The sequence below is a fragment of the Anomaloglossus baeobatrachus genome, chromosome 2 (assembly GCF_048569485.1).
Source record: "Anomaloglossus baeobatrachus isolate aAnoBae1 chromosome 2, aAnoBae1.hap1, whole genome shotgun sequence".
In the NCBI taxonomy this organism is placed as follows: Eukaryota; Metazoa; Chordata; class Amphibia; order Anura; family Aromobatidae; genus Anomaloglossus; species Anomaloglossus baeobatrachus.
In genome coordinates this window covers 795,695,200-795,757,805 of record NC_134354.1, presented here as the reverse complement: position 1 = coordinate 795,757,805, position 62,606 = coordinate 795,695,200, and the positions used below count along the sequence as shown (strand labels likewise).

Sequence of the window (62,606 nt, the reverse complement as noted above, 5' to 3'; positions counted from 1 at the left end):
CTCAGCACCCAGCTTTCCCATGATATCAGACCATGGAAAAGCTGGGCGCTGAGGGCAAGAGCCTCAAAACTTTCCTGCCCCATGCTTGTAGCTTAGTCCTCCTTTGTATATCGCTCTCCAAGTACTATAATTGCCCCCACATACCATTCCATATAGTATAATGTGTCCCACATAACCCTTCATATATTAGAATGCACCCCCATATTCCTCCATATATTATACTGCACCCCTAGTCCTCCATATCTTATAATGCAGCCCCCATAGTCCTCCATATAGTATAATGCAGCCCCCATAGTCGTCCATATAGTATAATGCAGCCCCATAGTCCTCCATATAGTATAATGCAGCCCCCATAGTCCTCCATATAGTATAATGCAGCCCCCATAGTCTTCTATATATTATAATGCAGTCCCCATAATCCTGCATGTTTTATAATGCAGCTCCATAGACCTGAATTAATGCACCGCATAGTCCTTCATATTGCAGTATGCAGCCCCCATATCATTTAATGCACTATATAGGCCTCCATGTACTATAATGCACACCCATAGTCCTCTATATATTATAATGCAGCCCCATAGTCCTGCATATTGTATTATGCAGCCCCGATACCGTTTAATGCACTCTATAGGCCTCCATGTAGTATAATGCACACCCATAGTCCTCCATTTATTATAATGCACACCCCATTGTCCTCCATGTTTTCTAAGGCAGCCCCATTGTCCTCCCTATTGTATTATGCAGTCCACATACTGTTTAATGCACACCCATAGTCCTCTATATATTATAATGCAGCCCCATAGTTCTGAATGTTTTATAATGCACCCCATAGTCCTCCATATTGTATTATACAGCCCCAATACCATTTAATGTACCACATATACCTCCAAGTATTATAATGCATCTCTAAAGTATGTATAAGGTGTCTTTCATATTGTATTATACAGCCCCCATACCGTGTAATGCACCCCCATAGGCCTCTGTACTCACGGATTTAAAAAAAACAACAAACCCTCCAGGGGTGGACGCGGACACTGAGAGCAAAGTGCCCCTGTGTAAGAACTGACCAATGCCGCCTCCTGAACCCTTCCCCCACCTCCCCCTGCCTCTTGGGGTCTGCCATTTTACCATTTTAAGTTTTGTTGTGCTGATCATCTTGTACTTGGAAAAAATAAAATCGGAGTTCCTCCTTCTCCCCTGGTCCAGTGATGTCTCTGCTCCGTCTATGTTTACAGGCTGCAGTAATAATGTCACACGTGACTGCTTTAGCCAACCACAGGGCTCCGCAACTGACACATCTACCATGGCGTGAGGGCTGAGCTCAGTGATTGGCTCCAGCAGTCACATGTTTCAGTCATGACATCACTGCAAAGAGGAATTACTGGTCCTGAGGACAAACACCCACACACAATATATACGTATACACACACACAAGCACATATACACATACTATTTATGCACAGAGATACATATACTGTATGTACACATTCACATACACACATCATATATACATTATCACACACACATGCATATACTATGTAAACACACACACATGCATATACTACCGTATGTAAACACACACACGTGCATATACTATGTAAACACACACACATACACACACGTGCATATAATATGCAAACAGACACACATATATATTACACACACACGGTACTACTTATCCACAGAGATACATATACTGTATGCACACATTAACATACATTATCACACACATAGTATATGTATCTATGTAAACACACATGCATATACTATGTAAACACACACACATGCATATACTATGTAAACACACACACATGCATATACTATGTAAACACACACACATGCATATACTATGTAAACACACACATGCATATACTATGTAAACACACACACATGCATATACTGTGTAAACACACACACATGCATATACTATGTAAACACACACACATGCATATACTATGTAAACACACACAGATGCATATACTATGTAAACACACACACACACATGCATATACTATGTAAACACACACACATGCATATACTATGTAAACACACACACGTGCATATACTATGTAAACACACACACATGCATATACTATGTAAACACACACACATGCATATACTATGTAAACACACACACGTGCATATACTATGTAAACACACACACACGCATATACTATGTAAACACACACACGTACATATACTATGTAAACACACACATGCATATACTATGTAAACACACACACGTGCATATACTATGTAAACACACACGTGCATATACTATGTAAACACACACACACACGTGCATATACTATGTAAACACACACACACGTGCATATACTATGTAAACACACACACATGCATATACTATGTAAACACACACATGCATATACTATGTAAACACACACACATGCATATACTATGTAAACACACACACGCACATATACTATGTAAACACACACACATGCATATACTATGTAAACACACACGTGCATATACTATGTAAACACACACACGTGCATATACTATGTAAACACACACACATGCATATACTATGTAAACACACACACATGCATATACTATGTAAACACACATGCATATACTATGTAAACACACACACGTACATATACTATGTAAACACACGTGCATATACTATGTAAACACACACACATGCATATACTATGTAAACACACACACACACGTGCATATACTATGTAAACACACAAACGTGCATATACTATGTAAACACACACACATGCATATACTATGTAAACACACACACACACGTACATATACTATGTAAACACACACACACGCATATACTATGTAAACACACACACGTACATATACTACGTAAACACACACACATGCATATACTATGTAAACACACACACATGCATATACTATGTAAACACACACACATGCATATACTATGTAAACACACACACATGCATATACTATGTAAACACACACACATGCATATACTATGTAAACACACACACATGCATATACTATGTAAACACACACACATGCATATACTATGTAAACACACACACGTACATATACTATGTAAACACACACACACGCATATACTATGTAAACACACACACATGCATATACTATGTAAACACACACACATGCATATACTATGTAAACACACACACATGCATATACTATGTAAACACACACACGTACATATACTATGTAAACACACACACATGCATATACTATGTAAACACACACACGTGCATATACTATGTAAACACACACACGTACATATACTATGTAAACACACACACATGCATATACTATGTAAACACACACACATGCATATACTATGTAAACACACACACATGCATATACTATGTAAACACACACATGCATATACTATGTAAACACACACACGTACATATACTATGTAAACACACACACATGCATATACTATGTAAACACACACACATGCATATACTATGTAAACACACACACGTACATATACTATGTAAACACACACACATGCGTATACTATGTAAACACACACACGTGCATATACTATGTAAACACACACACATGCATATACTATGTAAACACACACACATGCATATACTATGTAAACACACACACACGTACATATACTATGTAAACACACACACATGCATATACTATGTAAACACACACACATGCATATACTTTGTAAACACACACACATGCGTATACTATGTAAACACACACACGTACATATACTATGTAAACACACACACGTACATATACTATGTAAACACACACACACATGCATATACTATGTAAACACACACACATGCATATACTATGTAAACACACACATGCATATACTATGTAAACACACACACATGCATATACTATGTAAACACACACACATGCATATACTATGTAAACACACACACATGCATATACTATGTAAACACACACACATGCATATACTATGTAAACACACACACGTACATATACTATGTAAACACACACACACGCATATACTATGTAAACACACACACATGCATATACTATGTAAACACACACACATGCATATACTATGTAAACACACACACATGCATATACTATGTAAACACACACACGTACATATACTATGTAAACACACACACATGCATATACTATGTAAACACACACACGTGCATATACTATGTAAACACACACACGTACATATACTATGTAAACACACACATGCGTATACTATGTAAACACACACACGTGCATATACTATGTAAACACACACACATGCATATACTATGTAAACACACACACATGCATATACTATGTAAACACACACACACGTACATATACTATGTAAACACACACACATGCATATACTATGTAAACACACACACATGCATATACTTTGTAAACACACACACATGCGTATACTATGTAAACACACACACACGTACATATACTATGTAAACACACACACGTACATATACTATGTAAACACACACACACATGCATATACTATGTAAACACACACACATGCATATACTATGTAAACACACACATGCATATACTATGTAAACACACACACATGCATATACTATGTAAACACACACACGTGCATATACTATGTAAACATACACACACACACGTACATATACTATGTAAACACACACACATGCATATACTATGTAAACATACACACGTGCATATACTATGTAAACACACACACACATGCATATACTATGTAAACACACACACGTACATATACTATGTAAACACACACATGCATATACTATGTAAACACACACGTACATATACTATGTAAACACACACATGCATATACTATGTAAACACACACATGCATATACTATGTAAACACACACACACACATGCATATACTATGTAAACACACACACACATGCATATACTATGTAAACACACACATATGCATATACTATGTAAACACACACACGTACATATACTATGTAAACACACACACATTCATATACTATGTAAACACACACACATGCATATACTATGTAAACACACACACACATATGCATATACTATGTAAACACACACACATGCATATACTATGTAAACACACACACATATGCATATACTATGTAAACACACACACGTACATATACTATGTAAACACACACACATGCATATACTATGTAAACACACACACATGCATATACTATGTAAACACACACGTACATATACTATGCAAACACACACACATGCATATACTATGTAAACACACACACATGCATATACTATGTAATCACACACACACACATGCATATACTATGTAAACACACACACACATGCATATACTATGTAAACACACACATATGCATATACTATGTAAACACACACACATGCATATACTATATAAACACACACACACGTACATATACTATGTAAACACACACACACACATGCATATACTATGTAAACACACACACACACGCATATACTATGTAAACATACACACACATATGCATATACTATGTAAACACACACACACATATACTATGTAAACACACACGCATATACTATGTAAACACACACACACATGCATATACTATGTAAACACACACATGCATATACTATGTAAACACACACACATGCATATACTATGTAAACACACACACATGCATATACTATGTAAACACACACACATGCATATACTATGTAAACACACATGCATATACTATGTAAACACACACATATGCATATACTATGTAAACACACACATATGCATATACTATGTAAACACACATACATATACTGTGTAAACACACACACACATGCATATACTATGTAAACACACACACATATGCATATACTATGTAAACACACACACACACACATGCATATGCTATGTAAACACACACACACATGTACATATACTATGTAAACACACACATGCATATACTATGTAAACACACACACACACATGCATATACTATGTAAACACACATGCATATACTATGTAAACACACACACATATGCATATACTATGTAAACACACACACATACATATACTATGTAAACACACACACACACATGCATATACTATGTAAACAGACACACACACGTATATACTATGTAAACACACACACGCATATACTATGTAAAAACACACACATATGCATATACTATGTAAACACACACACAGATATGCATATACTATGTAAACACACACACGTACATATACTATGTAAACACACACACACACATGCATATACTATGTAAACACACACACACACATGCATATACTATGTAAACACACACATATGCATATACTATGTAAACACACACACATGCATATACTATGTAAACACACACACACGTACATATACTATGTAAACACACACACACACATGCATATACTATGTAAACACACACACACATGCATATACTATGTAAACACACACACATGCATATACTATGTAAACACACAAACACACACACACACACACGTATATACTATGTAAACACACACACGCATATACTATGTAAACACACACACATGCATATACTATGTAAACACACACACACACACACATGCATATACTATGTAAACACACAGACATGCATATACTATGTAAACACACACACACGTACATATACTATGTAAACACACATGCATATACTATGTAAACACACACACACGTACATATACTATGTAAACACACACACATGTATATACTATGTAAACACACACACACGCATATACTATGTAAACACACACACATGTATATACTATGTAAACACACACACACATGCATATACTATGTAAACACAAACACAGACACAAATGCATATACTATGTAAACACACAAACACACACACATGTATATACTATGTAAACACACACACACACACACACGCATATACTATGTAAACATACACACACATATGCATATACTATGTAAACACACACACACACATATACTATGTAAACACACACGCATATACTATGTAAACACACACACACATGCATATACTATTTAAACACACACACAGGCATATACTATGTAAACACACACACATGCATATACTATGTAAACACACACATGCATATACTATGTAAACACACACACATGCATATACTATGTAAACACACACATGCATATACTATGTAAACACACACACATATGCATATACTATGTAAACACACACATATGCATATACTATGTAAACACACACACACGTACATATACTATGTAAACACACACACACATGCATATACTATGTAAACACACACACACACATGCATATACTATGTAAACACACACATATGCATATACTATGTAAACACACACACATGCATATACTATGTAAACACACACACACGTACATATACTATGTAAACACACACACACACATGCATATACTATGTAAACACACACACATGCATATACTATGTAAACACACACACACACATGCATATACTATGTAAACACACAAACACACACACACGTATATACTATGTAAACACACACACACACGCATATACTATGTAAACACACACACATGCATATACTATGTAAACACACACACACACACACATGCATATACTATGTAAACACACAGACATGCATATACTATGTAAACACACACACACGTACATATACTATGTAAACACACATGCATATACTATGTAAACACACACACACACGTACATATACTATGTAAACACACACACATGTATATACTATGTAAACACACACACACGCATATACTATGTAAACACACACACATGTATATACTATGTAAACACACACACACATGCATATACTATGTAAACACACACACAGACACAAATGCATATACTATGTAAACACACAAACACACACACATGTATATACTATGTAAACACACACACACACACACACACACGCATATACTATGTAAACATACACACACATATGCATATACTATGTAAACACACACACATATACTATGTAAACACACACGCATATACTATGTAAACACACACACACATGCATATACTATTTAAACACACACACAGGCATATACTATGTAAACACACACACATGCATATACTATGTAAACACACACACATGCATATACTATGTAAACACACACACATGCATATACTATGTAAACACACACACATATGCATATACTATGTAAACACACACATATGCATATACTATGTAAACACACACACACATATACTATGTAAACACACACACATGCATATACTATGTAAACACACACACATATGCATATACTATGTAAACACACACACATGCATATACTATGTAAACACACACACATGTACATATACTATGTAAACACACACACATGCATATACTATGTAAACACAAACACACATGCATATACTATGTAAACACACACACACATGCATATACTATGTAAACACACACACACATGCATATACTATGTAAACACACACACATATGCATATACTATGTAAACACACACACATACATATACTATGTAAACACACACACATGCATATACTATGTAAACACACACATATGCATATACTATGTAAACACACACACACGTACATATACTATGTAAACACACACACACATGCATATACTATGTAAACACACACACACACACACACGTATATACTATGTAAACACACACACGCATATACTATGTAAAAACACACACATATGCATATACTATGTAAACACACACATATGCATATACTATGTAAACACACACACAGATATGCATATACTATGTAAACACACACACACACACACATGCATATACTATGTAAACACACACACATGCATATACTATGTAAACACACACACACATATGCATATACTATGTAAACACACATGTACATATACTATGTAAACACACACACATATGCATATACTATGTAAACACACACACGTACATATACTATGTAAACACACACACATGCATATACTATGTAAACACACACACACACACGTATATACTATGTAAAAACACACACACACATGCATATACTATGTAAACACACACACACATGCATATACTATGTAAACACACACACACACGTATATACTATGTAAACACACACACACGCATATACTATGTAAAACACACACATATGCATATACTATGTAAACACACACACACATATACTATGTAAACACACACACATGCATATACTATGTAAACACACACACAGACACAAATGCATATACTATGTAAACACACAAACACACACACATGTATATACTATGTAAACACACACACACACGCATATACTATGTAAACATACACACACATATGCATATACTATGTAAACACACACACACACATATACTATGTAAACACACACGCATATACTATGTAAACACACACACACACATGCATATACTATTTAAACACACACACAGGCATATACTATGTAAACACACACACATGCATATACTATGTAAACACACACACATGCATATACTATGTAAACACACACACATGCATATACTATGTAAACACACACACATGCATATACTATGTAAACACACACACATATGCATATACTATGTAAACACACACATATGCATATACTATGTAAACACACACACACATATACTATGTAAACACACACACACATGCATATACTATGTAAACACACACACACATATGCATATACTATGTAAACACACACACACATGCATATACTATGTAAACACACACACACATGTACATATACTATGTAAACACACACACATGCATATACTATGTAAACACAAACACACATGCATATACTATGTAAACACACACACACACACATGCATATACTATGTAAACACACACACACACACATGCATATACTATGTAAACACACACACATATGCATATACTATGTAAACACACACACATACATATACTATGTAAACACACACACATGCATATACTATGTAAACACACACACATATGCATATACTATGTAAACACACACACACGTACATATACTATGTAAACACACACACACATGCATATACTATGTAAACACACACACACACACGTATATACTATGTAAACACACACACGCATATACTATGTAAAAACACACACATATGCATATACTATGTAAACACACACATATGCATATACTATGTAAACACACACACAGATATGCATATACTATGTAAACACACACACACACACATGCATATACTATGTAAACACACACACATGCATATACTATGTAAACACACACACACATATGCATATACTATGTAAACACACATGTACATATACTATGTAAACACACACACATATGCATATACTATGTAAACACACACACGTACATATACTATGTAAACACACACACATGCATATACTATGTAAACACACACACACACGTATATACTATGTAAAAACACACACACACATGCATATACTATGTAAACACACACACACATGCATATACTATGTAAACACACACACACATGCATATACTATGTAAACACACACACACACACACACACGTATATACTATGTAAACACACACACACGCATATACTATGTAAAAACACACACATATGCATATACTATGTAAACACACACACACATATACTATGTAAACACACACATATGCATATACTATGTAAACACACACACACATATACTATGTAAACACACACATATGCATATACTATGTAAACACACACACATATGCATATACTATGTAAACACACACACACACATATACTATGTAAACACACATGCATATACTATGTAAATACACACACACACATATACTATGTAAACACACACGCATATACTACTTAAACACACACGTACATATACTATGTAAACAGACACACACACACACATACACACACATGCATATACTATATAGACACGCACACAGGTACATATACTATGTAAACAGACACACATATATATTATACACACACATACTATTTATGCACAGATATACATATGTGGCGCCCCAGGACCTGGTCGCCACAACAGCATTGCCCCTCCAAAGGGTTAATGCTGAGCCTGGAGGTAATTGGGGAAATCATTGGCCAGTAGGTACCAACATCCAACGCAGTTTCTCCCTCAGGCCAGCAGAGGGAGCTCTGAACCTGGAGTTCCAGGGAGCATTCCTCAAGCCTGACCTGAGGGAGGAGTTAGTGTTCAGTCTGAGAGGGAAGTTGGAGAGTGAAGACGGAGAGTGTGCTGTCCTGTGGAACTGGGGCCTGGAGCTGGAATAGCTTGGCCCAGTGAAGCAGGATTGGCAGAGAGGCACAGGAGAGACTCAGACATCGGAGTCTGTGGTTGCTTGGGTGTAAAACCCTTCCCTGGTAGCCGAATCCGGAGGGCAGGAGAGCTGCAAGCACCTGGCCCATAAGCAACCTGAAGGTACAGCTGCATCACCAGGGCCCAGTGTGGACTCCAGTAGAGAAGCACCAGAGAGCGCCTGCGCAGCCTACCACACAGGGAGAGGGACGAACCACCGGTCCCAGCAGCAAGAGGGCCATTGCTAACCCAAAGTGCAGGGTCCTATAACAGCAAAGAAAGAGCAGGGAGTAGGCCTCATACTCGACTGGCCAAAGAGATGACCCCAGCTACTTCCAGACTGGCCGGAGCCCTCTACCACCTGTAACGGTCTCCCAGGACTAACCGTTTGCACAGTAAAAGAGGAGAAGGTAAAGAGACTGTTGTTTGTGTCCGGTCCTTTCACCGCCCTGTCGGCCCTACATTACACCGCAACTACATCGACACTCACAAGCACCAACTGTTGCCCCGGGGTCCAGCTCCACCTGTGGGAGCAGTACCACCATTTCTGCCATTCCATCACCCCGAGGCCCCATACAGCAGCGGCGGCTTAATAGCCGCAAACCACAGGTGGCGTCACGAATATAAACTTTAATAATCACCCCACTGAAGCCATATTAATTGACCTCACCAGGGTATGGAGTCGGGCCCCGCCACCACTGACGTCCCCCGGACTAGTCCGGCCCGGCACCGGGTGTCCCATAGCCCTGGGGTGGGCGAGTCACATATACTGTATGCACACATTCACATACACGTATTATATATACACATTATCACACACACACACACACACACACACACACACACAATTATATACAGTACAAGCAACATAGGTATGTGTGTACAAGCAAACAGATCCAATAAGTATATACTCACCCCTCTGATGACCTGTGGAGTCTTTCTTGCTCTTCCTCTCCTGCTGTGGATGTGGAGCGGCCTCCATCTTCCTGCTGTTCCCTCAGCTTTGACGTCCTCTCCTGCAGAAATCAGCTGCTCCTCTTTGGCTGGCCTCCATCTTCCTGCTGTTCCCTCAGCTCTGACGTCCTCTCCTGCAGAAATCAGCTGCTGCTCTTTGGCTGCGGCCTCCATCCTCCTGCTGTTCCCTCAGCTTTGACGTCCTCTCCTGCAGAAATCAGCTGCTGCTCTTTGGCTGCGGCCTCCATCTTCCTGCTGTTCCCTCAGCTTTGACGTCCTCTCCTGCAGAAATCAGCTGCTGCTCTTTGGCTGCGGCCTCGATCCTCCTGCTGTTCCCTCAGCTTTGACGTCCTCTCCTGCAGAAATCGGCTGCTGCTCTTTGGCTGCGGCCTCCATCTTCCTGCTGTTCCCTCAGCTTTGACGTCCTCTCCTGCAGAAATCAGCTGCTGCTCTTTGGCTGCGGCCTCAATCCTCCTGCTGTTCCCTCAGCTTTGACGTCCTCTCCTGCAGAAATCAGCTGCTGCTCTTTGGCTGCGGCCTCCATCTTCCTGCTGTTCCCTCAGCTCTGATGTCCTCTCCTGCAGAAATCAGCTGCTCCTCTTTGGCTGCGGCCTCCATCTTCCTGCTGTTCCCTCAGCTCTGACGTCCTCTCCTGCAGAAATCAGCTGCTCCTCTTTGGCTGCGGCCTCCATCTTCCTGCTGTTCCCTCAGCTCTGACGTCCTCTCCTGCAGAAATCAGCTGCTCCTCTTTGGCTGCGGCCTCCATCTTCTCCCCTGGCTCTTAGCAGGGGGAAGGTCAGAGTGTCCTGCAGATCTGCACGGGAAGATAGGAGGGTCTCCACTGGTTCCGGGGCTGATGGGCACTCAGCAGTTTACTGGTGAGTGGGTCGGAGCCCAGACATATATAATACTTATTACGTGTATGGCCCTCCTTTAGCTGCCAGGGCTCCCTCCTCTCTCTCTGCCCCGGTACAATAATTGAACAAGCTGTCAGCCATTGCACTGTCATCACCTCTCCTCATGCCCCCGTTGCTCCGGTCTGCTTCCTCCTATCCTGCGCTCTGCTGTCTCAGCTCAGCAGCGCGCAGTGATGACGTCACCACGCTCTGTGAGCGCAGGCACAGTGGGAGAATGAAGAAAAATGGAGCGGAGCGCTCCTCTCCATTTTTCCTCATTGCTGTGTGCAATGACGGGTGAGGGGGAACCGATTACAGAGAAGAGCTGATCTGCAGGGCGGGCCCCATAACCCCGCAGGCCCGGTCACAATGGCGACCGCTGCGACCGTGGCAGTTACGCCCCTGCTTCCAGCTACTGCTGGGACCGGCTAGATCTAGTCTTGTTTCTCTGGCTCAGTCTTGTCTGTTTGCCCTTGTAATCATCATTGTTCCTTGTTATGTTTTCTGACTATTCTTATGGATCCTAATTATGTCCTTAAGGCCTGGACCACACTGGGGACTACTGCGATCCTCGCATGACACTCGGCTCACGCTGGCAGTACAGCAAGAGCCGAGTGTCATGCGAGTGTCACTGCGACTGAGGTCCGATCATGCGATCAGATCACAGCTGCGGGGGGAGTGCCGGCACTGAGGAGGGGAGGGCCGACACTGAGGAGGGGCGGGTTAGTGCTGAGGAGGGGCGGGCCGGCTCTGAGGTGGGGTGGGCTGGCTCTGAGTAGGGGTGGACCACAGCTGCGGGGGGAGAGCCGGCACTGGGGAGGGGCGGGCCGGCTCTGAGGAGGGGATGGCGGCTCTGAGGAGGGTAGGGCCGGCACTGAGGAGGGGAGGGCCGGCACTGAGGAGGGGCGGGTTGGTGCTTAGAAGGGATGGGCTGGCTCTGAGGAGGGGTGGGCCGGCTCTGATGAGGGGAGGGCCGGCACTGAGGAGGGGAGGGCCGGCTCTGAGGAGGGGAGGGCCGGCTCTGAGGAGGGGAGAGCCGGCTCTGAGGAGGGGAGGGCCGGCTCTGGGGAGGGGAGGGCCGGCTCTGAGGAGGAGAGGACCGACACTGAGGAGGGGAAGGCCGGCTCTGAGGAGGGGCGGGCCACAGCTGCGGGGGGAGAGCAGGCACTGAGGAGGGGCGGGCCGGTGCTGAGGAGGGGCCGGGCGGTGCTGAGGAGGGGCGGGCTGGCTCTGAGGAGGGGAGGGCCGGCTCTGAGGAGGGGAGGGCCGGCTGTGAGGAGGGGTGGGCTGGCTCTGAGGAGGGGCGGGCCGGCTCTGAGGAGGGGTGGACCACAGCTGTGGGGGGAGGGCCAGCGCTGAGGAGGGGTGGGCCGGCACTGAGGAGGGGGTGGGCCGGCGCTGAGGAGGGGCGGGCCGGCTCTGAGGTGGGGTGGGCTGGTTCTGAGTAGGGGTGGACCACAGCTGCGGGGGGAGAGCCGGCACTGGGGAGGGGCGGGCCGGCTCTGAGGAGGGGAGGGCGGCTCTGAGGAGGGTAGGGCCGGCAATGAGGAGGGGAGGGCCGGCACTGAGGAGGGGCGGGTTGGTGCTGAGAAGGGATGGGCTGGCTCTGAGGAGGGGTGGACCACAGCTGCGGGGGGAGAGCCGGCACTAGGGAGGGGCGGGCCAGTGCTGAGGAGGGGCGGGCCGGTGCTGAGGAGGGGCGGGCCGGCTCTGATGAGGGGAGGGCCGGCACTGAGGAGGGGAGGGCCGGCACTGAGGAGGGGAGGGCCGGCACTGAGGAGGGGAGGGCCGGCACTGAGGAGGGGAGGGCCGGCTCTGAGGAGGGGAGGGCCGGCTCTGAGGAGGGGAGGGCCGGCTCTGAGGAGGGGAGGGCCGGCTCTGAGGAGGGGAGGGCCGGCTCTGAGGAGGGGAGGGCCGGCTCTGAGGATGGGAGAGCCGGCTCTGAGGAGGGGAGGGCCGGCTCTGAGGAGGGGAGGGCCGACACTGAGGAGGGGAAGGCCGGCTCTGAGGAGGGGCGGGCCACAGCTGTGGGGGGAGAGCAGGCACTGAGGAGGGGAGGGCCGGCGCTGAGGAGGGGCGGGCCGGCTCTGAGGAGGGGAGGGCCGGCTCTGAGGAGGGGAAGGCCGGCTCTGAGGAGGGGAGGGCCGGCTCTGAGGAGGGGAGGGCTAGCAGTGAGGAGGGGAAGGCCGGCTCTGAGGAGGGGTGGGCTGGCTCTGAGGAGGGACGGGCCGGCTCTGAGGAGGGGTGGACCACAGCTGCGGAGGGAGAGCAGGCACTGAGGAGGGGCGGGGCGGTGCTGAGGAGGGGAGGGCCGGCTCAGGAAGGGAGGGCCGGCTCTGAGGAGGGGCGGGCCGGCTCTGAGGAGGGGCGGGCCGGCTCTGAGGAGGGCGGGCCGGCTCTGAGGAGGGGCGGGCCGGCTCTGAGGAGGGGAGGGCCGACTCTGAGGAGGGGAGGGCCGGCTCTGAGGAGGGGCGGGCCGGCTCTGAGGAGGGGTGGACCACAGCTGTGGGGGGAGGGCCGGCTCTGAGGAGGGGTGGACCACAGCTGTGGGGGGAGGGCCGGCTCTGAGGAGGGGTGGACCACAACTGTGGGGGGAGGGCCGGCTCTGAGGAGGGGAGGGCCGGTGCTGAGGAGGGGCGGGACGGCTCTGAGGAGGGGTGGGCCGGCTCTGAGGAGGGGAGGGCTGGCTCTGAGGAGGGGCGGGCCGACTCTGAGGAGGGGCGGGCCGGTTCTGAGGAGGGGCGGGCCGCCTCTGAGGAGGGGCGGGCCGGCTCTGAGGAGGGGAGGGCCGACTCTGAGGAGGGGAGGGCTGGCTCTGAGGAGGGGCGAGCCGGCTCTGAGGAGGGGTGGACCACAGCTGTGGGGGGAGGGCCGGCTCTGAGGAGGGGTGGACCACAGCTGTGGGGGGAGGGCCGGCTCTGAGGAGGGGAGAGCCGGCTCTGAGGAGGGGAGGGCCGGCTCTGAGGAGGGGAGGGCCGACACTGAGGAGGGGAAGGCCGGCTCTGAGGAGGGGCGGGCCACAGCTGCGGGGGGAGAGCAGGCACTGAGGAGGGGAGGGCCGGTGCTGAGGAGGGGCGGGCCGGCTCTGAGGAGGGGAGGGCCGGCTCTGAGGAGGGGAGGGCCGGCTCTGAGGAGGGGAGGGCCGGCTCTGAGGAGGGGAGGGCCGGCTCTGAGGAGGGGAGGGCCGGCTCTGAGGAGGGGAGGGCTAGCAGTGAGGAGGGGAAGGCCGGCTCTGAGGAGGGGTGGGCTGGCTCTGAGGAGGGGCGGGCCAGCTCTGAGGAGGGGTGGACCACAGCTGCGGAGGGAGAGCAGGCACTGAGGAGGGGCGGGGCGGTGCTGAGGAGGGGAGGGCCGGCTCAGGAAGGGAGGGCCGGCTCTGAGGAGGGGAGGGCCGGCTGTGAGGAGGGGCGGGCCGGCTGTGAGGAGGGGCGGGCCGGCTGTGAGGAGGGGCGGGCCGGCTGTGAGGAGGGGCGGGCCGGCTGTGAGGAGGGGCGGGCCGGCTGTGAGGAGGGGCGGGCCGGCTCTGAGGAGGGGAGGGCCGGCTCTGAGGATGGGCGGGCCGGCTCTGAGGAAGGGAGGGCCGGCTCTGAGGAAGGGAGGGTCGGCTGTGAGGAGGGGAGGGCCGGCTGTGAAGAGGGGTGGGCTGGCTCTGAGGAGGGGCGGGCCGGCTCTGAGGAGGGGTGGACCACAGCTGTGGGGGGAGGGCCGGCTCTGAGGAGGGGAGGGCCGGCGCTGAGGAGGGGCGGGCCGGCTCTGAGGAGGGGCGGGCCGGCTCTGAGGAGGGGCGGGCCGGCTCTGAGGAGGGGCGGGCCGGCTCTGAGAAGTGGCGGGCCGGCTCTGAGGAGGGGCGGGCCGGCTCTGAGGAGGGGCGGGCCGGCTCTGAGGAGGGGAGGGCCGACTCTGAGGAGGGGAGGGCCGGCTCTGAGGAGGGGCGGGCCGGCTCTGAGGAGGGGTGGACCACAGCTGTGGGGGGAGGGCCGGCTCTGAGGAGGGGTGGACCACAGCTGTGGGGGGAGGGCCGGCATTGAGGAGGGGTGGACCACAACTGTGGGGGGAGGGCCGGCTCTGAGGAGGGGAGGGCCAGTGCTGAGGAGGGGCGGGACGGCTCTGAGGAGGGGTGGGCCGGCTCTGAGAAGGGGCGGTCCGGCTCTGAGAAGGGGCGGTCCGGCTCTGAGGAGGTAAGGGCTGGCTCTGAGGAGGGGAGGGCTGGCTCTGAGGAGGGGCGGGCCGACTCTGAGGAGGGGCGGGCCGGTTCTGAGGAGGGGCGGGCTGGTTCTGAGGAGGGGCGGGCCGCCTCTGAGGAGGGGCGGGCCGGCTCTGAGGAGGGGTGGACCACAGCTGTGGGGGGAGGGCCGGCTCTGAGGAGGGGTGGACCACAGCTGTGGGGGGAGGGCCGGCTCTGAGGAGGGGTGGACCACAACTGTGGGGGGAGGGCCGGCTCTGAGGAGGGGAGGGCCGGTGCTGAGGAGGTAAGGGCTGGCTCTGAGGAGGGGAGGGCTGGCTCTGAGGAGGGGCGGGCCGACTCTGAGGAGGGGCGGGCCGGTTCTGAGGAGGGGCGGGCCGCCTCTGAGGAGGGGCGGGCCGGCTCTGAGGAGGGGAGGGCCGACTCTGAGGAGGGGAGGGCTGGCTCTGAGGAGGGGCGAGCCGGCTCTGAGGAGGGGTGGACCACAGCTGTGGGGGGAGGGCCGGCTCTGAGGAGGGGTGGACCACAGCTGTGGGGGGAGGGCGGGCTCTGAGGAGGGGTGGACCACAGCTGTGGGGGGAGGGCCGGCTCTGAGGAGGGGTGGACCACAACTGTGGGGGGAGGGCCGGCTCTGAGGAGGGGCGGGCCACAGCTGTGGGGGGAGGGCCGGCTCTGAGGAGGGGTGGACCACAGCTGTGGGGGGAGGGCCAGCTCTGAGGAGGGGTGGACCACAGCTGTGGGGGGAGGGCCAGCTCTGAGGAGGGGTGGACCACAGCTGTGGGGGGAGGGCCGGCTCTGAGGAGGGGTGGACCACAGTTATGGGGGGAGGGCCGGCTCTGAGGAGGGGTGGACCACAGCTGTGGGGGGAGGGCCGGCTCTGAGGAGGGGTGGACCACAACTGTGGGGGGAGGGCCAGCTCTGAGGAGGGGCGGGCCGGCTCTGAGGAGGGGAGGGCCGGTGCTGAGGAGGGGCGGGACGGCTCTGAGGAGGGGTGGGCCGGCTCCCAGAAGGGGCGGGCCGGCTCTGAGAAGGGGCGGTCCGGATCTGAGGAGGGAAGGGCTGGCTCTGAGGAGGGGAGGGCTGGCTCTGAGGAGGGGCGGGCCGGTTCTGAGGAGGGGCGGGCCGGTTCTGAGGAGGGGCGGGCCGGCTCTGAGGAGGGGCGGGCCGGCTCTGAGGAGGGGAGGGCCGACTCTGAGGAGGGGAGGGCTGGCTCTGAGGAGGGGCGAGCCAGCTCTGAGGAGGGGTGGACCACAGCTGTGGGGGGAGGGCCGGCTCTGAGGAGGGGTGGACCACAGCTGTGGGGGGAGAGCCGGCTCTGAGGAGGGGTGGACCACAACTGTGGGGGGAGGGCCGGCTCTGAGGAGGGGCGGGCCGGCTCTGAGGAGGGGAGGGCCGGTGCTGAGGAGGGGCGGGACGGCTCTGAGGAGGGGTGGGCCGGCTCCCAGAAGGGGCGGGCCGGCTCTGAGAAGGGGCGGTCCGGATCTGAGGAGGGAAGGGCTGGCTCTGAGGAGGGGAGGGCTGGCTCTGAGGAGGGGCGGGCTGGCTCTGAGGAGGGGCGGGCCAGCTCTGAGGAGGGGAGGGCCGGCTCTGAGGAGGGGAGGGCCGGCTCTGAGGAGGGGAGGGCCGGCTCTGAGGAGGGGTGGGCCGGCTCTGAGGAGAGGAGGGCCGGCACTGAGGAGGGGAGGGCTGGCTCTGAGGAGGGGAGGGAGGGATTTATCTCCCTCTCTCCTCCGTAGCTGGCTATTGCCATTCTCACCCTGCACTCGTGGTACACTGGTGTACCGCGAGTGCAGTGCGATTTTTCTCTCGCCCCATACACTTGAATGGGTGTGAGAGAAACAAGGATCGCATTACACCCACAGCATTCTGCGATTGTTTTCTCGGTCTGATTAGGGCTGAGAAAATTATCGCTCATGTGTGCTGACACACAGGCTAAAATTGGTCTGAGTGGAATGCGATGGAATGCGATGTTTTATCGCATTTCACTCGCTCCGATTTTCATGCCATGTGGCTTAGGCCTTACGCAACATCTTGGCTTTGACCCTGCTTGGCGACCATTCGTGCCTCTGGTTCACACCTCCAGACGGCAGCCCATCCGTAGGTGGCAATCCAGGTTAAAGACCTGTGCCCAGTCTGTCCAAGGTTGTCTTAAATGTGGCCTCAAGCAGATGTTACAGAAAGTAGGTTTTAGTCAGAAAGTAAGGATTTTAGAGGCTTCAATCAGGAGATGAGGGTGGTTGAGGCTGTAGTCAGGACATGAGGATGGCGGAGGCCTCATTCAGGACATGAGGATGGTAAGGCCTCAGTCAGGACATGAGGATGGTAAGGCCTCAGTCAGGACATGAGGATGGTAAGGCCTCAGTCAGGACATGAGGACTCAGTCAGGACATGAGGATGGTAAGGCCTCAGTCAGGACATGAGGATGGTAAGGCCTCAGTCAGGACATGAGGATGGTAAGGCCTCAGTCAGGACATGAGGATGGTAAGGCCTCAGTCAGGACATGAGGATGGTAAGGCCTCAGTCAGGACATGAGGATGGTAAGGCCTCCAGTCAGGACATGAGGATGGTAGAGGCCTCAGTCAGGACATGAGGATGAACAACGGGAGAACGAGAGTAAAGTGCAAAAATATACATAATTTTTATTGAATACACAACAAGACAAATATTTCATTAAAATGGTACACTACCAATATCCTAGGGATGCCGACATATAGGATTAGACCAATTTAAATAGCCAATCCAATGAGTCAAAGAATTAACTAGTAAAAATCTATGTAGATGGCGGCTAATAGCCTAAAAAGGTCAAAATAGTTGGAAAAATTCACAGAAAAAAGGGGCTGCTGAATGAGAAGTAAGATATAGTCAGATCAAACCGTGGTTACCCACCATATAAGGGTGGGGAATCAAGGTGATCCCGCTGGCTGTACTGTTACTAAACACTAGTGCACAGCAGAATAAGGGTCCACATGAAGTAATCATATAGCACAGGTGTGCAACTTGAAAAAATTCTCTTACCTAAAGTGCTGAGGTGCAGAGTAAACCAATGCAGGAACGCCAGCCATATAAACAAGCAGTCCCTATGAAGTATAGAAGGCATCCCTAAGGGCATCCTGGGGTCTCCATCCGACGCGCGTTTCGCGAGGATAGCTTTATCAAGGTGGAAAACCAAAGTAATAACCCCATGACCTACATGCCTATTATATATACCCCTCCTAATGTGAAATCCAACAGCTGGGTGGCCGGAAATGACATGGAGACAGGAAGTGACATCGCTTGACAACAAGCTTGTATCAAAATCGTACCTCAAAGTGGTTTAAAATATGTATAATCTAAGGGTCCGTGGTGCGTCCAGGCTAGTCTCAATTGGGCCGCTAGATATTAAGGCCCAAAAGATAAAAACTAGATTAGCCATCAAAGCTCCGGCCCTGGTATATGCCGTTGCTACAGACGCACTTCCTGATAGACACAACAGGAAGTCGTCAAAAAAGGGGCGGGGAGACTCCAATGACCGCTATGTACGCTAGCGATGTAGTAACTATAGACGCTATTCCGGGTAGTTACAGGAAGTCGTCATAGGAGGAAGCAGGGGGATCCCACGTGTCCGCTGTGGACGCCGGTAACTAGTGTAACCATAGACGCACTCCCAGGTAAAACAGGAAGTCGTCACAGATCCCTAGATTAGCTTCACGCTATCGCCGGGTGAGTGACGCGTGGATCAACCAATGGCAGTCCAAATACGGATTCATGGGGATCGTCACAGAGGGAGGGAAACGAGGGAAAGTCATGTGACCGCTATGAACGCGTCAACCCCACGGCCCCGCCTCTCCATCCCCGGTTGATACGGATACAAACAGAACTCACAGAACCAGTCATAATATATCATACCACATGTAGCTAACTAAACGGGCAGAAAAAATAGTAGTGGTACTACCACCAAATAGCGTAGTGACCAGGGACGCCAATTATAAGTAGAACCCGAAATGACTATAAAAAGAGCACACATCTCCCCAGACTTCAGCACTGTATATTGACACTCATAGTGGCCCAGAGGAAAGTGTATCATCGGTTCTCATACCTGGTGGGAAGGCCCCACGTGGCTAATGGGGACGTGTCACCCCACAGCCACGCACCACCATTCCCAATCAGGACGACAAAACCAAGAAGGGCCATGAACCACCACATTGCGTCCTGAGTCCTGTCCCCACAAGACCACCTGGTCCGAGGGACACGTATCCCCGGAGACAGAGTGTACATGTGTATCAGACAGGTGCCAAGGAACACCTTGGGGGAATAAAGAGAAATCTGAGTGAGTAAAGAGATCTACATATCGCAAAGAAATTATTAAACAGATGTAAAGTGCCAAAGTACATAATACTACATAACAGGTAAGATCACTTGGAGAGATGGTACAGTTAAAATTAGTCAAAAAACCACTTAAGGACGTGCAAATCGAACTTCAATTATTCTTGGACACGCAAAGGGCCGCCAGGGTTTGAAGATCGTACAATTCTCGCCATAGGAAGATAGTAATTCTTCAGGTTTCCCAGGTGTCAAATATCCGGCAGAAATCCAGGACATACTTCAGCCTCACAGCAATTAATCACCCGTACCGCATAAAGGAGGAATAGATCTAAAAGGTAATATGTCAATAGTTAATAGCAGGTCAGAGATCACTACAAAAATGAGCAAAATATTGCTCCCGGTAGCGTTAAAATAAAAATGAGAATGACAAACCAATAAAAACAACACTCATAAACACACAAACAATGAAGTTAAAAAAGGAATTGCAAAAAACAAGAGAGCGAGAGATGGTTGGGACGCCAAATTGATATCAAATTATAAAAAGGAGACAAAGCTGATGTTCTCATTAAGCCCCTTGGGGGCCAAGGTGTCCAAAGTGGAGATCCATCGAGCCTCAACCTGAGCCAATCGCTTTTTCAAATCACCACCGCGGGATCCACCACGAACATGATCAATACCCCGTACCTTCAGTCCAGACGGGTTACTCCCATGAAATTTGTAAAAATGCCTAGGGAGTGTTTTCAGCGTGGTGGGATCAATAGTGTCCTTGGCAGCACTGATGTCCCGCACATGCTCCCTCGTGCGTACCCTCAATTCGCGTGAAGTAAGACCGACATACACGAGGGAGCACGGACACGTGGCGTAGTAAATAACGTGTGTGGTGGCACACGTGATGTAACACCTTATATTAAATGTCCTGGTACCATCTGATGACATAAATATGGAGGTACGGATGATATTCTGGCAGGCCAAACACCGACCACATGGAAAACACCCTAACAAAGGACCACGGGTACTGAAGGGATTACAAATAGGTGGTACGTAATGGCTCCTTACCAGAATATCCCGAAGGTTTTTAGACCGACGAGCTGTCATGAGAGGACCAGGAGGGAGGACATCAGCCAGGATAGGATCCGATCGAAGAACAGGCCAGTGCTTGCCCAGGATATCTCGCATGGTCTGCCAGTGATCGTTGTGAGTACCTATGAAACGAATGGGGGGATCAGTTTTTTGTGATTTAGGAGTATACTGAAGCAACTGCTGACGGGGGGTCCGCTTAGCACGTAAATACCCCTTTCGGACACAGCGATTGCTGTATCCTCGATCCCTGAATCGGCTCCTGAGGTCGGCCGATTGTGACTCAAATGTCACATCAGTGGAACAGATCCGCCTAGTTCTCAGGAACTGGCCGGTCGGGATAGCGCGTATTGTAGAGGGTGTATGGGCAGATGACGCATGCAGCAGGGCATTGACTGAAGTGGATTTTCGATGGACGCTAGTCTGAATCATCGACAAAGGGTCCACTTCGATGTTAATATCCAAAAAGTCAATGCACCTGCTGCTATGTTTGTATGTTAATTTGATATTAAAGTTATTAGTGTTCAAATGCCCCATAAATTCGTCGAGCTGCTCCACTGTGCCCTGCCAAAAAAACAAAACATCATCAATATATCTGAGCCAGCACTGCACATGGGAGCTAAGCCCAGTGCCACCCTCGCCAAAAACCACCTTCTCCCACAGTGCTGGCTCAGATATATTGATGATGTTTTGTTTTTTTGGCAGGGCACAGTGGAGCAGCTCGACGAATTTATGGGGCATTTGAACACTAATAACTTTAATATCAAATTAACATACAAACATAGCAGCAGGTGCATTGACTTTTTGGATATTAACATCGAAGTGGACCCTTTGTCGATGATTCAGACTAGCGTCCATCGAAAATCCACTTCAGTCAATGCCCTGCTGCATGCGTCATCTGCCCATACACCCTCTACAATACGCGCTATCCCGACCGGCCAGTTCCTGAGAACTAGGCGGATCTGTTCCACTGATGTGACATTTGAGTCACAATCGGCCGACCTCAGGAGCCGATTCAGGGATCGAGGATACAGCAATCGCTGTGTCCGAAAGGGGTATTTACGTGCTAAGCGGACCCCCCGTCAGCAGTTGCTTCAGTATACTCCTAAATCACAAAAAACTGATCCCCCCATTCGTTTCATAGGTACTCACAACGATCACTGGCAGACCATGCGAGATATCCTGGGCAAGCACTGGCCTGTTCTTCGATCGGATCCTATCCTGGCTGATGTCCTCCCTCCTGGTCCTCTCATGACAGCTCGTCGGTCTAAAAACCTTCGGGATATTCTGGTAAGGAGCCATTACGTACCACCTATTTGTAATCCCTTCAGTACCCGTGGTCCTTTGTTAGGGTGTTTTCCATGTGGTCGGTGTTTGGCCTGCCAGAATATCATCCGTACCTCCATATTTATGTCATCAGATGGTACCAGGACATTTAATATAAGGTGTTACATCACGTGTGCCACCACACACGTTATTTACTACGCCACGTGTCCGTGCTCCCTCGTGTATGTCGGTCTTACTTCACGCGAATTGAGGGTACGCACGAGGGAGCATGTGCGGGACATCAGTGCTGCCAAGGACACTATTGATCCCACCACACTGAAAACACTCCCTAGGCATTTTTACAAATTTCATGGGAGTAACCCGTCTGGACTGAAGGTACGGGGTATTGATCATGTTCGTGGTGGATCCCGCGGTGGTGATTTGAAAAAGCGATTGGCTCAGGTTGAGGCTCGATGGATCTCCACTTTGGACACCTTGGCCCCCAAGGGGCTTAATGAGAACATCAGCTTTGTCTCCTTTTTATAATTTGATATCAATTTGGCGTCCCAACCATCTCTCGCTCTCTTGTTTTTTGCAATTCCTTTTTTAACTTCATTGTTTGTGTGTTTATGAGTGTTGTTTTTATTGGTTTGTCATTCTCATTTTTATTTTAACGCTACCGGGAGCAATATTTTGCTCATTTTTGTAGTGATCTCTGACCTGCTATTAACTATTGACATATTACCTTTTAGATCTATTCCTCCTTTATGCGGTACGGGTGATTAATTGCTGTGAGGCTGAAGTATGTCCTGGATTTCTGCCGGATATTTGACACCTGGGAAACCTGAAGAATTACTATCTTCCTATGGCGAGAATTGTACGATCTTCAAACCCTGGCGGCCCTTTGCGTGTCCAAGAATAATTGAAGTTCGATTTGCACGTCCTTAAGTGGTTTTTTGACTAATTTTAACTGTACCATCTCTCCAAGTGATCTTACCTGTTATGTAGTATTATGTACTTTGGCACTTTACATCTGTTTAATAATTTCTTTGCGATATGTAGATCTCTTTACTCACTCAGATTTCTCTTTATTCCCCCAAGGTGTTCCTTGGCACCTGTCTGATACACATGTACACTCTGTCTCCGGGGATACGTGTCCCTCGGACCAGGTGGTCTTGTGGGGACAGGACTCAGGACGCAATGTGGTGGTTCATGGCCCTTCTTGGTTTTGTCGTCCTGATTGGGAATGGTGGTGCGTGGCTGTGGGGTGACACGTCCCCATTAGCCACGTGGGGCCTTCCCACCAGGTATGAGAACCGATGATACACTTTCCTCTGGGCCACTATGAGTGTCAATATACAGTGCTGAAGTCTGGGGAGATGTGTGCTCTTTTTATAGTCATTTCGGGTTCTACTTATAATTGGCGTCCCTGGTCACTACGCTATTTGGTGGTAGTACCACTACTATTTTTTCTGCCCGTTTAGTTAGCTACATGTGGTATGATATATTATGACTGGTTCTGTGAGTTCTGTTTGTATCCGTATCAACCGGGGATGGAGAGGCGGGGCCGTGGGGTTGACGCGTTCATAGCGGTCACATGACTTTCCCTCGTTTCCCTCCCTCTGTGACGATCCCCATGAATCCGTATTTGGACTGCCATTGGTTGATCCACGCGTCACTCACCCGGCGATAGCGTGAAGCTAATCTAGGGATCTGTGACGACTTCCTGTTTTACCTGGGAGTGCGTCTATGGTTACACTAGTTACCGGCGTCCACAGCGGACACGTGGGATCCCCCTGCTTCCTCCTATGACGACTTCCTGTAACTACCCGGAATAGCGTCTATAGTTACTACATCGCTAGCGTACATAGCGGTCATTGGACTCTCCCCGCCCCTTTTTTTGACGACTTCCTGTTGTGTCTATCAGGAAGTGCGTCTGTAGCAACGGCATATACCAGGGCCGGAGCTTTGATGGCTAATCTAGTTTTTATCTTTTGGGCCTTAATATCTAGCGGCCCAATTGAGACTAGCCTGGACGCACCACGGACCCTTAGATTATACATATTTTAAACCACTTTGAGGTACAATTTTGATACAAGCTTGTTGTCAAGCGATGTCACTTCCTGTCTCCATGTCATTTCCGGCCACCCAGCTGTTGGATTTCACATTAGGAGGGGTATATATAATAGGCATGTAGGTCATGGGGTTATTACTTTGGTTTTCCACCTTGATAAAGCTATCCTCGCGAAACGCGCGTCGGATGGAGACCCCAGGATGCCCTTAGGGATGCCTTCCTATACTTCATAGGGACTGCTTGTTTATATGGCTGGCGTTCCTGCATTGGTTTACTCTGCACCTCAGCACTTTAGGTAAGAGAATTTTTTCAAGTTGCACACCTGTGCTATATGATTACTTCATGTGGATCCTTATTCTGCTGTGCACTAGTGTTTAGTAACAGTACAGCCAGCGGGATCACCTTGATTCCCCACCCTTATATGGTGGGTAACCACGGTTTGATCTGACTATATCTTACTTCTCATTCAGCAGCCCCTTTTTTCTGTGAATTTTTCCAACTATTTTGACCTTTTTAGGCTATTAGCCGCCATCTACATAGATATTTACTAGTTAATTCTTTGACTCATTGGATTGGCTATTTAAATTGGTCTAATCCTATATGTCGGCATCCCTAGGATATTGGTAGTGTACCATTTTAATGAAATATTTGTCTTGTTGTGTATTCAATAAAAATTATGTATATTTTTGCACTTTACTCTCGTTCTCCCGTTGTTTATTCCTATAATGAGTAGTGCTGGCACTTCCCCTGCCTAAATTAGGTAGGCCTGGTGCTTACTATTTAATGGCTCTTGATGTGAGTTATGTTTTGAGGACATGAGGATGGTAGAGGCCTCAGTTAGGACATGAGGATGCTAGAGGCCTCAGTCAGGACATGAGGATGCTAGCGGCCTCAGTCAGGACATGAGAATGCTAGAGGCCTCAGTCAGGACATGAGGATGGTAGAGGCCTTAGTCAGGACATGAGGATGTTAAATCCCTCAGTCAGGACATGATAATGCTAGAGGCCTCAGTCAGGACATGAGGATGGTAGAGGCCTTAGTCAGGACATGAGGATGTTAAATGCCTCAGTCAGGACTTGAGAATGTTGTAGGTCTCAGTCAGGAAATTAGGGTGGTGGAGGTTAGAGTCAGGATATGAGTATGCTAGAGGTCTCAGTCAGGACATGAAGATGGTAGAGGTGTCAGTCAGGACATGAGTATGGTGGAGGTTTCAGTCAGAACATGAGGATGTTGGAACCCTAAGTCAGTGCATGAAGATAAAGTCCTCAGACAGGGTATGAGTATGGTGGAGGCCTCAGTCAGGACATGAGGATATTGCAGGCCTCAGTCAGAACATGAGGATAGTAGAGGTCTTAGTCAGGACATGAGGATGGTAGAGGCCTCCCCAGGAAGAAACTACACACGAAACGCACGTTGGGACTATTCAGACCCTAGATTGTTTGCACATCTTTGTCCAGTATCCTATCTTAGGCTTTTCCTTCTGGGATTCCCTCTTTGGCTTTTTTGTCTTCTTCCCTGGTGCTTCACCCACCAAAGCTCTTTGTCATCCATCTGATACATCAGCAGTCTTTCTTCATGTGTTTTAGCATACCTCTGAATACTTGATTACTTATTACATTATCAACTTTATGGATTATTATTGTGCCTACTATGTTATGACTATTCGAATAATAATAAGTTTTATTTCTATAGCGCCAACATATTCCGCAGCGCTTTACAATTCAGAGGGGACATGTACAGACAATATGAGACAATACAAAAGCAAAATTCAGATACCAGGAGGAGTGAGGGCCCTGCTCGTAAGCTACAGTCTATTCAGACTTTCTCCATGTCAGATGAATCTATAGCTTTTTCTAGGATGTGGTCGTGCCGTAAGATTCCTCCAAGCTACATTTCATCTGTAGATTCTGATGTCTGTGAGATCTAGCGCCATCTTGTGTACACTTGGCTGAATTAATGTTTTCTGTTCCCTTGTGAGCCAATATTATTCATACAGTAACTGATTATCACATATCTATTTACATTTCTTCTAGCACCATAGAACCGTCCGGGTTTATTGTGAGTGGCCTTTTCTTTTCTTTCCTTTCATTTTTTTATATTTTGAACTAAAATATATTTTTTGAAATTATATTTGCACAGCTCCTATACTCACACTCTTATAGGTTCTTACATGAGGGTGGTAGAGGCCTCAGTCATGACATGAGGATGGTAGAGGCCTCAGCCAGGAGATGAGGATGGTTGAGGCCACGGTCATGACATGAGTATCATGGAGGCCTCAGTTATGACATGAGTATCGTGGAGGCCTCAGTCATGACATGAGGATGTTGGTGGCCTCAGTCAGAAGATGAGGATGGTGGAAGTTACAGTCAGAACATGAGAATGGTAAAGGACTCAGACAGGACATGAGGATGTTGGGAGACCTCAGTCAGGAGATGAGGTTGGTATAAGTTACAGTCAGGACATGAGGATGTTGGAGACCTCAGACAGGAGATGAGGATGGTGGAGACCACAGTCAGGACATGAGGATGTTAGAGGTGGGATATGGGGGGTTGTGTATGATCAGATGTTGGGAGTGTTGCCTTGTGTGTACATTGTCCTGTCTGCAGGTTAATCACCTCCTCAGTCAGGAGATGAGGATGGTGGATGTTTCAGTCAGGACATAATGATAAATGAGGCCTCTGTATGGTGGGTTTGGCTGCTCAGCCTATCTAGGAAGGTTTGGGACATTGAAGACACTGTCCACCTTAAGACTCTGACCCCCGAAAAAAATTGAATCAAATTTGTCATTTGATATTTTATTTACTCTTTTTAGCATTTTTCTTATTTCTGTTGACCATGACTGTAGGAGCCCTACATACTATGAGTATTCTTCATGTCGGAGCAGACATTGGTGGAACATATGAAGTTCAGGCTGAAGACGGATTTCACTCGGGTCCTTATCTGCTTGGTCCTTACTCCATATACGATGGGGTTAATGAGAGGTGGTAACATCAGGTACACATTGGCCAATAATATATGAATGTGAATAGGGACGTTCTTTCCAAACCTGTGGACAACAGAAGACAGAACAACTGGAATGTAGAATGAAAGGATGGCACAAATATGGGAGGCGCATGTACCCAGAGCCTTGAATCTGGCTTCGCTGGAGGCCAGCCGAAATACGGCCTTAAGAATTAGGATGTAAGAGCAGATGATGAAGATCAGATCCAACCCTACAATGAAAAGAGCCACCACGAGGCCATAAATGTTGTTAAAGGTGGTGTCGGCACAGGCGAGTTTCACCACGGCCATGTGTTCACAGTAGGAGTGATGGATGATGTTCGATGAACAGAATGGAAACCTTTTTATAAGGAATGGTAATGGCATCATCAGTGCCACTGCTCTGCTGATGGCCATCACGCCGATCTCTGTTATCAGCAACTTTGTGAGTATTGAGGTGTATCTTAGAGGGTTGCAGATGGCGACAAATCTATCAAATGCCATAGCCAGGAGTAGAGCCGACTCCATAATAGCACCAGAATGGAGGAAGAACAACTGGGTGAGGCAGGCCTCGGAGTAAATCTCCTGAGAGTTCACCCACAAGATCCCCAACATCTTGGGTGTGGTGGAGTTGGACAAAGCCAAGTCAATGGAGGACAACATGCAAAGAAAGAAGTACATGGGCTCATGGAGGCTCCGGTCTATCCTGATGATGAAGAGCAGAGTGAGGTTTCCAATGACTGATGTGACATAAACCACTGTGAAGATGAGCGCGAGGTAGAGGTAGAGGTGTTCAAGGCCAGGGATCCCCAGGAGGATGAAATGTACTGGAAGTAAGCCTGAGGAGTTCTGCAGAGACATGACGTCCTACACATTCATGGCAGGTCTCTAGGAAGAAACATGAGACATCAGAAAAGGCCTGGAGAAGATGAAGACTAAAGGGCACTTTACACGCAGCGATATCGATATCGCTAGCGTGCGTACCCGCCCCCATCGTTTGTGCATCACAGGCAAATCGCTGCCCGTGGCGCACAACATCGCTTACACCCGTCACACGTACTTACCTACTTAGCGACGTCTCTGTGGCCGGTTCGTTTGGCGTCACAGCGGAGTCACTAAGCGGCCGCCCAATAGAAGCGGAGGGGCGGAGATGAGTGGCCGAACATCCCGCCCACCTCCTTCCTTCCTCATTGCGGGCGGCCGCAGGGACGGTGATGTTCTTCGTTCCCGCGGTGTCACACATAGCGATGTGTGCTGCCGCAGGAACGACGAACAACCTGCGTCCTGCAACAGCAACGATAATCGGGAATAGAGCGACCGGACAACGATCAACGATAAGGTGAGTATTTTTGATCGTTAGCGGTCGTTTGTGCGTTTCACACGCAACGACACCACTAACGAGGCCAGATGTGCGTCACGAATTCTGTGATTCCAACGACATCTCGTTAGCAATGTCGTTGCATGTAAAGCGGCCTTTATGCCTTACAAATGTCCTCACTATGGTGGCTCAGTCTACATCAATGCTTAGTAGACATTCTTTACCTTCTTCTAACGTATCTTATGACCGAAGAGATTAGCCAGAGGGGACTAATGGATTCCAAACAGAGCAAGCCCTTGTCTTGTCTAGAGATGAGCGATCCTGTCAAAGATCAGATCAGTTAGGGATCGCCGATCCCGCCTGAGATCGCAATCGGATTGACGATTGTAGCCGAACCCATTAAATTCAATGGGAGGCAAAAGTGACGTGTTGTAAGGGTACCTTCACACTTTAGCGATGCAGCAGCGATCCGACCAGCGATCTGACCTGGTCAGGATCGCTGCTGCATCGCTACATGGTCGCTGGTGAGCTGTCAAACAGGCAGATCTCACCAGCGACCAGTGACCAGCCCCCAGCCAGCAGCGACGTGCAAGCGATGCTGCGCTTGCACGGAGCCGGCGTCTGGAAGCTGCGGACACTGGTAACTAAGGTAAACATCGGGTATAGTTACCCGATGTTTACCTTAGTTACCAGCGCACACCGCTTCGCTTAGCGTGTGCAGGGAGCAGGAGCCGGCACTGGCAGCGTGAGAGCTGCGGAGGCTGGTAACGGAGGTAAATATCGGGTAACCACCTTGGTTACCCGATGTTTACCTTGGTTACAGCTTACCGCAGGCTGTCAGACGCCGGCTCCTGCTCCCTGCACATTCAGGATTGTTGCTCTCTCGCTGTCACACACAGCGATGTGCGCTTATCAGCGGGAGAGCAACAATAAAAAAACAAACCAGCACTGTGTGTAACGAGCAGTGATCTCACAGCAGGGGACAGATCCAGTGTCACACACAGCGAGATCGCTAATGAGGTCACAAAAAACGTGACTCAGCAGCGATCTCAGTAGCGATCTCGCTGTGTGAGAAGTACCCCTAAGATGGTGTAAAGGGCTGTAAAAGAAAGGAAATAAAAAAGGGACGAGTCGAGTCACACCTGCCGAGTCCCTGCGGCTGCAGCGCTACTTACGGGTCCGACAATTATCACTAATGCATATTCACTGCTCTCCCCTTCCACCTGCGTCTTTGCGTGCCATTAGACCACGCCACCACCTTCTGATACAGCGTCTGTGATTGGTTGGAATCACACATGTTGTCTCCTTATACTGGTGATAAATAAATAAAACAATTAACATGCCCCCCCCCCATTGATACCCAGAACAGATAAAGCCCACCCTACAGGCTGCAGCGCCCAGCCCTGTGCTTATCTTGGTTGTGTGTCAAAATAAGAGGAACCGCATGCGGCTATTTTTTAAATAATTTAAATAAATAAATATTTTTTTAAAAAAAAACAGCGTGCGGTTCTGCTCAAATTTGATATCCAGCCAAGATAAAGGCCAACAGCCGGAGGTGTAGATTGGGTGCAGGAATATGGTGTAAAACGTTTAGGACCAAATCTGCATCTCTTGGCAAAAAAAAGTACAGAAATGGTTTTGACGCCATTTTGGTGCAGTTTTCTTCCAGGAGGTGCAAATTTGGTGCTCAAATCTCTGCACCAAATTTCAGCACCAAATTTGCATCTCTTGGAAAAAACTGCACTGAAACGGCATCAAAATGATTTTGTGCAATTTTTTTGCCAAAAAATGCAGATTTGGTGCTGAAATCACCATATTGCTGCACGAAATCTATAGCTCCTGCAAGAAATCACATCACTACCGCATCTTACTGCATGCGGTAGTGATGTGTTTTTTTGCCAGGAGGCGTAGATTGGGTGCAGGAATACAGTGTAAACATTTTAGCTGCAAATCTGCATCTCTTCCAGGAGATGCTGGTCTGTGAACTCAGAGTTCATTGAGGTCAGGTTACCTGCAATCACAGGTGAAGGGCCGTGGGAACCTCCAGCTGTGACTGCAAATAACCTGAGTGATGTCACCACTGATTGCGTGGCTCAGTCTGTGCCTGAAGCCCACAGTGTGCGCTATGGCAATCGCTGTGAATTCAGATCTAGCAGAGCTGGAAGCATCGTGGGACTTCGTAGTGTGGATTATATTGGACTTGGGTGTTTTGGGGGGTTGATAAATTTGTGAAAGAGGGTGGTTTTTCATATTTTTTTTAAAGTAAAGGATTTTTCTGTGTGCGTGTGTTTATTTCTTTTTACTTAGAGAATTAGTGGTATGGGGGGGTCTCATAAACCCTCCCCATCACTAATCATGGGTTTAATGCCAGCTGTGGGCTGCCAGTAACCCTTTATTACCCCAATTGCCACCGCACTAGGCCAATCGGGAAGAAACCAGGATCGTCGCATCTAATCAATACGACAATATTCAGCAGCTGCAGGCTGCTATTTTTAGGCTGGAGGGCTCCCAACAAGTATGGGTCTCCCCAGCCTGAGCATACCAGCCCCCAGCGGTTGAGCTTTTACATGGCTGGGAATCAAAATTGGGGTGGACCTCACATCGTTTTTTTAAATTTAGTTATTTATTTAAATAATTTTTTAAAAATCTGCATGTGGTTCCTCTTATTTTAATTAACAGCCAAGATAAGTGCACGGCTGGGGGCTGCAGCCTGTAGCCGTGGCTTTATCTGTGCTGGTATCAATACAGGGGGGACCCTATAACAATTGTTTTATTTATCACCAGTATAAGGACACAGATAACATGTGGGATTCCAACAAATCACAGACACTGTCTCAGAGATTGGGGGCATGGTCCAATGGCGGCCAATCAGAGACAACGGTGGAAGAGGAAGGAAGTAAACATGGATGACAGAATTATCGGACCCGGAAGTAGCACTGCAGCCATGGAAATGTGGTAGGTGTGTGCCGCTTTAACACTTTTGCTTCCTTTTTTTTTTTTTTTTTACAGTGGCCAATCACAGCCATGCCAACACTTGACATGTCCATGATGGCCAAGGAGAGGATGGTTTTTGCCATCCGATCATTTACCGATCTTTGGCAAGAGCACAGAGTTTTGCGGTAAATTCTCGGATGTATTGATCTGATCCGGCCAAAGATCGTGCCATTTTAACATTTTCCGATCTTTGCTGATCAGGATCGCTCGTCTCTAGTCTTGACATTATTAGGTTCTATCTGCCTTCATTCTTTAATTTCATATTTAACAGAAGATTTTGTGGCTTCTTACTTACATAGTGGAGATGAGCAGGAGAAGGATGTAAGTTCACATGCCAAGAAGTGTGAACAATCTCATAAGCACTTGTCCTATCAAATGACCAGAACACAAGTGTAGATACCTACCGGACACGCAGATGTCTCGAAGATGTGCTCAGCTCCAATGTGGAAGAGAACGATGCTGGACGCGGCTGCTTAAAACGTTGGATGGACTGAAACGCGTCCAGTTCTGAAAATACAAGAATCACGATAATAAATCCTCAAGTGTCGGGAGACTCATGACTCTTATATAATGCTCTTCCACCGGCCCCAGCACCCTCCGTGGAGGGACGATCATATTGTAACTCTGCGTTTATATCTATAGTGACCTCACTCTTCATCTCTGCGTTATCCGCTGTCATGGTCTCGTGGTGTTTATCGCCCATCTTTTCTTTGTTTTTTTTTGCTGTTCGCCATTGTGGGTGGAATTTAGGGTTTCTGTGTGTTTTTGCCTGATTCACTATTTCTGCCATTTCAAAAGGTCATATCCTTTGTAGTAGACGAGCCCCAGGCCTCCGCAGAGCGGTGTGATGTGCGCTGCAAAATCTTTCCATAATTTTTCGAAACAAACAACGTTTTGAACTAAGAAGTGTCAGGAAAAGGTTAAAAGCAAAAATAAAGTGCCCTTCTTTAGCACAAAGATCATAAAGTGTGTGTCGCTTGAAGATTTTGGAACAGCAGCTGCTGAACACCGGAAGACAAAAAATAAAAGATTATGAAAACCCCCAGAAAGATGAATCGGGGCTTTAGGGTAACATCAGGCGGTCCTGGGATGAATTAGCTGCTGATCTGGCCATAATCTGTTTTCTCGTCAGCACATTGCCTCGTGTATACAGCTGATGAGCTGCCGATAACTGATATTCTGCCGACACTGATCCGTGATGAGCTGCTGATAACTGATATTCTGCCGACACTGGTCCGTGATGAGCTGCTGATAACTGATATTCTGCCGACACTGATCCGTGATGAGCTGCTGATAACTGATATTCTGCCGACACTGATCCGTGATGAGCTGCTGATAACTGATATTCTGCCGACACTGATCCGTAATGAGCTGCCGATAACAGATATTCTGCCGACACTGATCCGTGCTGAGCTGCTGATAACTGATATTCTGCCGACACTGATCCGTAATGAGCTGCCGATAACAGATATTCTGCCGACACTGATCCGTGATGAGCTGCTGATAACTGATATTCTGCCGACACTGGTCCGTGATGAGCTGCTGATAACTGATATTCTGCCGACACTGATCCGGGATGAGCTGCCGATAGCTGATATTCTGCCGACACTGATCCGTGATGAGCTGCCGATAACAGATATTCTGCCGACACTGATCCGGGATGAGCTGCTGATAACTGATATTCTGCCGACACTGATCCGTGATGAGCTGCTGATAACTGATATTCTGCCGACACTGATCCGGGATGAGCTGCTGATAACTGATATTCTGCCGACACTGATCCGTGATGAACTGCCGATAGCTGATATTCTGCCGACACTGATCCGTGATGAGCTGCTGATAACTGATATTCTGCCGACACTGATCCGGGATGAGCTGCTGATAACTGATATTCTGCCAACACTGATCCGTGATGAGCTGCCGATAACTGATATTCTGCCGACACTGATCCGTGATGTGCTGCCGATAACTGATATTCTGCCGACACTGATCCGTGATGAGCTGCTGATAACTGATATTCTGCCGCCACTGATCCGTGATGAGCTGCTGATAACTGATATTCTGCCATCACTGATCCGTGATGAGCTGCCGATAACTGATATTCTGCCGACACTGATCCGTGATGTGCTGCCGATAACTGATATTCTGCCGACACTGATCCGTGATGAGCTGCCGATAACTGATATTCTGCCGACACTGATCCATGATGTGCTGCCGATAACTGATATTCTGCCGACACTGATCCATGATGTGCTGCTGATAACTGATATTCTGCCGACACTGATCCGTGCTGAAATGCTGATAACTGATATTCTGCCGACACTGATCCGTGATGAGCTGCCGATAACTGATATTCTGCCGACACTGATCCATGATGTGCTGCTGATAACTGATATTCTGCCGACACTGATCCGTGCTGAAATGCTGATAACTGATATTCTGCCGACACTGATCCGTGATGAGCTGCCGATAACTGATATTCTGCCGCCACTGATCCGTGATGAGCTGCTGATAACTGATATTCTGCCGACACTGATCCGTGATGAGCTGCTGATAACTGATATTCTGCCGACACTGATCCGTGATGAGCTGCTGAGAACTGATATTCTGCCGACACTGATCCGTGATGAGCTGCCGATAACTGATATTCTGCCGCCACTGATCCGTGATGTGCTGCCGATAACTGATATTCTGCCAACACTGATCCATGATGAGCTGCCGATAACTGATATTCTGCCGACACTGATCCGTGCTGAGCTGCTGATAACTGATATTCTGCCGACACTGATCCGTGATGAGCTGCTGATAACTGATATTCTGCCGACACTGATCCATGATGAGCTGCCGATAACTGATATTCTGCCGCTACTGATCCGTGATGAGCTGCTGATAACTGATATTCTGCCGACACTGATCCGTGATGAGCTGCTGATAACTGATATTCTGCCGACACTGATCCATGATGTGCTGCCGATAACTGATATTCTGCCAATGTGGCGCCCTGGACAAGCCAGGTCGTCACAGGTACTGCAACAACACACCCCACACCCCGAGATAGGCACACCAGTCACACACAAATCCTTGTTGCCTCCCTCCAGGGGCTGATGTCCATACCAGGTGGGGTGGAGCCAGGCGGTTGGCCCCACCCACTGAGGAGTTCACAGTCCTGGAGGCGGGAAAGGAAGTCAGAACAGAGTATGGTTAGGGAGAGTGGAGGAGTAGAGTAGCAAGTGAGGAGAGCAAACTGACCGTGTCCGGGTACGTTGGCCCGGGCACCGAGATCAAGGTTGGCAGACGGTGGTAGCCATCTGCAGGAGAGGCCGATCGACGCGGAACTGTAGGACCGGGGGCGGGCGGTGGCCCGCCGGTACCGAACCGGGGAGCGAAGAGAAGCCAGCACAAACCAGCAGGGCCTACGGACCCCGACCAGGCTTGGAGTCGCCATTAAACCGGTCAAATCCTTTAGCGACTGGAGCCTAGCGGCAAAGACCCGACTGAAGGCAACCGTCCAAACCGAGAATGGGAAATACAACTACCGCCACAGTTAGAATTCTAATGGCCAGAGCCTGCGGGCAAAAAGGGCTCCTCCGGCCCATATCCAAGCTGGGGAGCGGGTTAACGGTGGGAAGCCATCGGGACCGAAGATACACAACAGGTGCAGGGAAAGGCAGCCACCACCAACCGTCCGGGAGTAACCACAGCAGCCAGCTGCAGGACCCGTCCATCCAGCCGTTTTGTTTTACCGGACACTCTGTATCCATCATTGACTGAGTGAGTACCACCGTGCCGTCAGGCACCGCGCTGCCCCTGCGACTCTGCACCTCGCAAACCCTGCCTCCCCCGTCACCTCACTGGGCTCCGGGACCACCAAATCCCCCTACCCACGAAGGGGAAAGAAACATCTTGGCTGCTCCCTGTCATCGCTCCCAGGATCCCCGTCCAGAGCAGCGGTGGTGCCCCAACCTCACCACAAACCGTGGGTGGCGTCACGGACCAAATCCCCAAACCCCCAAATCACCCCTTTTATTGCTTGGGCGAGGAGCACCGCTCAAGTCCCCGGATCCGGCCCACCACTTGAGCCACCGAGCAGCAGCGCCAGACCCGAGTGCCAGCGAGAGCGCAGCGGCGGCGGACTCCTCCCTACCCGCGACACCAACACTGATCCACTGGACGTTGATGGACAGGCTGTGGGACACATAAGTAGTGACGTACCGTATTTTTCAGATTATAAGACACACTTTTCCTCCCAAAAATTTGGGAGGAAAATGAGGGGTGCGTCTTATAAGGTTACCAAGGGGTGATGGAGAATGGTCACGGGAGGCAGGTGCAATGCTGCGGGCTGTGGGCAGTGCTAATGCTGCGGGCGGTTCTGATTCTGATGTTGGGCTGTGCTCGCTGTGGGGGGATGAGGCAGGGGGCATTCTGAAAATGTCAGGCTTTAAATAAGAGCTCTTGGCTGAAGATCTCTTTTGCGCACGTTCTGCCTCCGGCCTTTTGATGTCCCAGCAGCGGACTTCAGGAAAATGGAGCACATAGTTGGCGTGTGTACAGATAAGATCTCGGCTCATCTTGGAGCCGATAGCTCAATCTGCGCATGCGCTGAATATGGGCGCCATTTCTTTGAAGCCCGCACCACCTCCAGTTTCTGGATGTTCCCGCCTCACAGCGCCGCCGAGCATCCGGGCACCTGCCGCACCGCCCACCGCATCATCTTACTCTGTCCCTGCCTCCTGTGTCCCCCTGCCAGTAAGACACTACTGGATTATAAGACAGACCCTATGTTTATTTTTTTTTACTTTTTTTGTTTGTCTCTAAATTTTTGGTGCGTCATAATCCAGTGCATTTTATAATCCAGTGCATCTTGTAAAATGAAAAATATGGTATTTTTTTCACTCCCTACAATTAGAACATAATGAATAATTAAAAAAGTGTGTGTTTGTCAGATTTGATACCTCTTGTGGTCACAAGGTCATATACCAAGGTATAATTTCACCAGAAACTACCAATCTTATATAAACGTGTCCAGTAATTGTAGTGATTATTGATGAGCGAGCGCTACCATGCTCAGGTGCTCAGTTATCGTAAGTCTTCTGAAAAAGATTGAGTTCCCCATTGACTCCCATTAAACTCCGTACACGAGTCGATCCCATCCGAGTGTCCGCCTGCTTCGAGTACAGAACACCTGAGCATGGTAGTGCTTGCTCATCATTAGGTCTCATAGATAGCAGTGCAGCCTGTGGTAGCATTTTATGGCTTGATATCACACTGAGGCATTGACCTCGGCTGAAAATGTCTCCAAATATTCATAAATTACTGAAATCCCTGAATATCATCCATTGCTCATGGCTGTGGTACATGTGTAAAATATCCCCCACACTGCGCCCCTGCATATAAATATGGATCAGCCATGCACCATTGAATATACAGGTATAAGCCGCACTGTGCCCCCCATTCACTATAATCAGCCACTCTTCCAAATCCCAGGAAAATAAATCTATACATGAGTCCCTGTGACTCTCCCCAAAATTCATTACAAGTCCCTGACCTATGTCCTCCCTCCACCCCTATTTGAGGTCTGTCTCCTTGGCCCCGGGGGTGTACATATAAATCATGGGGCCCCATAGCGGGTTTCTAATTGGGACCCCTTTCCCCACCCCAAGTATTTGGCGGAGTAGGCGGGGTCATAACTCCCAAGTTTTGTAAACAGGGAAATGGTCATGTATTGTAGCTCATACACAGTAATTATTCCCCTATAGAAGCCCCTTACGGTTTTCACCCATGATATCCCTTTCATGGCCTTTATAGACTATGATACTTCCAAAATTGCCCCCATCCACACACAAAGTATGGTATCCCCAAAGTGCCCCCCAACAATATCATGTCCCCATAGTTCCCCCACACACAGTATTATGGCCTCCACACAGTATGATGGTCCCTCATTATGATGCCCAAAGCCTCTAATCAACATAATGGCCCTCAAAGTTCCCCACTAAACATGATGGCCTTCACTGTCCCCCACTCAGTATAATGGACACCACAGTCCCCCACCCAGTGTGATGGCCCCAACAGTCCCCCACTCAATGTGATGGCCCTGACAGTCCACCCCTCAGTATAATGGCCTCCACTGTCCCCCACTCAGTATAATGACCACCTCAGTCCCCCACTCAGTATAATGGCCTCCACTGTCCCCCACTCAGTATAATGACCCCCACTGTCCCCCACTCAGTATAATGGCCCCTACAATCCCCCAATCAGTATGATGGCCTCCGCTGTCCCCCACAGTGTGATGGCTCCAACAGTCCCCCACTCAATGTGATGGCCCCCGCAGTCCCCCACTCAGTAAAATAGCCTTCCTCAGTCACCCATTCAGTGAAAAGGCCCCCATAGTCTCCCATTCAGGATAATCACCCCCACAGTCCCCCACTCAGTGTGATGGTCCCCACAGTACCCCACGCAATGTGATGGCCATCACAGTCTCCCATTCAACGTGAGGCCCCCAAAGTTGTCCACACAGTATGATGGCATCAACAGTCCCCCACTCAATGGGATGACCCCCCCAGTCCACCACTTAACGTGATGGCCCCCACAGTCCTCCACTCAGTATAATTGCCCCCACAGCCGCTCACTTAGCATAATGGCCTTCCTCAGTCACCCACTCAGTGTGATGGCCTCCATAGTCTCCCATTCAGTATAATGGCCCCCACAAACTCTCACGCAGTATTTTAAAAAAAGAAAACACTCACCTCTTCAATCTCCCGCGGTACCGCTTCCTCTGGGCGACGGGTACATGCTAAATACCTCAGCCGGCATGAGGAGGTCGTCATGACAGCTCAGTCATAGAGAAAGTGCAGAGCAGGAAACTGAGAGGGATGCGGCTCCTCTGCTACTTCACTTTCTATTGCCGGCAGTGGGGCTCCAGGAACGCTCCCCGAGATGTTCACTAATATGGAGGTGAAAAGCAGTATAATGGAGGCCGTCTGGCCATGGCCGTTAGGCCAGATTGGCTTCATTATACTCTGCACCTTAACAGCTGGCATGGCCCCCCTCTACTTTCAGCCCCCACCAGTTGCAGCATCAGTATGTCAGCCCCTTTCTAGACTGCACAGCGCTGGTGATCGCTGCTTAGATGCTGATTTCATCTGTACACGGCGTTAATATGCGCTATGCTAGGGGCTAGGGTGACTTTATACTTACCAGTCTCCGTGCTGCTGTAACTACTTCCGGGGCCACTGATTATCGCTCATACATATGCACAGCATCCCCTGCCACTTCCAATCCCGGCGTCTATGAGTGGTTGCTGTCAGACTGTACCACCACCCTGTGTGACAGCATGTCTGACTGCTTTCAATTGCAAATGCTGTCTGCGTGTCTATATTTATGCAAAAATAAATAAATAAATACAAAAAAATACAAAAAATAGGGATATTATGATACCTAGCACAGATAAAGTATACGGCTACAGGCTGCAGCCCCCAGTTGTGCGCTTATCTTGGGTGTGATTTAAAATAAGAGGAACCGCAGTTGGCTTTTTTTTTAAAAAAAAATATTTGAATAAATCATTTTTTTAAAATGGCGTGTGGTCCCCCCCTATTTTGATACCTAGTTATGATAAAGCAGACAGCTGGGGGCTGGTATTCTCAGGCTGGGGAGCCCCATGGTTATTGGGCCGGCATCCCAGCCTCAAAATAGCAGCCTGCAGCATTAAGGACCATTGATAAACGGGTTAGTCAAGAAAATGTAGTGCAGTAGATGAAGGACACAAAATGTTATGTCACTTCAAAATCAGAAGATGTCCAGCAGTGCCATCAGCTCGGAACAAGCAGTTACTGCACAAGTCTTTTGGGGGAAGTCTCTACCAGTTCCGCACATTTAGAGGTGTCCCTTCTTTCACTGCTTGCTGTGAACCCTACATTACTTCTTCTTGCCTCTTTTTCATAGAGGGCAGATTTGTGGAGTCTACGACTAACAGTCGTCCTGTGGACTGATTCTCCCTCTGAGCTGTGATCTCTGCTGCTACTCCAGTGTCCTTGCGCCTCTCGGCTGCTTCTCTCATTACATTTCTTCTTTTTGCGATGTCCGTTTCAGTGGATGCTGTGTGTTGTAGGTTTGCAGTTGTGCCATACTTCTTCGACTTTTAGATGATGTATTGAAAAGTGTTCGGTGAGATGTTCACAGCTTGGGCTATTTTTTTATATCCTAACCGTACTTTATTCTTCTTATCTTTATCCCTGTCTGGTGTGTTCCTTGGTTTTTCTGATGCAGTTTGATCCCTGACCTGTCTGGTGTGTTCCTTGGTTTTCATGATGCAGTTTGATCCCTGACCTGTCTGGTGTGTTCCTTGGTTTTCATGATGCAGTTTGATCCCTGACCTGTCTGGTGTGTTCCTTGGTTTTTCTGATGCAGTTTGATCCCTGACCTGTCTGGTGTGTTCCTTGGTTTTCATAATGCTGTTTGATACCTGACCTGTCTGGTGTGTTCCTTGGTTTTCATGATGCAGTTTGATACCTTATATGGAGAGAAGGCATGCACACCAGTGACTATGTAAGGTGAATATATGAAAAGCAGAAACTGCTGTGTGAATACTGACATGAAAGATTGGAGATCCAGACGTTATTTCTTAATTGATTTGTAGTTTTTCGTTTATGAACCCTCCACACTCACACCTATTGCAGTTCACATTATACGCATAAATAGCCTGGGTCTCAGCTTCCCATACACGGTAAGTTTTGTAACTGCATGAGAGGACACACACAAGCTAGGGACCCCAACGTAGAGAAATACTTTGGTGTAGTGTTGGGGCTCTATTGCATTGATCAATTCAGTAGCTAAATTTCTCTTGATTCATATGTTCATGGCAGTAATGCAGATTCCATTTTCACATTTTCACTCTTACATATAGCTATTGGATTCTTCATGTCAGTATTCACACAGCAGTTTCGGCTTTTTATATATTCCCCTTACATAGTCACTGGTGTGCATACCTTCTCTCCATATAGTGTAGATTTTTTGCACCCAGTTCAGACTCAGAATTGGTGTTCCAGATGTTATTTCTTAATTGCTGTTTGATCCCTGACCTGTCTGGTGTGTTTCTTGGATTTCATGATGCTGTTTGATCCCTGACCTGTCTAGTGTGTCTGTTAGTTTTCATGATTCTGTTTGATCCCTGACCTGTCTGGTGTGTCCCTTGGTTTTTATGATGCTGTTTAATCCCTGACCTGTCTGGTGTGTCCATTGGTTTTTATGATGCTGTTTGATCCCTGACCTGTCTGGTGTGTACCTTGGTTTTTCTGATACAGTTTGATCCCTGACCTGTCTGGTGTGTCCCTTGGTTTTTCTGATACAGTTTGATCCCTGACCTGTCTGGTGTGTCCCTTGGTTTTTCTGATACAGTTTGATCCCTGACCTGTCTGGTGTGTCCCTTGGTTTTTCTGATACAGTTTGATCCCTGACCTGTCTGGTGTGTCCCTTGGTTTTTCTGATACAGTTTGATCCCTGACCTGTCTGGTGTGTCCCTTGGTTTTTATGATGCTGTTTGATACCTGACCTGTCTGGTGTGTCCCTTGGTTTTTCTGATACAGTTTGATCCCTGACCTGTCTGGTGGGGGAAAGTAAAGTAGCTCAACTGTCGTATTTTTGGTGCTCAGGAGAAAATGAGTAATAATGGTAAAAGTAATCTCTGGCACAGAAATAGATTTTTTGCACAAAAGAGTAAATGTCTACTTTTAATAACAGAATTTGTAGAAAATGATACAAAAAGATTCTGTATATACTCATACTGCGCATACACCTCCGACGTTTCGGCTAAATAATAGCCTTTATCACGGATTATCTCTATGTAGTGTGTATATATGTATATTCAAGATGAAGTGGATGAATGACTCTTATTTGGTATGTAGAAGATTCAGCCAGCTAAGCTGGACGTGGAATATAATAGAGCCGTAGGACACAGCGATGTCCTGTGGATACGTGCTGCAGTCACGATGTACAGGAATCTTGCGGAGACTTGTTGCGCTGGTGCCTGCGGGTCCGATCCTTGGTTTTCCGGATCCTGTGTGATCCCTGATCTCCTCACACAAACCTCTGAGGTCTTCACAGATCAGCTGTGGTTATACTGAGGAGGAATCACCCAGGAGGAGGCAAAGTATGGAAGGGGTCAGGATCAGGCTTCAGGGGGCTGAATACAAACGCACCTCACTAGATTCACATTAATATGCACTAAATATTTAGAAAACCGGGAATCATTTCCCTAAACATCACCACAACTTGTACCTAAAATCCCAATAAAATACATTTCAGTTCATGGGTGTAATGTGAAAAATGTGTAAAAGTTCACAGGGTGTGAATACTTTTTCAAGGCACTGAATACACACACACTTTCCTCTCACCTGTGTCAGGTCCAGGCTGTGATGCTGCAGATTCCTACAAGTGTCAGTGAGAAGAATTTATAGACAGCGGGAGCCATGGGGACCCCCGGGAGAAGAGGCAGGCGTAACGAGCGTCGCCCCCCGGAGACCTCCAATATTCTGCTCTGGGGGAAACGTCCACCGCAGCTCAATGGAAAGTGCCATATTCAAGACCACAGCAAAATATACCAGATCCCTCACAAATTCCCCCCATTATTAATATATATATTAATAATGGGGGGCACTGGAGACAATATTAATAATGGGGGGCACTGGAGACAATATTAATAATGGGGGGCACTGGAGACAATATTAATAATGGGGGGCACTGGAGACAATATTAATAATGGGGGACACTGCAGGTAATATTAATAATGGGGGGCACTGCAGGTAATATTAATAATGGGGGACACAGCAGACAATATTAATAATGGGGGACACTGCAGACAATATTAATAATGGGGGACACTGCAGACAATATTAATAATGGGGGACACTGCAGACAATATTAATAATGGGGGACACTGGAGACAATATTAATAATGGGGGACACTGCAGGCAATAGTAATAATGGGGGACACTGCAGACAATATTAATAATGGGGGGCACTGCAGGCAATAGTAATAATGGGGGACACTGTAGGCAATATTAATAATGGGGGACACTGCAGGTAATAGTAATAATGGGGGACACTGCAGAAAATATTAATAATGGGGGACACTGCAGGCAATATTAATAATGGGGGACACTGCAGGCAATATTAATAATGGGGGACACTGCAGGCAATAGTAATAATGGGGGACACTGCAGGCAATATTAATAATGGGGGACACTGCAGGCAATAGAGTTGAGCGATGTTCGAGGTTCGAAGTTTGCCAATTTCATGTTCGAGTGATTTTGGGGGGTGTTCGAGTCGTTCGCCGAACTCGAACGATTTGCTAAAAGTTCATCAGTTTGAGTTACGTTCAAGAACGGTTCGATCACCAAAAGCGTGGTTTTCACAGTATGTGCGCACCTTGCATTTTACATGCGTCCTGCGTCCCCAGCACAATCCCTCTCTCTTTCCTACTCACTGATCACGTGCGTCTCGCTGCACGGCTGTCAGAAATCTGCGGCGACTTTTCATCTTTTGAAAATGGCTGCCGCTTCATTATTCAATCAGTTATTCTATGCTTTCCACACCCACCGGCGCCTATGATTGGTTGCAGTCAGACACGCCCCCACGATGAGTGACAGCTGTCTCACTGCAACCAATCACAGCCGCTGGTGGGCCGGTCTATATCGTGCAGTAAAATAAATAAATAAATAATAAAAAATAAAAATGCGGTTCCCCCCATATTTGATACCAGCCAGGATAAAGCCGCACGGCTGGAGGCTGGTATTGTCAGGATGGGGAAGGTCACGTTATCGGGAGCCCACCACCCTAACAATATCAGCCAGCATCCGCCCGGAATTGCCGCATCCATTAGATGCGACTTTCCCGGGACTCTACCCAGCTCATCCCGAATTGCCCTGGTGCGGTGGCAATCGGGGTAATAAGGAGTTAATCAGCCAGGCGTCTACCCGAGATACCTTCCATGATTTAACTGTAAGTGAAAGTAAAGAAACACACACAACGAAAAATCCTTTATTTGTAATAAAAGACAAAAACCCCCTCATTTACCTCTTTATTAATCCCCAAACAACAATCCAGGTCTGAAGTAATCCACACGACATTGTCAGCTCTGCTACATGAAGATGACAGGGAGCGCCGTAGAACACGATCACGCTGTATCAGCTCCACGTAGCACCTGAAGTGAATCGTGCTGTCATCAGAGACTTCAGTCTGCAATGCAGATGTCAAGATTACCAAATCTGCCTGTTTCTCATTAGAGGCAGTGGCTCAATGGTTAGTTCTCTCGCCTAAGAAGCATTAGTTCACGAGTTCAAGTCCTGGCCGTCCCGGTAAAGAATTTAATTTATTTTAAATTATAATTATTATTTATTTATAATTATAATTTAATTTAATTCTGCACTGAGGGGAGGATGATGGGGGTTGTAGTGCCTGCGTGTGTGCGGTGATGAGTGCGGTACTGCCAGTGTTTGCGCACCCATCCATCCATCCGCCCGCCCATCCATCCGTCCGTCCGTCCGTCCTTCCGCCCGTCCGTCCACCCATACATCCATCCGCCCGCCCGTCCGTCCACCCGCCCATCCGTCCACCCGCCCATCCATCCATACTTGTAGCTGAACAATCTGCTTCTAGATTGTCTACTGCAATATAGAGGTAAAGATGACCAAATCTTCCTATGCTTTTCATGAGAGGCAGTGGCTCAATGGTTAGAGCTCCCGCCTAAGAAGAGTTCATTCACGAGTTCGAGTCCTGGCTGTCCCAGTAAAGAATTTAATTTATTTTAAATTATAATTATTATATGTTTATAATTATAATTTAACTTAATTATGCATTGAGGGGAGGAGCCGGACATCAGCTGTGAGCCGCGGGACACACCTCTAAAATCGGAGCAGTTCACGGAATGAGGCTGCATTGCTCTCTCCTCTCTCTCTCCGGGATGGGAGACATATATACCAGGATGGGGGCATATATATCATGATGGGAACGTATATACAAGGATTAGGGACATATATACCAGGATGCCAACATATATACCAGGATGGGAAAACATATACCAGGATGGGGGACATATATACCAGGATGGGGGACATATATACTGGGATGGGGGACATACATACTGGAATGCCAGCATATATACCAGGGGACATATATATATATATATACCAGGATAGGGGATATATATACCAGGATGGGCACATATATACCCAGATGGGAGCATATATACCAGAATGGGGACATTTATACAAGGATTAGGGACATATATACCAGGATGGGGACATATACATATATATATATATATATATATATATATATATATATATATATATAAAAGGATGGGGACATATATACCAGGATGGGACATATATACCAGGATTAGGACATTTATACTACGATGGGGACAAGTATACCAGGAAGAGGCCCAGGCTGGGGGACATAGAAACCAGGATGGGGACATTTATACATGTATAATAGGATAGGGACAGGCTTAGGAAACGGATACCAGGATTGGAGACATATATACCAAGAGGAGGCCCAGGATGGGTGCATATATACCAGGATGGGGACATATACATGTATACCTGGATGAGGTACACATATACTAAGATGGTGCCCAGGATGAGGTACATAAATAAAAGGATGGGGTACATATTTACCAAGAAGAGGTCCTGATTACAGGATATATACCAGGATGGGGAACATATATACCAAGATGGGAACATATACCAAGATGAGGATATATATACTAGGATGGTGACATATATATCAGGATGGGGACATGTATACCAGGATGGGGATATATAAAGCAGGATAGGGACATATATACCAGGATTAGGACATATATACTAGCATAGGGACATGTATACCAGGAAGAGGCCCTAGCTGGGGGGGCATATAAATCAGGATGGGGACATATATACCAGGATAGGGTCAGGCTTGGGAAATGGATACCAGGATGAGGGATATATATGCCAAGTCACCCAGGATGGGGGCATATATACCAGAATGGGGGACATATACTGTATACCAGGATGTCGACAAATATAACAGGAGATGGGACATAATACCAGGATGGGCATATATACCAGAATAAGGACATATATACTAGGATGGGGACATGTATACCAGGAAGAGGCCCAGGCTGAGAAACATAGAAACCAGGATGGGGACATATATACTAGGATGGGACCAGGCTTTGGAAATGGATAGCAGGATGGGAGATATATATACCAAGAAGAGGCCCAGGACGGGGCATACATACCAGGATGGGGACATATATACTAGGATGGAGTACACATATGTGGTGCATGATGAGGTACATATATAACAGGACGGGGAACATATTTATCAAGAAGGGGCCCTGAATACTGGACATATATACCAGGATGGGAGACATATACCAGGATGCTGACCAATATACCAAGATGGGGACATACTGTATATACCAGGATGGGGACATATACTGTATACCAGGTTCCCACCAATGACAACATCTGCAGGGAGTTTGTATGTTCTCGTCGTGTTTGCATGGGTTTTGTCTGGTTTCCTCTCACAATCCAAAAAAAAATACAGATATGGAATGTAGATTGTGAGCCCCAATGGGGACAGTGATGAGCACATCTGTAAAGTGCTGTGGAATTAATAGTGCTATATAAGTGAGTAAAATAAATAATTAAATAAATAAATAAATAATGGACAAAATTACCAGAATGGCCCCAGGATGGAGGACATATATATCTTTATGGAAGACATATTTACCAAGAAGAGTCTCAGAATAGGTGACATATGTACAGGATGGGGGATATTATTACATTTTGGAAGGGGGTCAACACATGTGTCTTTATAGGCTTTAAAACACTACAAGTGTCCATATTTATGCAGGTGGGAGCTCTCAGCTCAGGTCCAAATTTTACACCGGGGCCCACCGTGCACCGGCGTCCTTTGTAAGAAGCTGCAGAGGCCATGGACTAAGCAGCGAGCAGCATCCAGCACCCCCGCCACATCATCCCCGCTCAGCCTGCTGCCGCGCTTCTTCTGGATCCACACGTGGGGCTGCATGTCGCCACTAGCACAGCAGTGAACAGCGGCCGCGGCTTTCAGTTGATCAGAGTTTCGCATGTTTTTTGTTGTAGTTTTGATTATATTTTATCATATAATGAACTGAAAAAACTAGGAAAATAATTACCTGTGGTGAAAACTACAATTCACCATTTCTTTCTTTCTTGCAGAGTCCAGCGTGCGGTAAAATTACCAGGAAACTTCATTCTACAAAGATGCCGGCAGTTACCGCGATACTAAACATAAGGGGGATTTTCTATGTTTTAATAGTGAAAAATATTTCAGAATTTTGTAAAAAAAAAAACACCAAAACAACAAACTTTGCCCCGTGTCACCATTTGTTAACACCTGTAACTTATTTTTTTTTAATTCTTCCATCGATGATAATATTTTGATAGATCAGATGTTCACAGACGTGGCAATATCAAGTATGCTTGGGTTTGTCTTTTTGTGGAAAAATAGTGTGTGATTTAAATCTTTTATTTTTTATTTCCTTTTTGAATATTTTTTTTTTTTTTTGTGACCTCGGGACTTGAACCTATAAATGTTTGATTGCTTGTACTATATACTGCAGTTCTGGTGTATTACAGTGTATAATGGAATGACTGATCCCGTCTGTATAGCACAGCCGGCACCTGTATGGACCGGGTGCAGCCACTCCATACACTGGCACCCAACGCTCTGCCATTACCCCCCCCTTGACTTCCCCCCATGCTGCCTCTGTGCTGTTACCTCTGTTGCTAATTCTCCTTGTGCATCCAATTTGGCCACGGACCCAAAGAGCTCATCATCTCTCATTACAATTTCTCACTGTTATCTATAGGATTTCTCTCGTGCTGCACCATGTCTCTGGACTATAAGACTAACATCCATATTTCTAATTGCAGACCACATCCTCATATAAAGTGACCCTTGTGCCATCGAGCCCATCACTCCATCCCATAGTTTTGCTCATTTCTCACTTTGCAGTCAGTCTTGGCACGGTTGGGCTGGGGGAGACCAGTTCACGCTGTGTTACTCTTATCCTCCTCCAGACCTCATCTTCTTGCACTTTGCGTTTGTCCAGATTTCTTCCAGTCTTCATCAAGTTCTAGAAATTGAAAGATGAAAGACCAATATGACTGTGACTGAAATGGCTTTATTGTCCCTGCTGGGATAGTGTACATATGGGTGACTGAAGACAGTGGCATGCTATTCCTGTAGAGACCTGCAGTCACTCAGAATTTCTACCGCAGTGAAACAGTTTTTTCACCCGATTGCGTATCTGCCTGGTTTTGATGCCGTACACAATGGGGTTTATGAATGGTGGAAGCAGCAGGTAGATGTTGGCCATCAAGATGATAATATAAGCAGGGATGGCTTTTCCGAACCTTTGGACAACTGATGAGAGGACCACAGTGGCATAGAAGACCAGGATGGCACAAATATGGGAGGCGCAAGTACTGAGAGCTCTGAATCTGGCTTCATTAGAGGACAAGTTAAATACTGCTCGAAGAATGAGAAGGTAAGAGCAGACGATGAAGACCAAGTCTACGGCTACGATGAGAAGAACCACCACCAGTCCATAAATACTATTAACCGTAGAGTCAGAGCAAGCTAATTTCACCACAGCTATGTGGTCACAGAATGAATGTTGGATGACATTGTGTGAGCAGAGTGATAATCTCCGAAAGAGAATTGGCAAAGGAAGCACCGCGACTATCCCTCTACCCAAAGAGCCAAGACAGATCCATAAAACAAGGCGATCTGTCAGCAATGAATTGTACCGCAGTGGGTTACAGATTGCCAGGTATCGGTCAAAAGCCATGGCTAGAAGTATGGCGGACTCCATGGTGGCAAAAGAATGGATGAAGAACATCTGGATGAGGCAAGCCTCAAACATTATTTCATGGGACTGAAACCATAGGATACTCAAGAGCTTAGGTGTGGTTGAGTTGGTCAATACAAGATCAATGCAGGACAACATGCAAAGAAAGATATACATGGGCTCATGGAGGCTGCGATCAATTCTGATGATTAGGAGAAGGGTCACATTCCCTATCACAGAGACCAAATACACAAGGAAGAAGACCAAGGCTATATAAAAATAGCAGGATTCCAAGCCGGGAAGTCCAAGCAGTAGAAAATACATAGGGGGAGAACTTGTAAGGTTTGACATTTCTTGGCTTCAGTAACACCTAAAATATACAAAAAACAGCAAAATAATTAGTTTAAAAACCCCAACTACAGTATCATCTCATAAACCCTCAAAGCTGAAGAACCACCACCAGGACTGACGCTTAGTGCTGAGTTGTGGTGAGTCCTGGTGGTCTACCTACTTCTTGGCTCTATCATAGCTCCCAGCTTTGAAGGATAAGAAATAGGGGCACAAATTGTGCGGTGACATTTTTATTGTACAATAGGCCAGTACGCTACCAGCACCCAATAAAAAACAGGAGCCAAGGGATTAAAGAGAGCGCAATAGGGTGTTATCCGAAGTATCAAAATGTAAGGGTGACTTCCTCACCTTGTATGGTTGTGGTTACCACAACATGAGGACATGGCTTTGTCTAAGAACAGCTGCAGCAGAGTCCAGAGGAGCGGAGGTCAGAACTTGTAGGGATGAAAGGAATGAAGTAGGTAAATCCACGCTGCTGCTGATGGAAAGTAAGAGGAAACCAGGAGGAATGGGTAAAAAGCTCTGCAGTTTTTTCTGGACGCGTTTTGAAGTCTATCCACACTGCCTCCGCATACATAGATGTGACTTGCAGCTATTTAGCACATGATTAGTTCTGCAGATTCCCGTCACTGTATTGTTACTGTTTTGCTTTTGATGGTGGAATAATATTCTTCGTCCTGACTACAAATCACAACCTGTTCTCACAATCCATAATATCGCATTTTGTTACTAGGTTGATTCCCAAGCAAAAGTCACTTGTTCGAATTGAGAACAAAACATGTGGAATTGCAATAATTTTCTGGGAGAAATACATCAATTTCTGGAATAATTTCAAGGGTGCCAACAATTTCAGCCATGACTATATATACAGCAGTTTCAGTGTTTCCTATGTGATGTACATATTGCAGTCTCAGTGTATCCTTTGAGATGTACACAACAATTACTCTTACTGCCTCTTAGGTGATGTATATACAGCAGTTTCAGTGTATGCTGTGTGATGTATATGTGGCGCCCTGGACTAGCCAGGTTGTCACAGGTACTGCAACACACACCTCCACCCCGAGACAGGCACATCAGCCAGACACAAAATCCGTGTTGCCTCCCTCCAGGGGCTGATGTCCACACCAGGTGGGGTGGAGCCAGGCGGTTGGCCCCACCCACTGAGGAGTTCACAGTCCTGGAGGCGGGAAAAGGAAGGGAGTTCAGTTAGGGAAGTGAAGGAGAGAGGAGTGGAGTAGTAGTGGAGGAGCAAACTGACCGTGTCTGGGTGTGTGGCCCGGGCACTAAGAGCAAGGTTGGCAGACGGTGGTGGCCGTCTGCAGGAGAGGCAGATCAACGTGGAACCGTAGGACCGGGGATGGGCGGTGGCCCGCCGGTACCGAACCGGGGAGCGAAGTGAAGCCAGCACACACAGGCAGGGCCTACGGACCCCGACCAGGCTTGGAGTCGCCATTAGAGGTCAAATCCGTCAGTGACCGGAACCCCAGGGGTTTCCTAACAGCCAAGAACCGATGGAACGCAACCGTCCGACCAGTAGAAGGAAATACAGCTACCGCCACAGCTAGAGTTCCAAGGGCCAGAGCCTGCAGGCAAAAGGGCTCCTCGGGCACATATATACGCTGGGGAGCGGGTTACCGGGGGGAATCCATCGGGACCGAACATACACAAAGGTGCAGGGAAAGGCAGCCACCACCAACCGTCCGGGAGGAACTACAGCAGCCGGCTGTGGGACCCGTCCATCCAGCCATTTAGTTTACCAAAGACTTTGTGTACTTTGCGACCCTGCACCTTGCCACCCCTGCCTCCCCGTCACCTCACCGGGCCCCGGGACCACCAACCCCTTCCTACGGAGGGAGAAAAGAACATCCCAGCTGATCCCTACCATCACTCCCGGGATCCCCATCACCAGCAGCGGTGGTGCCCCAACCTCACCACAACCCGTGGGTGGTGTCACGGACTAAATCCCCAAACCCAAACTACCCCTTTCACTCACAGGCGAAGAGCGCCGCTCGAGTCCCCGGATCCGGCCCACCGCTCGAGCCACCGAGCAGCAGCAGCAGCGCCGGACCCAAGCGTTAGCGAGCGCAGCACCCCGCCGCCCGCGACAACTATACATCATTCTCAGTGAATCCTTATGATGTATATACAGCAATCTCAGTGTAACTTATGTGGTGTATATACAGCTGTGTCAGTGTCTCCATTATAATATATTTACAGCAGTCTTGGTGTTTTCTATGTGATGTATATACAGCAGTCTAAGTGAATCCTTTGTGATGTATACAGCAGTCTCCATGTATCCTATGTGATGTATGTACAAGTGTCTCAGTGTCTCCTATGGGATGTATAAGCAGCAGTCTCTGTGTCTCCTGCGTGATGTATACACAGCAGTCTCAGTGTCGCCTATGTGATGTGTATACAGCAGTGTCAGTGTATCCTTTGTGATGCATACAGAAGTCTCACTGTATCCTATGTGATGTATATACAACAGTGTCATGAACAGCCGGGGGAGTCACTCATATATCCCGCAGCTGTTCGCTGATTTGTCACAAACACGACTACTCGCTAGCGCCCCCCTTGTCGGCAGGCCACTTTTGGTACTACAGGACAATCCATAAAATGAGGCTGCTGAGCTAATAATGCCAAATATTGGAGGTCTCACAGCAAGGGTAAATGTATATACCACCGATTCCCGCTAATGGAATATATATGCCACCACCCAGACTTTCTACAGGGAGCTAGGCACCCGTTTCAGATAGCATAAGGCCCTTTGGGTTTCTGGATTCGTATATAAAGCATGAGGAAAGAAGCTATTAAATTTTATATAATTAATCCGAAAATAGGCAGTGTTTAAGAAATATACAAGAATTTACAAAAGGGAACAATACAAATACCGTATAGACAGTTACATAAAAATAAAAGGTATAAATGTGAAACTTACTAAACTAGTGCCATAGATGTGACGTCTGAATTTAGGGAGGGAGGGACTCCAAGATGGTAGAGAGAGACGGCCAGCATCACCACTTACTGATGCCCTCCAGTACTGACTCCCCCCATCAAGGAGCTAGTCGCTTTTATGCCCTTAGGTAACTCCACTCTGTGACCTCATTTTACAGTCTCTTGTGGGCTGTGCCGAGATAGTCACAAAGTTCTTTAATTCTAGATTTTCACATATCTTTGCCCCTGGGCCACACAGGTGAAAGATATTAGCGTCATATTTTATATCTCGATTTTACATTTACATAGATACCAAACACAACGCATCTAGCATGATTTTACTGGCCAATACTCATTTGTTGCGCTACCAGCGCTCTTCCAGGAAAGCTAAGTGGTGCGCTGGGTTCAGCACTCAACAGGGATCCTGGCAATATGCCTTTAATTTTTCTAGCATTAACGTAGCGCTTAAAAACAGTTTTACAAGTTTTCCCCTCAAACAGAACAAAGGATTATTTTTCTCTGCATCTTTTGGCTGTAGTTCTACCATCACCCAAAGTCATAAATACCTAAACTTTCAGGCCGATCATATAATCGTCATGACGATCTGTGGCTGATGGCAGACAGGGGGGGCGAGGACCCTTCAAGAGTTTTACATGACAAACAGTCTCAGAGTTTCCTGTGTGATGTATATACACCAGTCTTGGTGTCTCCTGTGTGAGGTGTACAGAGTCTCCTATGTGATATACTGTATGTACACAGCATTCTCAGTGTATGCTAATTGACTTATATACAGCAGTTTCAGTGTACCCTATGTCATGTATACATAGCAGTCTTGGTGTCTCCTGTGCAATGTACAGCAGTCTCAGTGTGTCCAATGTTATGTATAAACAGCAGTACCAGTATATCATATATAATTATATAGAGCAGTCTCGGTGTCTCCTATGTGATGTATATACAGCAGTATCAGTGTATCTTTTGAGATCTAATTACAGCAGTCTCAGTGTCTCCTTTGTGATGTATATACAGAAGACTCAATCTCTCCTACGTAATGTTTATACAGCATTCTCAGTGTCTAATATGTGATATATATGCAGCAGTCTCTGTGTCTCCTATGTGATGCTTATACAGCTGTCTCCGTGTATTCTTTGTTATGTATATACTGCAATCTCAGAGTCTCCTATGTGATATATATACTGTATATATATATATATATATATATATATATATATATATATATATATATATATATTGTGACGACATGGACTCTCATGGGTTAAAGTTTCTTAACATTCAGCCAGACAGGATGATAGATTGTTTATAGACGGGGGATAAGTCCCTCATTGTTTTTACAAGACTCTTGTTGACTCATGTAATTGTGTTGGCCACTGAAAGCCAGACATATTGTTTCTCCAGACTCTTCCAGTAATCATTGTATTGTAGTTGTGTATTGCTAATGTAATTACTTTAGTAGCCATTGTCTAGTCGGTGACTTCCAGACTACATGTATATCCTCAGTCTTTCTGTAGACATCATTTGGATGAACATTGTCCATGCATCTTGAGATTCATCCAATAGGAGAGGCGATCTTGTCCAACCAATCGATGAGGACGCAGTGTATCCAAGTGGAAGGCTGTGGCTATAAAAGGGATTTCTTTAAGCCACCAGGTTGTTGATGGATGCTGATGGATCCAGTCTAAGCTCTTCGGAGCTGACTAGAGGATCAGGATATCTTATGGCTTCAATCTAGGGACTCCGGTTCCGGTAGGAGACCATATCCACAGCCTAGGGATTTCGACTCTGGCTGCAGGATTGTATCATCATACCAGGACTACCTAAGGAGGACACTCAGGTTGGGACAGTTCAGTCACCTGGCTACAGACTTTGCAGACCTCAGCCAGCTTCATAAATCTGGCATTATTTCTTTCTCGGTGGGTGCCCGCCAAAAGCGGGGTGCTGCTGGATTGGAGTAAATAGCCCTGGAACCTCTGAGGCATGGACATTCTAAATCCCTGGTGAGCCAGCGGAAGGGTGAGACTCTGTTGCCTGTTACATTTGTGTGTTTTGCTGGTTATGTGTTATGTGCCGTTAATTGTTTGGGGATCCAATAAAGTCTAATTATTGTGGTTCCCTCACCCTGTGTTGTCTGAGTAGTGTTACGCCCACGGTTAAGGAGGCCGGTGTTCAGTTGGGATGAGCCCAGAGCCACGCTGTCTTTCTAAAGGCGGCGGGTTTCAGTGGACGAGAGAACCCACTGAGCCCCGTGTCCCCACAATTGGTGGCAGCAGTGGGATACTACTCAGCCTGGTTTACCCAGGGGAGCTGCAGCGGATTGGTGTTTTCGGACACCGTCCAGGGCTCAACAACCAGGGAGGCACATAAGCATACCAAGCAGGCCATAGGGGAGGCATTCAGGTTTCGGACGCTGCCATGTCCAACCCCACCAGCTCAGCCATGGGACAAGGACAAGAGAGGAGTTACGACCGCTGCAGTAAATGGATGCTGCAGGATCTGTGCCAGAGGCGAAAGATTATCTACTGGAACGCTGAGACTTGATCCAGAAATTAGTCCGTTGGGATGCCCAGAATGATGCAGAGGACGATGAGGATCCCGCCGATATTGACCCAGAGGATTTAAACTATGTGCCACATCATGGATCTAGTGACAATCGGGAATCAACTTTGTCCAAAATGGCCCAAGCCACAGCGTTGTTGGATGCATTGGGGCCTAGATCCTCAAGAGAAGAGAGGGCTTATGTTCTGGAATATGTTTATGGGATTCCAGCTGCCGTACTGCTAGCACCAGCCGGTCGAGAAGGATGGTCCCGCTACCCAGCAGAAGCTGCGCCAAAACAAAGGACTACAAACAGGGCCTGTGACTCGCCCAATCTATGGCGCTGTTATACATGTGGGCGCCATGGACATATAGATAAAGATTGTCTCCAAAACCGAGGCCCCATGCTTGGAGCTCATCTACCAGCTCAGCCGGTCAAGAGCCAGGGACTACGAGACACTGGTTCCTCCATTACCCTGGTAAGCCCAGTTATTGTTTCCCCAGAAGACCCTGTACCAGATTCCCAATTATCCATCTCCCTGGCTGAGGGCTAGCGCTCAGACATTCCTCTGGCATGTGTGCAGTTGGACCTAAGGACTGACCAGGGAGAGGTCGAGGTGGAGCTTGTGGACAGCCTCCCCACACCTGGTATTTTGGGGACCAACCAGGAAGTGATCGATGTGGGGATTGTGAACAGCCTCCCCATACCTGTCATTGTGGAGACTGACCAGAGCAAGGCTGATGTGGAGCTTATGGATACCGTCCCCACACCTGTTATTTCGGGAAAGGACCAGGGAGAGGTTGATGTGAGACTTGTGAACAGCCTCCCCACACCTGTCATTGTGGAGACTAATCAGAGCAAGGCTGATGTGGAGCTTATGGACACCGTCCCCACACCAGTTACTTTGGGGTCTGACGAGGAAGAGGTCCATATGGAGTTTATGGACAGCCTCCCCACACCTGTTGTTTCGGGGACTAGCCAGGATGAAGTTGAAGTGGGGTTCATAGATGGCCCCACCAAGCCTGTTGTTTCGGATACTACTCAAAGGGAAGTGAAAGTGGGGCTTGTGAATTACCTGCTCACACCAGTCATTTTGGAGAATGACCTAGGACAAGGACTATCCAGTCAGTTTGAAGCAGCCATCACCCACCTCCAAGCCAAGCAGGACCCTGATGTGGATCTTTCTAACATCTTTTCCAGGGATGGTTTGCATTCCCGGTCTCCATCATCCACTTCTGAGCCAAGAACCGTGAGTAAGCCTAACCACACTGTGGCTATTGACTGGGGGAGGATTGATAGTGGGAGATTTGTGCAGGCCCAACTCATGGACCCCACCTTAGTGCTTGTCCACAATATGGCTGCTCAACTTGGGGGAGGTAATCAGGGGGAGGTGTATAGATGCGAGCCTCTGTTGCTGACCTCACCATTAAAAAGGACAATGCCGTCAAGAGGAGAAGGATGATCGGAAGCCTATCATGTCTGGCTAATATTAAGAAGGGGGAGGAATGTGACGACATGGACTCTCATGGGTTAAAGTTTCTTAACATTCAGCCAGACAGGATGATAGATTGTTTATAGACGGGGGATAAGTCCCTCATTGTTTTTACAAGACTCTTGTTGACTCATGTAATTGTGTTGGCCACTGAAAGCCAGACATATTGTTTCTCTAGACTCTTCCAGTAATCATTGTATTGTAGTTGTGTATTGCTAATGTAATTACCTTAGTAGCCATTGTCTAGTCGGTGACTTCCAGACTACATGTATATCCTCAGTCTTTCTGTAGACATCAATTGGATGAACATTGTCCATGCAGCTTGAGATTCATCCAAAGGGAGAGGCGATGTTGTCCAACCAATCGATGAGGACGCAGTGTATCCAAGTGGAAGGCTGTGGCTATAAAAGGGATTTCTTTAAGCCACCAGGTTGTTGATGGATGCTGATGGATCCAGTCTAAGCTCTTCGGAGCTGACTAGAGGATCAGGATATCTTATGGCTTCAATCTAGGGACTCCGGTTCCGGTTGGAGACCATATCCACAGCCTAGGGATTTTGACTCCGGCTGCCAGGATTGTATCATCATACCAGGACTACCTAAGGAGGACACTCAGGTTGGGACAGTTCAGTTACCTGTTACAGACTTTGCAGACCTCAGCCAGCTTCCTAAATCTGGCATTATTCCTTTCTCGGTGGGTGCCCGCCAAAAGCGGGGTGCTGCTGGATTGGAGTAAATAGCCCTGGAACCTCTGAAGCACGGACACTCTAATCCCTGGTAAGCCAGTGGAAGGGTGAGACTCTGTTGCCTGTTACATTTGTGTGTTTTGCTGGTTATGTGTTATGTGCCGTTAATTGTTTGGGGATCCAATAAAGTCTAATTATTGTGGTTCCCTCACCCTGTGTTGTCTGAGTAGTGTTACGCCCACGGTTAAGGAGGCCGGCGTTCAGTTGGGATGAGCCCTGAGCCACGCTGTCTTTCTAAAGGCGGCGGGTTTCAGTGGATGAGAGCACCCACTGAGCCCCGTGTCCCCACATATATATATGGCATATATACAATATATATATATATATATATATATATATATATAGCAGTTTTGGTGTCTTCTATATGAAGTATATACAGCAGTCTTGGTGGCTCTTATGTGATGTACATACAGCAGTCTCATATTTCCTATGGGATGTATATACAGTTAGGTCCAGAAATATTTGGACAGTGACACAAGTTTTGTTATTTTAGCTGTTTACAAAAACATGTTCAGAAATACAATTTTATATATAATATGGGCTGAAAGTGCACACTCCCAGCTGCAATATGAGAGTTTTCACATCCAAATCGGAGAAAGGGTTTAGGAATCATAGCTCTGTAATGCATAGCCTCCTCTTTTTCAAGGGACCAAAAGTAATTGGACAAGGGACTCTAAGGGCTGCAATTAACTCTGAAGGCGTCTCCCTCGTTAACCTGAAATCAATGAAGTAGTTAAAAGGTCTGGGGTTGATTACAGGTGTGTGGTTTTGCATTTGGAAGCTGTTGCTGTGACCAGACAACATGCGGTCTAAGGAACTCTCAATTGAGGTGAAGCAGAACATCCTGAGGCTGAAAAAAAAGAAAAAAATCCATCAGAGAGATAGCAGACATGCTTGGAATAGCAAAATCAACAGTCGGGTACATTCTGAGGAAAAGGAATTGACTGGTGAGCTTGGGAACTCAAAAAGGCCTAGGCGTCCACGGATGACAACAGTGGTGGATGATCGCCGCATACTTTCTTTGGTGAAGAAGAACCCGTTCACAACATCAACTGAAGTCCAGAACACTCTCAGTGAAGTAGGTGTATCTGTCTCTAAGTCACCAGTAAAGAGAAGACTCCATGAAAGTAAATACAAAGGGTTCACATCTAGATGCAAACCATTAATCAATTCCAAAAATAGACAGGCCAGAGTTACATTTGCTGAAAAACACCTCATGAAGCCGGCTCAGTTCTGGAAAAGTATTCTATGGACAGATGAGACAAAGATCAACCTGTACCAGAATGATGGGAAGAAAAAAGTTTGGAGAAGAAAGGGAACGGCACATGATCCAAGGCACACCACATCCTCTGTAAAACATGGTGGAGGCAATGTGATGGCATGGGCATGCATGGCTTTCAATGGCACTGGGTCACTTGTGTTTATTGATGACATAACAGGAGACAAGAGTAGCCGGATGAATTCTGAAGTGTACCGGGATATACTTTCAGCCCAGATTCAGCCAAATGCCGCAAAGTTGATCGGACGGCGCTTCATAGTACAGATGGACAATGACCCCAAGCATACAGCCAAAGCTACCCAGGAGTTCATGAGTGCAAAAAAGTGGAACATTCTGCAATGGCCAAATCAATCACCAGATCTTAACCCAATTGAGCATGCATTTCACTTGCTCAAATCCAGACTTAAGACGGAAAGACCCACAAACAAGCAAGACCTGAAGGCTGCGGCTGTAAAGGCCTGGCAAAGCATTAAGAAGGAGGAAACCCAGCGTTTGGTGATGTCCATGGGTTCCAGACTTAAGGCAGTGATTGCCTCCAAAGGATTCGCAACAAAATATTGAGACTAAAATTTTTTTTTTGGGTTTGGTTTATTTGTCCAATTACTTTTGACCTCCTAAAATGTGGAGTGTTTGTAAAGAAATGTGACAATTCCTACAATTTCTATCAGATATTTTTGTTCAAACCTTCAAATTAAACGTTACAATCTGCACTTGAATTCTGTTGTAGAGGTTTCATTTCAAATCCAATGTGGTGGCATGCAGAGCCCAACTCGCCAAAATTGTGTCACTGGCCAAAGATTTCTGGACCTAACTGTATGTACTCAGAGATATCACTGTGTTATCTGTGGTGTTACATAGGACTGCAGGTGACATCTACTACATTATCTGTACTCAGAGATATCACTGTGTTATCTGTGGTGTTACATAGGACTGCAGGTGACATCTACTACATTATCTGTACTCAGAGATATCACTGTGTTATCTGTGGTGTTACATAGGACTGCAGGTGACATCTACTACATTATCTGTACTCAGAGATATCACTGTGTTATCTGTGGTGTTACATAGGACTGCAGGTGACATCTACTACATTATCTGTACTCAGAGATATCACTGTGTTATCTGTGGTGTTACATAGGACTGCAGGTGACATCTACTACATTATCTGTACTCAGAGATATCACTGTGTTATCTGTGGTGTTACATAGGACTGCAGGTGACATCTACTACATTATCTGTACTCAGAGATATCGCTGTGTTATCTGTGGTGTTACATAGGACTGCAGGTGACATCTACTACATTATCTGTACTCAGAGATATCACTGTGTTATCTGTGGTGTTACATAGGACTGCAGGTCACATCTACTACATTATCTGTACTCAGAGAGATATCACTGTGTTATCTGTGGTGTTACATGGGACTGCAGGTCACATCTACTACATTATCTGTACTCAGAGATATCACTGTGTTAACTGTGGTGTTACATAGGACTGCAGGTGACATCTACTACATTATCTGTACTGTATCATTCATCATCCTGTAATCTAATGTGAAGAGCTGCAAACTGAACATGAAAGATAGTAAACAAATGAGACAGCTGCACTCTGCGGGGCTGAGATATGGGGAGCAATGGATATGGGAATATAGACCTGCATTACTGCTATGGAGAACATGTAAAGATTGAAATACTTAGCACACAAAAATGGCCAGATATTTATGTGAGCCCAACAGCCAGGGGGAAGGCCACTTCATTTTTCTTGGGTCCCTATCAAATGATTGCCTCTGTTTGGGTTAAAAAAAATAAATTACAATTTATGGGTGGACAGGAGCCTGCAAATGGAGGATTAAAACCACCTGAGGCTGAAGAGCAGAAGCTCAATCAGAAGTCACGGCCCTGTAATCCAAGAAAGAGACTGATGGCACCTCCTATCTACACCTCATGTCTATATTCCCACGTTCATTGCTCCACATAACGTAGCCCTGCAGGGTGCAGCTGTCTGCTTTTTGTTACTGTGCTTCATGTTCAGTTTGCTCCTGTTCACATTAGAAAGGTAGGATGTGCCATCAGTCTTTTTCTTAGATTACTGGGTTGTACCTTCTGATTGAGCTCTTGCTCTTCAGCCTCAGTTTGATAGGGATCCAACAAAAATGCGGTGGCCTTGCCGCAGGCTGTTGGGCTCACATAACATCTGGCCATTTTTGTGTGCTAAGTATCTCAAATTTTACATGTTTTTCTCACCAGTAATGCAGGTCTAAATTCCCGTATACATTGCTCCCCATATCTTAGCACTGCAGAGTGCAGCTGTCTCCTTTTTATCACTCATCATCTGTCATATCACATCAGTCATCATCCATCATATAATGTCACTCATCATTTGTCATATAACATTCCTCTCTAATGGAGCCTTAACTCACCGTTCTGAGGAGGATGATGATGGGCGGTCTGTGTGTGATGAGGCCAGCATGAACAGTTTAGATATAGTGCAGCTTGGACCCTCGGGGGCTTCACCCTGGATGTCACATGATGCTCATGTGCCCCACCGAGGTGCCAGTGTCAGTGCAGCGTCCCTGAGGCCCCCATCACATAACAGTCATTACAATAATTATCCCCGATCATCAGAGGCGGCTCCATCTCCTGAGAGATACACTGGGACATATGTATATGATAAATGATGATACTTGATATATGGGGCTCATTTATCACTGGGACATGCTGTATGTATATGATATATGGGGCACATATGTATCACTTGGTTTCTCACCAGATGTCGGTATTGTTGGAGTAAGGAAGGAGTTAATGCTTTTGGGCCTTCCAAACGTTTTTAAGGTGGGAATTCACTTTTGGAACAAAAACGTTTTAAAAGCAGTGATGAAGCATGGGGGGGATGCAGGGAGGGTCTGCAGTTATTATGCCGTTATGTACTTTGCTATTTACTATTGTGTAAGACACGCCTACCTTTGTACATGATATGCCTATAATTCTGAGGGTATAAAAGATCCGATTATCATTAAATTCCTCTGGAGAGCTTTGGGGATCACATGTCTGTGTATTTCTTTAATTCTCACCAAAAGAA

The 62,606-nt window shown here is 46.9% G+C and overlaps 1 protein-coding gene and 1 pseudogene across 1 annotated transcript; both read right to left on the bottom strand.

Annotated features, from left to right (window-relative positions):
* Window positions 1-28,858: 28,858 nt before the first annotated feature.
* LOC142290111 (olfactory receptor 52K1-like) lies at window positions 28,859-29,848 on the bottom strand. The gene has a single exon (XM_075334044.1). The coding sequence runs from the start codon at window positions 29,846-29,848 to the stop codon at window positions 28,859-28,861; it is 990 nt and encodes a 329-aa protein (XP_075190159.1).
* A 19,481-nt stretch (window positions 29,849-49,329) lies between these two features.
* On the bottom strand, window positions 49,330-50,529 carry LOC142290110 (olfactory receptor 52K2-like; annotated as a pseudogene).
* Between the last annotated feature and the right edge of the window lie 12,077 nt (window positions 50,530-62,606).

Bases quoted from the DNA above. Each gene is read 5' to 3' on its own strand.
- LOC142290111 (XM_075334044.1), bottom strand. From the start codon at position 29,848: ATGTCTCTGCAGAACTCCTCAGGCTTACTTCCAGTACATTTCATCCTC.